Below are 70,705 nucleotides of genomic sequence, written 5' to 3' on the forward strand. Positions count from 1 at the left end.
GGGAGGGGAGTTGGTGCTGTGGGGACAGTAGAGGCACCTAAGGGCAGGGACCTGGGCCGCCATCTGCCTGCCACGAACCCGTGCTGGTTTCCCCTCAGCATAATTTGTCCTGCCGGGCTCTCGCATATGTGAGCCTTGATAATTTTTTTCAAAGACTTTGCCAAGGATGGAGGTGAGACTGACTGGCCTATAGTTGCCCGGGTCCTCCTTCCTCCCCTTCTTGAAAATGGGGACCGCATCAGCCCTTTTCCAGTCCTCCGGGACTTGGCCCGTGTGCCACGAGCGTTCAAATATTCCCGCCAGTGGCTCTGCAATGATGTCGGCCAGTGCCTTCAGCACCCTCGGATGGATCTCATCTGGGCCTGCCGACTTAAAGGCATCCAGTTGTTCCAAGTGACTCTGCACCATCTCAGGGTCTACGCGTGGCAGTCTGGCACCTTGCTGCTGCCTCTCTACAACCCCAGTGAGAGACTTGTCGTGTCCCTCGCTTAGGAACAGAGGCAAAGAACTCGTTGAGGAGTTCAGCCTTGTCCCCCCTGTCCGTCACCAATTGCTTCTGCCCATTTAGCAGGGGTCCTATTCCTCCCTGGGCCTTCCTTTTACTCCCTATATATCTAAAGAAGAATGTCTTGTCCTTTACTTGGGATGCCATCCTCAGCTCCATGGTAGCTTTGGCCCATCTAACTGCCTCCCTACAAGCACGAGCAGAGGAGGTATATTTGTCTTTGGTGATCTCTCCCTGTTTCCACTTTTTATGTGCTCCCCTTTTGGCCCTTAGGCTGCCCTGGATTTCTGCGGTCAGCCAAGGAAGCCTCCTGGCCCCTTTCCCTCTTTTACCCTGCATGGGGATCGTCTCGCTTTGTGCCCAAAGGATCGATTCCTTAAGGCACAGCCACCCTTCTTGGGCTTCCATCATTTCAAAACTACTCTGCAGTGCGTCCTTGACTAATCGCCTGAGTTCACTTAAATCAGCTTTCCTAAAGTCTAGTACTTTCACCCTACTAGTTACCTTACCCACTCGACGTCTTATGGTGAATTCTGTTATTAGGTGATCACTGTCCCCCAGATGGCTACCGATCTGTAGGTCCCCTACCATGTCATCCCCAGTTGCCAATACCAGATCCAGTATGGCATTCCCCCTAGTGGGACCATGTACCTCCTGTGTCAGGTGGAGGTCCTGTACACAGGTTAGAAACCTGCGTGAGTGGTGGGACTCCAGACACTTCACAGATGAGAAAGGGACATGATGTGGTGGGGACAGAAGAAAGGGAAGGTGACGATTTTACTCATTCCAAAACTAGGTCTTACTTTGTAAAGCTGTATTCCTGCTGGGAGTCCCTTCCCTACTCAACCTTGAGTATATCTATATCTGTATCTGTAGCTATATCTATATCCTCCATAATGGTCCAAAGAATTTTGGAGAAAACTCAAACGAATTGGAAATCGCTAGGTATTCGTTTCTCTGAAGAGTCTCACGAGTAGGCTGCTCGTTCTCCATGCCCACTTTCTGCTGGACTTGTTTCCCCAGTACCAAGTGTTATCTGTGACAAATCTGATTAGGAACAAATTGTAAAAACGGTTCTCTATTTTCTTCATTTCCTACTGCAGTTTTCTGAGCAGCGGGTTGGGGTCCTGATGCCGGAGTCATTCAAGAGCTAACTGTCTGCTTTCCTAGCAATTATTTTCACTTTCCCGAGGGATGTCTGAACACCTGACGGCTGCTTGAGCATCCCAGGGCCAGGCACGTAGAAAAACACCAGCTAATTCCTAATGTTATCATAATTTCAGTAAAATATTAATAAATGTTGCATCGAAGAAGCATTCTGCCTTTTGAAAAGACATCTTGTTCAGGAGAGTACAACTGTTTAAAAAGATAACCTTTACCAGGACTTTTTAACTAATAAATATTTAATTGTCTTAAATAATAGGAACATAAACGTTTTAACTATATACATTTTGTCATCTCAGGAATGGAGGTTGTACAGCCATTCTGCAGACACTGTCCGGGTGCATGTCTGTGCTGTTGCCATGTTTAGACGAAAACTGGAACTGACACAGGCTGGGGGCTAAAAACCTGATCCTGCCAAACCTTCCCAGACCCCAGAAATCCCCTGCAGATCCTGCATCCCCATAAACCCTCCCATGGATTGTGCTTAGCCCGCATCCTCCCACAAATTGTGCCAACCCATTCCCCACCCAACCCCCCATGGATTGCACCTGCCCCCCCACCGCCACCCCCCTGCAGACACCCTCTGCCCCCCGCCCCTCTGCCGATGCCCCCCTATCTAGGGTTACCGGGGGGAGCAGGGAGCTGTGGGTTGGGAATGAGGAGCACCAGCGGGGCTGGAGGGTGGGAAAGGGGCTGTGGGTTGGAAGTGGGGGGCACGGGCAGGGCTGGGGGAGTTCAGAAGTGAGGGATGCCGGGAGGGCTGGGAGGGAGCAGGGAGCTGGACACCTGAGATGGAGCAGGCATTTTTCAGTTAAAAATGCTCTATGCACCCAGCCAGGGGTGTACACCGGACTTCAACAAGCCATTTATATGGCAGACGGATACCTGCAACGTGGCGTTAGGTGCGGTGCTGTCCCAGACACAGGAGGTGGGGGAACATCCAGTGGCCTACATTAGTCAAATTTGTTCTTGGGTCTACTTCCTGTGGGAGACACGTGGGTTCATGCCCATAGTGTTCCTGGGAGCCAAAGACCCGGACCTCCCAGTGAAGAGTCAGGAGGTAGGAGCTGGGCTGAGAGAGAGGGTGAGTGAGCACAGGGGAGCTTGTAGGGGGCTGAGGAAGTGTGAGCATGTGTGCAAGATTGTGTGTGCATGTGTATGTGTGGGGCCGTGCCGGGCAGGACATGTCGGCTGAGTGGAGCCCGGGAGGGAAACCCCCCCGCCCAGGTCCCTCCTTAGCTGAGCCCCCCGGGAGCCCTGCGAACAGAGCGCACAAGCAGGCGCAGCCCAACTAGGGAGCAGCGGTTTGCACGGGAGTTCGTGCAGAGGGGCGCGCAGAAGGCGCCCAGAGGGCTGGTCCGAGCAAGCGGCCTGATCCCAGAGGCCTGAAGAGCAGCTGCTGAGACCAGGTAAGTATGAGACGTAGCTGACAGCCGTGGCAGTGACTCGCCGTGCCCGTCAGCTTCAGCTTCCCCGCACCGAGACCCCACACAGACAGAGCGTGCAGCCCTGGCCCTGGACTGCGGGGGCTGCCTGGGGTGGCAGCGGCTGCTGACCCCGAGCACAGGCGCTCCCCCGCGTGTGGGATGTGCTCCTTGGTGGAGCCCCTGGAGCGCCGAGTGCGGGTGCCTGAGCAGGAGCTACGCCAGCTACGCACATCAGGGCCCATGAAGGCTACACTGACAACTACCGCTGGGCCCTACTCCAGGGAAACGGCGCAGAGGAAGGATGTGCAGGAGAAGGGGGAGGAGGTGGCCACAGAGAAGACTGGCAACAAAGACCCCCTGCAGCCACCTGGAAAACAGTTGTCTCCAGGTCCAGAGCATGCAGAGCTGGGGCCACTCCTCCCCGGCATGGCACATCAGCTAGCTCCCCGCACTATGCAGGAGGAGACTCCCACAGAGACGCCAGAGGAGGAAATAAGTGTTCAGGAAGTAAGTATTCCCACCCCGAGGAGGACACACCAGGTGGGGATGGGGACTCTCTCCTGAGGGGCACGGAAGGACCTATCTGCCATCTGGACCACTTTTCCCGAGAGGTCAGCTGTCTCCCTGCTGCCTGCATCCAAGATGTTGTGGAGAGGATCCCGAGGCTTGTCCATCCCTCTGACTATTGTCAGACTATGTTCTCTTCTGTGCTCCCTGTTGCAGCCTCCTCTCATCCAGGGCACAGATCTGGGAGGGCTACTGGGCTGTGCTGGACTCCTAAGAGATCATGTTCACACTTGAGCCCAGCCTCTTCAGCTTCATGCTGGCGCTGGGCCTCCTTGTCCACCATCTGCATCTGCCTCAGCTCCAGGTCATGCTTGAGGTTGTGCTCCTCAGCTTCCAGCTGCAGCTGGTATTTGCACAAGTCCCACTCAGAGGATGGCCCCTCAGGGTCTGGATGGACTCAAGGAGGTGATCTTGCAGCCTGGTCATCATCGCACAGGATCTTAATCAGGTCTTCTTTCTTCTGCTCCTTCTTCTCTCTTTCATCACCTCTTTCAAGCTGACCACAGGCATGTGGTCATACTCGTCAGTCACCCCAGCTATCTACACTGTCCACTTGACCAAGTGCCAAATGAGAGATTGTTTGCTCAAGGGTTTCCAGTGACTCTGTTCCCTTCCCCAAATGATGCCTTCAAGACAGCAGGTTGTCAGAACCCACCACTACCATCACACGTGGTGGGCCAGTAGAGGGTGCTCCTGCATTGAGCCATGTGTCTCACTGCGCCCAACCACCTTCCAGGCTCCAAGTGCTTCTCTGGGGGTAATGAAGCCACCAACCATGATCTGGTCTGATCTTGGCACTATGCCCCATGGGCAACACAGGCCTAGTAGTCCTTGATGGTATTTGATCCACTGCAAGAACTTGGGGTGCTTCTCTGTCTGAAGCAGAAATAGTGGTTTCCCTTACTCAGCCGAACCAAGGGGATCCCAAGGTATAATCTACACCCTCTCCCAATGAGTCTCCCTTGCTAGGTACACAGGAGAAATGTATTGGTTACAAGAAGTAGGTTAGGAATATGGCACAGGATAGAGCAATATCAGAGAAGTCCCTTAGTGCAAACGGTGGCATGGTAGCCTTTGATCACACATGTGAGTAAATGCTGGCTATCTATTTAGTTAGTGAGGCTGTGCAAAATTTTGCCAGCTGTTTCATTTCAAAGCTGTTTAAAAATGTTTCAAGCTCAAAGCAGTGAAATTGAAACACAACTAAAGGAGTCAAAATGAACTAAGGGCACTTGTAATATTTCAAAAGCTTGAACCGATTTTGAATTTTGAAACAGGGCTTACTTGGCCTCAGCGCTGGTCTCTGACAGCAGCAGCAGCCTCATCTTATCCAGCTCACAGATCTAGGGGCTTGCATACCTGGGAGGAGTCTGGCACAACCCAGCAGCCCTGCCAGGGGTGTGAGCGCCCAGATCAGTGTATCAGATGAGGGGAGGCTGCAGCTGCTGCCTGGAACAGGAGGCAGCAGCAGTTCTCTCTGGTGCCGGGTACACTCCATGCCCAGCAGAAATCCAGGGGCTTGCACCCCGGGAGGACTGCTGGGCTGTGCCACACTACTCTTGGGGGACCAGGCTCCCGTATCTGTGCTGGATGAGGGGAGGCTGCAGCTGCTGCCTGGGACAGACAGCAGCAGCATTTATCTCCAGTGCTGGGTGCAGCCTGTACCCCGGGGAAGGCTGCCAGGCTGTGCCGGACTCCTTCCAGGGATGCGAGCCCCAGACCTGTGAGCTGGATGAAAGGAGGCTGCCCTGTCACCTGTGACTGGTGCTGAACCCGAATAAGCCCAGCTTCGAAACTTAAAATATTTTGACACTTTCGAAATGATCTGAGTGCCCTTGTTTCATTTCAAAGCTGTTTCAAATCCTTTTGTCTTGTTTCAATTTCACTGTTTTGAGTTCGAAATGCATTGAAACAGCTTTGAAATGAAAAACCCAGCAAAATTTTGCACAGCCCCACTAACTAAATAGATAGCCTGCATTAACTCAGATGCGTGATCAAAGGCTACCATGCCACCATTTGCTGGAAGGGATTTCTCTGATATTGCTCAATCCTGTGCCATATTGCAAACCTACTCCTTGTAACTAATACATTTCTCCTAGCATGGGAGACTTGTTGGGAGAGGGTGTAGTTTATGCCTTGGGATCCCCTTGGTTTGGCTGAGTAAGGGGGACCTCTATTTCTGCTTCAGACAGGGAAGCACCCCAAGTTCTTGCAGTGGATCAAATACCATCAAGGACTACTAGGCCTGTGTTGCCCATGGGGCATAGTGCCAAGATCAGACCAGATCATGGTTGGTGGCTTCATTACCCCCAGAGAAGCACTTGGAGCCTGGAAGGTGGTTGGGCGCAGTGAGACACATGGCTCAATGCAGGAGCACCCATTTTCCCCCTCTCCCTCCCACTCCTTGTGCCCAACATCCCTCCTGAACATAAATTATATTCCCTTCTGCTCCCCATTCCCACCTGACCCCATCCCTCCCATGCCTGCACCCTAACCCCCCACAGGTTCCCAGTCTCCCCCAGCCTGAGAATGGTATTCGTGTCAGCTCCTTGTCAGGATGCTTTCATTCAGGTCTGACCCTGCTGCCTCTAAAGAGGCGAGGTAGGCGCCTCCTCTTTTTCTTGTCTGCAGCAGACAATGGGGAGGCACGGAAAGCTGGCTTTCTTCTTTGGCTGATGTCTGCGTTCCCCTGGCTGTTCATATAAGAAAGCACATTTGCTTCCTGTGGGAAGACTAGCTCTGCAGAAAGAGAAAAGCAAAGAAGCGTCGAGTGATTGACTCTGGATAGTAGCACTGCAAGCAAGCATAGAAAACTGGTGAGCATTCAGAGGTGCATGCTGGCTGGACACGTGCCACTTAGAAGTCCAAATAAGGTTCTTTAATTTGGTTTTTACTAATTATAACATCTCCTTTCCCACCAGCAAAAGTATGAGAAGATGTTGTACCGTCCAAAATTATGCTTCTGGAAGTCTGATAACACCAAACTTACCTGTGCACTACATGAAACAGTTTTCTGGCTCTGAGATCATTGACTACAGACAGTAGCATGACGTATACACACAGGGCTGTACATTTAGGTTGAAAGGCAATCATTTGACTTGCTTCCTTAATGCATCATTTCCATGTGTGGTTTTCTACAGCTTGCATGTGTTGGGTCCTTTATTCAACAAAAAGGTCAAGGCAAATTCTTTTCCATTCAGCTGAAACAACCCCTTTACCTCATCATTAACCAAGAGCAGGGATTGAACTTTGCCTTTTGGCATCAGAGGAGATTGCTGCTCCCTGAGCTCACAGGTCCCTGTCTGCTAGCAATGGGAGACAGCTGTTTTCCAAAAAGGTGCCTGTGTGGGGAGGGGGGACACTGGGGTGTTGGGTTGCTGGGTCCCAGAGGCGAGCAGAAAGAAACCTGCTCAACCTGGCTTTCTCCCCTCCCTTTGCATCCTCCCTCTCTTCACTGGCTCTGAAAGAGGGCTGTAAATCCAGTGCAGGGCCTGATACTGCTGCTGATTTGATGGTGATGATAGTTTGACCTCACAATGGTCAGGGATTGATGGTAGACTCTCCTCCTGCCACTCAAGATACTCAGCAGGCTTAGGGCTTGCCAAACACTGCAAGTACAATGTCTACAATCAAGTAGCCCTCTGTGAAGGTGAAGCTATTCTGTGGGTGATGCTCTGGATTTATACAGTGCTTTCCCCAGTAGGGTCTTTGACCATAAGTATGGCTTTTCGCATGACAATAGTTCAAATAAATAGTAAAGATTAGCGTGGGCATGCAAAACCTCAAACAACTGGTGGCCAGGATCCCATGGACAGTAAGTTTAAAGGAAAAAGGAATCGGGGAATTTGGTTGTACCTTCGAGAGAATATTAAGGGCACTAGGATATGCCATCCCTGTGTAAGGAAGGTTAAGAATCACATCAACGGACTGGCTTGTCTAAACAGCAAATGCTTTTGTGACTTGAAACTTAACAAGGAATCTCTTCAAATGTAGAAACATAGCTACAATACTACAGATGACAAGAAAGGAAAACTCCAGGCAGACCAAGGCACTGCAATACAGCTAGTCCGAGACACGCAAGCATCCTGTGAAGTTACATGTCAAGGACCAAAGGAAGTGCAGGTCCATTACTGACTGGGGAAAGGGAATTAAAATTGCTCAATACGGAAAAGGCAATGTGTTTAATGACCTCTTATCTCAGTCCGCATAAAATGTGTCCTAGAGGTCTCAAGGAATTGAGCATACACTTAGGAAATCTGCAGATGATGCCAAGCGAGGTAGGACAGCAGATGATCTGGAAGATAGGTTGAGGATTCTCAATGACCTTGACCAATTGGAAAAAATGGTCTTAAATTAATGAAAGGATAGTATAATAGTTACAGGAGTAGAGCACAAGCTAAATATGAGTCATCACTGCAATATTCTTACAAAAACTGATAAAGAGCAAGAGCATATGGGGCTGTATTAACATGCATGTTGTGTGCAAAGTAGGGGAAACCATTTTTCAATGATATTCAGCATTGGGGAGGCCTTAGCTGGAAAACTGTGGCCAGTTCAAGGCATCGTGCTTTACGACAAACAGATGAACTGGAAAGAGTCTGGAGAAGAGCAACAACAATGAGGAAGGGTCTAATATTGTCCTAGACAGGAAAGTTGGAAGACCTGGATTATGTAATCCTGAGAAAATGGAGGGGGTGTTAGAAATCTTCAGAAAGGGTTGTTACTTGTAAAGAGGATCTCTAGTTGTCTGTGATGATAGCAGGTATAGTAACGGGCTTCCATTGCAACAGGGGGCATTTAAGCTGGAAATGAGGAAATACTTCCTAACTCTAGAAGGTGGGGCTAGGCCCTGGGTGTCCTGCTCCCTGGACGAGTAGCCTTCCCATTAGCTTGAACATTAAAGTATGGGAGGGCCCTCATTCTCCTCCCACCTCTCCAATGAGCTTTTGGCCAGCCAAAATGTCATGACTTATAGTACGGCCTAGTGAGCGCATCTGACCTGTTCATGGCTCCAAACATGCTGAGCTGCAGCACAACCCTATCCAAAATGGCAGCTATGTGGCTGTGGCCACGCTGCTTAGGCACACAAGGTGAAGTGGGATATAGCCCCGTGACTCAGTTTACATGCACGAGGAAGAAAGGAGCTGTGCCCATTTGAAACATCTAGTAAACTTCAGTCTTCTCCAGGAAGTTATTGAAGTCAAGGATGTAATCACTCACAAGGAGACGGGACATATCAGGACAAAAAACGGCTTCAGACAATACTTAACTAACTGGAGGAGAGGGAGGCTGTACTGTGCTGCACCAGAATTAATACCGTGATGCGGAGATTACACAAGTCATCACAAATTCCTGGTGCAGAGGTCGTAGATTCTTTTCAAGCAGGATGGATTTCAGGGAGTGGATCTGGACTGTGTCGTCCCTGTGGCTTTCTGGGCACCAGTCAGGGTACAGGTGACGCTCCCAGACCTTTCTTCTGTTTCATTTGGCCCTGACTTCAGACAGCGGGACACATGTCAGCGCTGGATCTCTAATTGTCAGTCTTCCCCAGCTGCACGCGTGACATCCCAAAGGGGAGTAGAGGTGTGCTGACTCCTACCAGGTAATCAAGAGGGAGGTCTACTCCACCTGGCTATGAGATGCAACAATGCACTATTTCTAAAATGGATTCATAGGCATGTTCTGCAAATATGAGGAGGATATTTGAACCAGCAAAAAGTTTTGCTCTCTTACCTTTGTGTTCTGAAATGACCTGCACAAGTTGGTAGTTTCCAGCTTCCTCCATGTCCAGATCATATTTTCTCATAATTTTTGAGATCACATCTCTAGTTGTGTCTTGGCTCATTAACTGGAAAAAGCATTTTGCAGTGAAATATTTTACTTCCTTGTTTCTTGACATTTGTTTTCACTTTATCTATCTGGCATGTTGGTTTGGTGTCTCATCGCTGAGGTACAGACAGTGCACAAATGGAAATTACAGAGAGATGGAAATAGTGTTGTGCACAGAACATCCTAGCAAAGGGTGACGGTTTCTGTGTGTATTTTACTCTACCAAGCTGCGTCTCTAGATTTGGTTTGTCCCTAGTGTAAAAAAGACCACTATGAATGTTGTTTTATTTTGCCTCTGTCTCTCGGAAATCTTTCATTGCAGCGTGGTCACCCACACGTAGCAGAGTCTCAGAAGCCACTAGGCTGGTCCTATGCCATCAAGGCTTTACTTGCCTAAATCTACCTTGGGCCAGTGAGATGGCACAAGCAGCATCTCCCTCACCATGCATCTGGCCCAGGGTTTCCCTCTAAACGGTTTCCCTTTCACTGGAAAGTCCCATACAACCTTCTCACAAACAACTGGGAGAAACATGGGGAAAAGCAAATGACTCCAAAGCAGATAGACAACTGGCTCAGCAGCCACAAGCAAAGGTCATTCTGCATGGATCCAGGTGGGAACGGCAGGAGGCTTTGAGTGGACTCCTACAGGGATCTGCCCTGGCTCCGCTGCTGTTCAGATGATTTGGATGCAGGAATAAAGAGCTTCCTGAGCAAATTTGCAGAGAACTCAAGACTGGGAAGGACAGCAAACGCACTGGGAACACTGTCTCTTGGCTGGGGATTTGGACTCGGGTGTGCTGATTGCTCTTGTTAGAACTAAAAAAACCTACAAGTTCCTGGGTTTTGCTTCTCTGCTCGGGGTCCTACCAAGCACCACATTTGGGATTGGACCTCCGCCTCCTTGCTTTAACTGTAGCGGGTTATGGTTCTTCTTGGTGTTTTGGGCATTGAGAATAGTAGTTGTGTGGGAGGTTGGTTTCTGCAGTATTAAGAATAGGTCAGACATAACTTGAGTGGAAAGGTTTAGTTAGGAATCATCCTGCCTTCAGCAGGGGGTTAGATTAGATGGCCTCCTGATGTCTCTTCCAGCTCTACTTTTCTAGAAGAGAAAATGAGGGGTAATACACTATGATATTTAGAAGTATATGCCCTTTGGGATCCTAATTTTCTAGTGCTCTACAGCATCTTTCGGTGACTTGCCACCAAGCTGCTCTTCAGTGTATCTGTCTGCCTACCTGCGCACACACGCCCATTCATACAAATGGCGTGCATGGTTTCTTGGTACCTTAGTCAATGACTGAGGACAAGTGGTGGATATTATCCAGCTGAAAGCCCAGAGAAAAGTTTGGGAGGTGGAATGTACTTTGACTACTAAAATAACCATGTCAATTCACCTAAGAATCAAGGGCATGAGGTGGCCCCTAATATTTCAAAGCTTTGTCTTGGTGTGAATCAGAGCAGCAGAGAATTTACATGTAACTTGTCATCCCGAGTGAAAACACATCCTGTAATAAATCTACACAGCTCTTCCACATCACTTACCAGAATGCCTTTGTACACAGCACCTTGACTGTTCGGCACTGAGCAGTGAATGATGTAGGCATCTTCGTTCTTCTGGGAGTAAGGTGCAGACAGAGCAGATCAGAGGTGGAGGAAGGAGGAGGTGATGAACACGCGGCCATGGAAGGTACGCATGAAGGAGATGATGAGCATTCAGAGAGGTAAATAATGAAAAATAAATGAAGGGAAAAAGTCAGAAACATGATGGAAGCAGTAGGGATGAAAGAGCAGAACCAGAAGCAGGTATTTTGGGTCTATGCCTGGTTCTTGAATGTTGTTAGTGGTGGTGTCCTACCTCCAGGAGTAACTTGGTTTGGTATTTGTAATGAAGTATTCATATTTAGTATTCCATCTACAACTAACACCCCTGAAACACAGAAGATATCGATTTTTGCCGTTTGAAATGGGTGTTTAGTTGGTCTAATAAAAGACAGCACTTTTAGCCAAAGAACCTTGTCTGCTGAAAGAAATGGTAGCATTCCTGACTGCGCAATGAGCTTTGCTCAGGAAGGAGCTCCTGCAGGGCCGATGCGCCTACTGACCTTTCTCTGCCATTACCTATTGGGCAAGGTTGTGATATGGAAAGTAATATTCCAAAACCCTGGAAGCTTTGCTTCCATCTTCTGCACTCCTTTGTGTTTACAGACTCCTCTGACTTCTGCCCAGCTGGGGAGGGATGCATGGGACAGGGGCAGGAGGGCAGGGGAGCCTGGGATGCGGGCACAACAGTGCGGGGAGTGGGGGATATGCCTCGCTGCCTCTTACCCAGCCAGGACGGATGGCAGGGAGGAGCACAATGCAAACTCAGCTTGCTCCAGGCGGAAGGGGGCAAGCAGTAGCAGGGCATAGACCCCACTCCCCGCACTGCTGTGCCCACATCCTGTGCCTCTCTGCCCCGGCTGGGTAAGTGGCAGTAGGGCATCGCCCGCCAGTTCCCCATCTGGGGTGAGGGGGCACAGAATGCAAGTGCGGCAGTGCCGGGAGTGGGGGCTATGCCCTGCTGCTGTTTGCCCCCTTCCACCCAGAGCAAGCCGCACCACCCCCAACCCCCTCCCCAAGTCCCACATCCCCCTGCCCCGGCTGGGCAGCTTGTCCCAGCCCCAGCCCCAATCCCTTCCTCACTGGGGGGGCAGGGCAACTCAGCCGAGGCCTGGCCTGGTTTAGTATAGCACCATGCGCTTTTGGGTAGCTCTGGGCCACTCATGCTGTCACTTGCGGGTGCCCCGTGCCCCTCACGGGGACTGTGTGTTGAGGCGGGATGGGTCCTGCGTGCATGAAACAGGCCCCACCCGATGGCACGTGGTGCCCATGCACACAGGACCTGGGCCAGCATAACAGGTGGTCTCCGGGAGTGGGCCCAGGTGATGTGGCAGAGCAGCGGCCAGTGCCAAGCCGCACTGCTGTGCCACATGAGGGGATGTGCCAGGAGGCCCCAAGTGCCCCAGTGCTCACTGCTGCTCCCAGTGAGCTGCGGGCTGTGCATGGGGGGTTGAGGTATTGTGGGGGTAGGTTATGTCGGGGAGCTGTGGGCCCTGCAGGGGGCATGTGGGCCTGGCAGGGGGGGAATGCTGTGGTCCTGGGGGCGGCAGTCCATGTGCTGTGTTGGGGAGCTATGCCCTGTTGGAGGGCAGAGGACCCACCCTACCTGAGCAGCATCCTCCCACAGTCCCCGCCCACCCACAGCCCCCCCACAATCCCCCCACACCTATCCCCACCCCCTGTCCCACCTCACTCCTGCAAGCAGCTGCTGGCCCCAGGCTCTATCTCCCCCTCGCTGCAGATCTGGGAGGAGCTGGGCGGGCTTATTTTGCCCCAGATGGCACAACTTGCCCCACACCAAAGGGTGTGGCCAGGCATTTGGTAAGGCAGAAATCCCCGGCTCAAATACATGCCGCTCCTATTTGAGATGCTGCAAGCACACATGCTGCATGTGTGGACGTGCCATAAGGGTGCAGAGAGAAGTGGAGCTCCCAGCTCTAACTCAGAATGATTTTTGCAAAGCGTTCTGACTTCCTACATTGCCCGAGACCAAACAGAAGTTCACTGTTGGTCTGGAGGGGTGGGGATCTAGCTGCCCACTGGGAGCCTGCAAGCAGGTTTCCACAACAAGGGCCAAGCTCTGTGCCAGTGTTGGCTGTTTCAGAATGGGAGGGGGGAAAGGCAGTGGAGGGAGCTTGTTCTTGGTGCTCTGCAGCTGGTGTTGAGGGGTGGAGTGGGTGAATTGGAGCCACCCCACTTTGGGGGGCCTGTAATACACTGGCCGCACTCTGTAGGGGGGGCTGAAAAACCCTAAGACTCAACTCCTTCTGCTCCCTTGCCCCCCTCCCATTCTGAAAACACCCACAGGTTGGGAGCCCCAGCAGACACACGTTACACAAGACACTACGTTTTGAAACATCTTTAGCTGACACCACATGCAATGAGGGGCCAGATTTTCACCCAGTGGGCCATTTAAGCTGTTTGCAGCCGTGCACTTGTGTTTGGTCACAGCTATAAACAGCTTTCTGGGGGACAGGAGTAAACAATGCATGTGGAAATTCAATTTTCACTTATAAGACAAATATTGGCAATTCCTCATCCCCTTTTCATATTGAATACTTTGAACAAAAGGTTCTAGACCATACCTTTTCCTGAGGCAGGTTCCTGGGCTGGTCCCCGGGCAGGTCCCTGGGCTGGCCCTTGGGCTGGACTCTGGGCAGGTCCCCAGGTTGGCTCTCGGGCAGATCCCAAGGTCGGTCCCCCAAATGGTCCTCAGGCTGGTCCCTGGGCTGGCCCTCAGGCTGGTCCCCAGGTTGGTCCTCCGGCTGGCCCTCGGGCTGCACCCCGGGCTGGACCTCGTGCAGGTCCCCTAGCTGGCCCTTGGGCTGGTCCCCAGGTTGTTCCTCCTGCTGCTCCCCGGGCTGGCCCTCGGGCTGCACCCTGGGCTGGACCTCGGGCAGGTCCCCAGGCTGGCCCTCGGGCTGCTCTCCAGGCTGGCCCTTGGGTTGGACTTCAGGCAGGTCCCAAGGTCGGTCCGCCAGATGGGCCTCGGGCTGGTCCCTGGGCTGGCCCTCGGGCTGGTCCCCAGGTTGGTCCTCCGCCTGGCCCTCAGGCTGCTCCCCAGGCTGGACCTCGGGCAGGTCCCTGGGCTGGTCCTCGGGCAGGGCCCCTGGCTGGCCCTTGGGATGGTCCCCAGGTTGGTCCTCCGGCTGCTCCCCGGGCTGGCCTTTGGGCTGCTTCCCGGGCTGGACCTCAGGCAGTTCCCCGGGCTGGCCCTTGGGCTGGTCTCCTGGCTGGTCCGCAGGATGGTCCCCAGGCTGGCCTAGATACACCAGTTTATTTTGAGCTAAATGAGGTGAGTGAAAATGGCTGTACCAGCCTTAGTTATGTATGGATAGTTTATGAAAAGAAGCCACATAAATAGAATTTTAACAATTGTTCACAAAAATCAGCTCTCTGTCCTCCATTTCTGATTCCTTCCCTCCCCAACTGGCATCTCCCCTCTCTCTCTCTTTATCTTAACTCAGTAAAATCAACTCTAAATCTTGTTCTACAAGATGTTAACCTCTTAATTTCCACTGGCATTTCCCCTATAGTCTAACTCATTGACACTTCTCAGTCAAGTGAGGTGTCTGTCACTCAAAGTTTAAGAACCTTTTTCAAATATTACTACAAGAAATAAATGCAAGAACAAAACCCCTGGAAACTTCTGCTTGCTTTGAACAAGAGTTGGATCGAAACATAGACCTGAACATTTTCTTGGCCCACTGGAACCAAATCCAGGACAGAACCTCATTAGACACCTATTAGCAACCTTGGACATATGAATGTTTTTGGGGCTGAAGAAAAAGTTGGCTGGGGAACTCCCTTTTTGAGGGATGCAATGCATCTTTTAACCACCTTTAAATGCCTGAGTTTATCTGGCGGTGAACCCAATTCTAAATTAACACCTTCTTTCTGGAACATCCACCAGGTCAAGTTTATGGGGTTAAAATACTGCTTTGCTTTTGTATCCTCTATTTCATATATCATTTCCTTTCACTTCTGTGCCAAAGCGAGACATTAGCACATTGCACCAGGTCCAAGAAGCATACCCAGCAAGTGATTTGCCACAGGAAAGTTTCTAACTGGGTTAAGGACCGTGTGTCAATTTGACGCTGGACATATAGCATTCTTGTATTGCCACAACTCACCATTGTTTCAGCAGGTCTTTGACCTGGAATGTAAGTTATTTCTCTGTCCTTGGAGGTCAGAAGCCCATCGCTCAAAGAGGAAACAACAGTCACACGCACTTCCTGTGCTATGGTGGTCACTAGCAAGACATGCTTCACGACAAAAAGGCTTTGCCTGAAGCTGCCTTTGGTCAGACCACGGTAACACCTGATGAGATTTTTCTCTTTGCAAGGGGAGAAGTAGGTAGAGAGCAGCTTTGGCCATACTTCCAAGGTGCTGAAAATGCAAAGGCAATTTGCCTCTTGGCTGCTGCTCTGACTCTTGTGCGCTGGCAAATTCTCTGAAATGCCAAGTTGCCAGTTTCCAATCCGCACGACCAGGCCTGTGATTCCCCACTGCAGATTTGTATTTCTACCCACTCTTTACCCACTCTCCCAGGAGAGATTCACCAGGGACAGAGACAGAAAAACCCAAAAGTCTACAGGGCCTGATCCTGTTGTGTAAGTGATATCAGGATTAGGCCCTGGCAATATAATTGTTGCTAACATTTACCTCCCAAAATGCAATTCTTTAGTGCAGTTTCGGAGATGATGAAGTGATAGCTTGAAAAAAAATATAACTTACTCTCATTTTCTGCTTCGTTTTGAAACTGGTGGAGGAGGTGTTTGGCCTCCATTTCCATGTCACAGCCAGGGACGTTCTTGTTCAGGTGTGCTATTACTTTCTGCAGTGTGTGGTACTTCGGCGGCTCTTTGAAATCTTCAGGGCTGAAGTGCAGCCAAGTTTTCAAGAAGAAGATGATTGGACTGAAAAGAAATACATGGACAAAATCCAGTCATAATCAGTCTTTGTAACAGTGATATTTGTCATTCAAACTTGTATAAAAAGATGAATCTATTCCTTCTGCTATGAGCAAGCAAGGAATTCTGATCTGGGCACCTTTTTCCGTAATCCTGGTCTAAACTCACTGACACACATTTTACCACTCTTAATTACTCATCAAACTAGTGAATGAACACTGAATTGTATCCTCAAGATGCAAAATATAGGACAATTATAACTATTTTTAGCGATATCACCATCCTCCAATTTGATCTAGTATTACAGCAAACAAAGTAAAAGAGACACAGGAAAACACGAACATCCTGCCCCAAACACAACCTTTACACAACACACAAATTGCCTGGCTTTCTCGCTTTCTACTTTTCTTGCTTTCTTTTCTTCTTGCTACATTTGGGCCACTTTCTGCAGTGCTTCTCTCCTAGTGTCACACAAAGAAGAAATGCCTACTTGAGTGGGTAAACTTCAGCTAAGTCACTACCACAGCTTTTGAGGTCTGCCAGTCTCTCCCCTTGCTCTCCCACAGACAGGCAGGAATAATGCCCATTCTCCTGTACAGACATGATACATAGGACCGTAAGAATCACAATCTGGCTCAGAGCAGAGGCCCCGCTATCTCACAACACTGTCTCCACAAGTGGTAAGGAGCAGATGTTTTGGAGGACAAGTAGGAGAAAGTGAATAGAGAGATGCATCCTCCATCTCGATGTTTGCTAAGTCACCACGCACGTGGACATCCCTAAGCCCTATGACTGACAGCCCCAGATTGACAACTTTCGAAAGGGTAGTTGCAATCTTTTTCTGAACCTGGTTATAGTACTGGCCTCCACAACATCCGGGGGTGATGTGTTTCACAAATTAGTGAGGTGTGAAAAAGTGCTCCCTTTTGTTTGTTTCAAACCTGGTGCCTCATCATTTAATGAGGTGGCCCTAAATTCTTGTATCAGGAGACAGTAAATACAGGTTTCCTTCGATTTCTTCTCTACACGCATTCCTGGAGCACAGCACATCAGTCACATTTGCATAATGCAACCCCACTTTACAATTCATAGATTCATAGATGTAGGGTGGGAAGGGACCTTGTAGATCTGCTAGTCCGACCCCTGCCCTGGCAGGAGAGAAAACTGGGCTCAAATGACCCCAGCCAGGTAAACGTCGAGCCTCCTCTTAAAGACCCCCAGGGTAGGAGCCAGCACCACTTCCCTTGGGAGTTGGTGCCAGATCCCAGCTGCTCTGACTGTGAAGCAGTGCCTTCGGATGTCTAGTCTAAACCTACTCTCTAGCAACTTACGGCCGTTATTCCTTGTTACTCAGGGAGACCCTCAGGGGAACAAGGTCTCTCCCAAACCCCGCTGGTCTCCTGTAGTAAGTTTACAGATGGCCACCAGGTCCCCCCTCAGCCTTCTCTTGCAAAGGTTGAACAGGTTCAGGTCCCATAGCCTCTCCTCATAGGGTCTGCCCTGCTGTCCCCGGATCATGCGGGTGGCCCTCCTCTGGACCCTCTCCATGCTGTCCACATCCCGCCTGAAATGCAGCGCCCAGAACTGGACACAGTACTCCAACTGCAGCCTGCCCAGTGTCACATAGAGGGGGAGGATCCAGCTGTTCCCCCATCCCCCACATCCGGGCCACTCTTCCCTTCCCCTCCCCCACACATCTGGATTGGGGTTGCCCTGACCCAAACTGCCCCTCCCCATGCATCCAGATCAGGACTGGGACCAGGACTGGCTGCGGCTCCCCACTGCAGTTTCCAGAGGCTCTGATAAAGCCTTAAGCAAAGTATATAGGGGATTAAAACACATCTGTTCCAGAGTGGGCAGTAGCCTCAGGAAGTCCTGGTTTCCAAGGCCATTACTTTAGCCACTAATTTATATTTCTTCCCAAGTAAACCCAAAGACAAGCAGGTTATTCAGCACTTTATTAACATCAGACTTAGAGATAAGATCGAGCTTCGACCATCTCAGGTCCAGACTCAACAGCTGCTGCTTCCCAGAACATGCCCTACTCGCACTTCACAACCCCACAGCCACCCAGTTAAGAGGATTTCCCGATGGTAGGACTGGTAGGTCAGATATTTTATAACGTGTAATGGTAAGTATTAATAATCATTTTGTAGTGGGGTTTGAAAACCTGTGGCTTTCTCTGTAACACCCCCCTGCCAGAATGTCTTAGGAATGAGCAATGTTAAACTTCGGAAAACTAAAAACCCTATTCATGAAACTTTGTAGAAAGGTTGTTTCTGGGAGGGAAGATCCTGTGTAAGGGCTTGGAAGTTAGACTCTCGTCTTGGATTTACTAGTCCTGGGGTACTGACGAGATGGCACATGACACAAAAGGATGTGGAACTTGTTTTTTCCCAAAAGAAATGAAAGAATTGAAGCTACTTGAACCCTTGCTTAAATCCAATCATTGACAAGCAAGATCATGGGAGTTAAGACAATTTACTTAATGTGGGAAACTGTGTTAATTTACTTGCCGGAAGCTGTGCTAGCACTCTTACAGAGAAACTCAGAGCCATACGCTCACTGCCGAGAGCTGAAGGGAGTCAGCGGGATCAACAAGGGGGGGATCAAATATAATCCTTCAAGTCCTTTATACTGCCAGTGCATACCAAACCTCAGAGCATGCAGATGACAATGTATAGATGTGCTGAGGGAAGGTTCATTAGACTCCTGCCTCTTAAAAACTAAGTAATGGTCCGTATGGAACTAGAGGCAGAAGAAGACATCTTCTTTTTTCATTTAAGAAAGGTTCAGTTTCACCATTTTGAGCATCCAAATGTAAACACAATTTAAAAATCCACAAGGATGAATGATTAATCAAATGACCAATTAACCAATGCTTAAGCAATTCCAGCATGTAGGATTTGGGGGACAGGCACTTGCATGCACACAAACACATGCACGCAGACATACACACATACATGCATCACATGCAAGCACACAGAGATACAGTCATGCAGAAACATGCATGCAGATACATGCACACTTGTGCATGCACAGACACATGCAAGCACACACTTGTGCATGCCAAAGATGTGTGCACACACATGCATGTACACATGCACGTGTGCACACAGGCACATGCATGCACAAACACATGCTCACAGACATACACACATGCATCACATGCAAGCACAATCAGGGCTACATCCCCCCTAGAATATGTCGGCATTTCCAGAATAGAAAATGAAATCCACAACAGACAATAACATGCATATTTGCATAACATGTGGTGAAAAGAAGCAAGGGCAACAAGCATGCTTTGTTTGTCCCCCAGAAATTATTGACCCCAAAATAAAGGACAGTTTCTGTTTAGTTTTGGGGCAGCATCCCAGTCTGTGTCAATTAATGTAGGCATGATACAGTGAATTCTTTGCTGATACCAATAAGGATGGCTCTGTGTGCATGTGTGTGTGTGTGTGTGTGTGTGTATATATATATATATATATATATATGAAAGATGATTAGTTTTACCACATCCCTTGAATCCTGACTGAGGTTTTGCTGTACAGCACACTTACTTCCTGAGGACTGCCCTGGAGTCCGCTGAGAAATCTGGACTTTCATCTCCTCTGCAGCTCAAGGTCTCCAGCTTTCCATGCCTAAACATCAAAATGGATATTTTAGAGAGTTATTTAAAAAACAAGCTCAACATACTTGGAAGGGCAGCACCACTAGACTCTTCAGCACCACTAGACCGCACAGCCTATCAGGGTAATAGGACCAGCAGGTGTGATCAGAGATCATGACGGACAAGAACGTAACTACGCCTTAGTAAAATGTCCTTGTCATATCCATTTACGTTCTTATCACTATTCTGATTAGTCTGCAAAAGCACAAAAGAGCAGCAGGAAAACCACTCCCCAAGTCAGAGAGGAAACCAAATCTGGCCAGTTTGGGGGGACAAGGATCACGTTGTGACCCTGAGCAGAGTAAAAGATGTGAGAGGTTTCTTCAGAAATCCCTGCCTTTCCCATAATTACTGGACTATCATGGCTACATCACGCTTTCACTGAGACTCAAATAAAATGTTTTTTTTCTAATAGTGAGGCTGGACAGCAAAGGGGGGATCTGGTTAAATGGAAGAGCTAGATTAGCAGACCTTGTCGTTGGAAAGGTGGGAGGGCTTGGAAGAAAGGAGAAGACTGCATATAGATCGGTGATAACTAGACCTGCTCCCACCCCAGGGCTGCTGGCTTAGTCCAGCACCAAAGAGAGGCTGTTACACATCGGGTGCATCTACACGTGACATTAAGGCGAGCCATAAACTCTGGTGCACTTGGCGCCAGAGTCAACTGCTCCCAGGCACAGCATCTGCACGTGCACCCAGGACCACAGCACTTTGTGCCAGGGCAGAAGAGTCCCAGGCTGAAAGGGAGCATCAGTCCCAGTTCGGGGGCAGCACTGGGCAATGGAGGGACTGGCCGGGCACGAAGGTGCTACAGAGTGGAGCGAGGAGGCAGGCAGCCCCTGTAGTTAGCACCCTTGTGCCCCAAGGAGTCTCTTTCTACAGGACTTTGGTTTAACATAATTTCTTCTCCGGCTGTCAGCCCACCCTCATCCTGCTGAGGACCAGATTGAGACCGCCCTTTGGGGAAGGGCTGCTGTGATAAGATTTCCCCTCCGCCCCTCATGTTCTCCATACGCGGAGAGGGGCTGTCGCATTTTCTGAAGTCGTGAGAGTATTGAGACTCCTCTCGCTGTTCACTCTCAGATGGATATCACCTTTCAGCGGCATATCACTACAAAGAGGACAGGAAGGAGGTCAAGTCTTAGCCCTGTCCCCCTCCCTCTTCTGCTTCCTTCTACACCAGGGCATTTCCAGCAACTAAATGGTACAATTTGGCCCACCCTTTCGTGTGACATTACATTAGAAGAATTAGTTGCAAAATAAAGATGTTAATTATTTGCTGCTAGGAAAAATAGAAGTCTTCTTTACCAACTGTTGTAGGGAAAAACTTGGCCGTTGCAAATCTATACATATTAAAGGCTGCCCACATTTTCCATTGAAATATGCTTGTGGGAGAATTTAATGCTGAGACATGGTGCCTAATGGTATGCTTTATACCTGTTCTGGAGACCACTGCTAGGGGCAGGCAGGAGGCAGGGCAGGGTGGCACTGAGACAATAACTTCTTCAGAGAGCTACAGACTTTTGTTGGCCTTCCTCAGACACTATGAACGGACTTGCAGAGAGCAGGGGGACGAGATAGAAAGGTCCTGATCCAGCACAGGCCGATTCATGCAGCAAAGAGTTACGCACAGGGACAGCGACAGCCTGGATTTGTTAACTCTGGATTTTCCCAGCAGTGTGTTGAGCTGTTTGGAGGACTGCTTGCCTCCAGCTGTCCTCTCTTTCCACTAAGGAACCAAGCAGTCCAATTTACTTATTGGTCTCCTTGTTTGAGGAAGTACTCAGCTCTGAGGAGGCATTTTCAACCCTGTTTCAACTGAAACACTGACTTTTTCAAGCTCGTTAGAAATACATGCATAGCATTAACTTCTTAAGTATGCCATCTTCAAAACTATTTGAGCTCATTTCTTGCAACGTCCCACCTCTAAAGGCCATCACAGCTTCCTCCACAGCTCTTGGCTCTTACCTGCTGAGGAGCATTTCTAGGACCTCACCAGGAGAGGCAAAGGTCCTGTATGTTGCGAAAAATGTATGTATGTTCCCAAAATCCTCCAGAAGAGCATCTACATTTTTCTGCATGACCTGTGAAACAAAAGAAGAAAATCATGACATCAGTCATGAAACAAGCGGTCTCCCCGCTCTGAAACTCGGGGAGGGTGGCAGTGGTGCTGGGTGGGGGGTCGGGGGGCTATGGTGAATTTTGGAGTGGCTGCTGTCCCCCATCCCCAGAGCCCTACTGGGGCCTCCATCTGCCCCCCACCCACGGCCCTGTCCCCTTCCTCCACAGACTTACCTGCAGCTGCAGCTGCTGCCTCCATTGAGCCTGCAAGGTCCTCTAGTCTCCGCTGTCAAATAGCTGCTCCTGCCCTTCCTGGCTGCCTGCTCGGGGCCTCGGCTCTCGGGTGCGGAGGCGCTGGAGGAAAGAAGGCAGAGGGATGCAGCTGCACCCATAGCCCTCCTCCTGCTCTGCCCTGTTGAGGAGTTCAAAACCTGGTTAATTGGAAGTTATTACTTTCAGTAGTGTGAGGAGCCAAGATGATTAGGTGTTAAGATTCATAGACTGTCGAGTCGGAAGGGGCCACGAAGGATCATCGTGTCCGACCTCCTGCCTCGGCAGGAAAGAGGGCCGAGGTCAGAGGACCCCAGCCAGGTGCCTATCTAGCCTCCTCTTGAAGACCTCCAAGTTGGGTGAAAGCACCACCTCTCTTGGAAGCCAGTTCCAGATTCTGGCCACCCTTACTGTAAAAAATGCCTTCCTAATGTCAAACCTGAATCTACTCTCCGCTAGTTTGCACCCATTATTCTGAGTTACTCTCTGGGGTGCTCTGGTAAACAGCGCATCACCAATTCCCTGCCATCCTCTCTGATGAAGTTATAGGCGGCTTCGAGGTTGCCCCTCAGCCGTCTCTTGTAAAGACCGAAGAAATCCAGATCTTTCAACATCCCCTCACAGGGTCTTTCACAGAGACCACTAATTATGCGAGTGGCCCTCCTCTGGACCCTCTCCAAGTTCTCCGTGTCCCTGCTGAAGTGGGCACCCAAAACTGGACACGGTACTCCAGCTGCAGCCTGACCAGTGCTGCATCGAGTGGGAGCATCACCTCCCTCCATCTGTTGCTCATGCATCTGCTAATACATGACAAGGTGCAATTGGCTTTGTTGATGGCTTCATTACACTGCCAGCTCATGTTCATCTTGGAGTCAACTGTGACTCCAAGATCCCTCTCAGCCTCTGAGCCACTGAGGAGGTCATGCCCCAACCTGGCGGTGTGCTGGGGATTCCCCCTGCCTCGGTGCAGTACCCTGCATTTATCTTTGTTGAACTCAATCCTATTTTGTTCCGTCCATTGATCCAACCTGTCCAGGTCAGCCTGTATCTGCTACCTGCCCTCCAGTGTATTAATTTTTCCCCATAACTTAGTCTCATCTGCGAACTTGCAGAGGGTGCTTTCCATACCCTCCTCCAAATCGCTGATGAAAATATTAAATGACACCTGTTCAAGGACCAAACCCCATGAGACCCCACTGCCCACCTCCATCCGGGCCAAGAACGACCCAGCTACCACCACTCTCTGGGTGCTAAGCACATCTATACCTTTCAAAAGAAAACAAAAATAAATCAGAGAGACAAAAACAGAAAAATAAATCAACATGCATTGTGCCACTTCTTTGCACACATCAATCGTGTCCCGATGAGTGTGCACATGCAGTTTGTGGTACTTCAAACACGTTTCAGGCCCCATAGACCACACGTGGCACATATGCACTCCTTTGCCATGCTGCAGATTTATAGTGTGGTGCCCAAATTTGACACTGGGAGCTCCTGGTGTCAAAAAACAAAAGAAATCAAAGGTGGCACAGTGCACATGGCACCTACGTGTGCTGCCAGAAACAGAGCCTGGCTGGACAGAGCTATGCTCTGGCACCTGGGCAGGCTCCAAGCAGCAGGATTGCTGCCACTGCTGCCCTGGGAGGCCCCAAGTCAAGTTGCTGGGGCCAGCACAGCTGCTGGCTCCAGCCTCCCACCCCCACCCAAGACAGCTTGCCCTGCACCAATCCCATGTGCAAGGGCTTGCACCACAGCATAAAGGAAATTTATGTCACCTCTATTTTTGCTGTGGCAACCGCATGCCCCTGCATGTGGAGACACACGCCTAATGACTGTGCCCTGCTTTTATATCCATGCATCGTCATTCATCCTGAAAGATTGCAAAGTGCTTCCCAAAATACAGACTGGACATACCACTGACCTTCGGCCACCCCCGGCAGATACACAGACACGTAGCACACCTGATAGCTAGGGCCTGAGGGAGAAGAATGAGGGGGAACGATGGAAAGACGTTATCCAGGGGACAGGTCTGAAATGACAGGACAGTCTCTCCAGGAGTGAAGGACTAGTGCTGAATTATGTGCACAACAAGTGACAGGGGAACCACAAGCATTGCAGCCAAGGTGGCAGAAGATCCATGTCAATGGGAGAGGGAGAAGTTAAAAAGAAAATGCGAGGATTATTAACTTAACTTCATTTCATGTACTTTACTCTGTGTCCTCTGAGCTGAGATATGTTGAATTAAGTTTCAGGAAGACTAAACAGTGGTGAAGATTTCCGTGTTTTGCATTTACATTGTAGGCAAGACAAAACACTTCTTGCATTGCAGGGAAATGAAGTTCTAGTAACCGCTGTCCTGATCATCTTTTCTCATGTGAGCAATGGTCTGAATTACCATAAGGGGGTAACATGGACGGGAGGGAAACAGCCTGTGCCACAGCAACCTGGAGGGGAGGAGTCCATGAAAAAACCTCTCATCCAAACTGCTGGAAGAAGTGAGATTCCCCCAGGATTTATAAAGTAGAGCTTTGCGCCTAGGCAACACTGAGAGGATGACGAATTAGAAATGCCTGCCTAGGACACAGTATGTTTCTGTCTTCGATTGAAAATCTCCTGCAGCATCTCATGAATGAATACTGTTTTCCTCTTAATGGCATATAGTCTAATTTTGATAACTGATAGATGAAATGTATCATTCTTAAGACAAAAACCCTTAAAATGAAAGCTGAAGAAATGGATACAGAAGGTGAGCACAATATTGCTGAAAGCATGCATTACTAAAAGCAAAATGCAAAAACTTTTCTATTATTTCAGTGAGTCACTATGAGCTCCTATACGCGGGCAGGGAGCCTGCTCTGACACGCTGGAAATGCAGCACGTTGGAGCAAACTATATGAACCGAGTCTGCCAGAGCCTGGACATCACCGCGCTCCAGCAGGCAGTAGAAAGACAGACACCCAGAGTTAGTCCAATGGTATTAATACCACAGGATTCATAAAGAAGAATATTTCAACTTAGTGCCGTGGTCTTGTGTTTTAGAAAGAGGAATTGTGTAAAGAAAAATGGGGAAGATCCTAAAGTTAAAATTAAATAAATGTATATCCTTACTTTAATTTCAAAAGCATGCCATAATGGAGACACGGACCATGAGCACACTGCCACAGAGCCAGACCTCTTAACAAAAAAAGGAAGCAGGAAGGCATGAAAGAAAAGTGTTATGATATTAAATAGCAAGTTTTAGGAGACTGTTTGCATCAACTCGTTTAGAAAATGGAAATTGAAATCCAAAAGAAGCCCACAGAGCCTGAAGTCCAGCGTGAGAAGGGGAGAGCAGGATGTTACGTGGGGAGCAAACTGTTCGTCGATTCATGCACTGTCAGGCCTGGAAGGACCTTGTCGATCCTCGGGTCCACCCCTGCACCAGGCAGGACAAGACACAGGGGGTCAAGTGACCGCGGCGCGGTGACATTCCCGTCTCCTCCTGAAGATTTCCAAGGCAGGTGACTGCACCCCTCAGGGTCACAGTCAGGGCGACCAGGATCTGGAACCAGCTGCCAAGGGAAGTGGTGCTGGCTCCTACCTTGGGGGTCTTTCCAAGGAGCCTGGATAACTACCCAGCTGGGTCACATGAGCTTCAACGTACCAGGACTCATATGAGCCCAGTATTCATTCCTGCCCAGGGCAGGGGGTCGGACTCGATGATCTGCTCGGGTCGCTTCCCACCCTACATCTATGAAGCTATGAACCACCACTGCGGGGAGTTTCTTCCAGGCTGGACACCCAATTAAACACATAGAAATACATTTTTAAAATAGATTAAAGCAGGAAACTTGGAAAAGAAACAGTGCATCGATGGGACTACTAAGGCATTAAAGGAGAAGAAGACCCCAAAGAAGACCCTTCAAGGCTATCATCCAACACAAAACACTTTAATAATCAGGTTTTGCTTATGTAAATCCCCCAGAGTCAATGGACGGCAACCAATGAAACTGGAAGCAGAATTTAGGGGTCAGTTCAATTACCAAAAAAGCCAACAGAAAAACTGTTCTTGTTGGGTTGAGCCCTCAGCCCTTTTCCTCAGTGTTCAACCAGGGCCAAGTTAGCCTCAATAGCATCTTCTCCTTCCCTAGAATAAAGAGGGGAAATGAAAATGAAGTAAGGCTTCATTGTCGTCTGCGGGCCTCGGGGGATCTTTTCTGGTCCTGCTCCAGAGCTCACTCCACCGCTATGCACAGACACCTGGCTGGGCCATCTTCTTTCCAGTGCAGCTCTCTGCCCTTCCCCTCGCCATGAAAACAGAGTCGTTACACGGAGATGGCATTATCACATTTAACATCACGTGCTGCTGTCGACAGCGACAGGAGTGTTTGATCACACGCACTACTCATTTCCTTACCACACATTGTGAAGATCTGCTGAGCACTGCATTCTTCAAGTAACACCTGAATCTCTCAAATTCGGCGAGGCAAAAAAAGCGTATAACAGTGAGAATTGACATCTCTATTTGATTTACCTTCCTGTGTCTCCAAAGGATCCCATGGTTGTATCCTGGGATAACAAGCTCTCCAGTTTTCTGTAGCTGTATGAAAGAAAGAAGGAAGAGCAAGTTGAAACCACAACCAGTAATTCCCAGTTACTTGATGTCTGGAGTGAGGGGCAGCATCATGGCCCGGGGGGCAGGGTACTGCAGTTTGGGGGTGAGGGGCACTGGCAGGGCTGGGGTCAGTGGGTTGGGAGTGAGGGGCAGCAGCAGGGCTGGCGGGGGCTGTGGCTTGGCACTGAGGGGCAACAGCATGGGCAGTGACAGGGCACTGGCATGTCCCAGCCCTCACACTGTCATATCCCCCCGTCCCCCCTCCGCCATGTGACAGGTGTCCTGCATTTTGGACCTGGAAATATGGAAACCCTAAAGCAACCATCCACATCCTCACTGCCCCCTCCGCTGCACCCCTCACCATGCCTGCCCCGGCAAACTTCATCGCTCCAAGCACTCCCCCCGCCTCCCCCCATGGCAGGCAAGCACACCTAGTCTTCAGTCCTTGGCTTGCTACTGGAGCGGACTGAAGTCATGTTTAGGAAAGAAACGAAAGCATAAAAGTGACAATACCCCCAGCCACAAGTCACCCACCCTAGGACTCCCCAAGTGTGGGTGCAAACACCCCCCTCATTTGCCCACACTTACCCTTGCGGTCAGGGTGATCGCAAGGACACGGGTGTGACCTGACAACAAACAGTGTCGGGTCGGGAGCAGTTGACCTGCTGTGTGCGTCTCCAAGAGCCGCACGGCGACGAGCCGGTTCTAGAAGGGGCCATTGTGATGCGTGTCATGTTCTCCGGGTCTGCCCACCTGCACGTCTCGGCCGTGTCCGGCCGCACCGCTGCATCAGCCACCGGGTGTGAGACAGGGCTTGGCTTGCACACGACCTGATGGTACTCACAAGGAGGGACTCCAACCAGGACTGGACCCTGCAAGGGTTTCCCTCCAGGGCACTGTGACAGCGGATGAGGAAAGGGACTCCAACAACAGCTCCTAACGAACACCATTTATTGTGTGTGCACAAGAACATACGGCCCAGGTCTATCTCACACGTGTTCCCTGCGGTGACGTAACCTCTATTTCTGTAGGCCGGGGGGCTCCCGCTGGCTCCCAGCTCTGAGCTGGGGGAAATACACTGTATTACTTGCTGCCTACTGTCGGCCCTTTGACGCTGTGGATCCTCCCAGTCTCTCAGCATTGCACCGCTTTCATGGGCAACTTCCCTCAGTTTCCCTTCAAGCCCTTTCCCTTTCTGGAGGGCGAAATGTTTAACCAGATCCGTGCCCTGGATCTCCCTCTTCTGCCTTTGGACAAACAGCCCTTTCACCAGAGCTGCGGCTGAAGAGGCTCTTTCATGGATATCATGTGCTTACTGCGCCTTGAGGTAATGCTCCTTCTCTGCCATCCTCATGTTACCTTCCCTGCCTGCTTCCTTAACGATAATGGCGCTATCTCTTTCGTTTGGGATGAACGGACTGGAAGATGGACGTATCTTGGTTGAACGACTGTGTTGTGAGATTAGTCCTCGAGAGCTCGATGTCTTCAAATCCCTGAGAGGTGGCCATGGAGAGGATGGAGACGTGTCCTGTTTTCTTCAGCCACAGCAACAGACTCAGAGTAAATCAAGTATTGCAGCAGGGGATATTTTGGTTCGATGTAAGAACTTTCGCTCTATATGAGGGTGATTTTTTTTAGGTTTTTTGGAACACGGAAATGGGCTACCCGGAGAGTTGTGCAATCTCCATGCTTGCCAATGCGTACGAGCAGGGTTGATGCTTGGCTGGACGGGTTTGTAGGGCGTGCTCCTGCCTTGAGCAGGGGGTGACTAGACGGCCCCGACGTCTCTTCCAGTCCCATAGTTGGTGATTCGATGCTCTCTTGGTGTGCTACTCCAGGGACAGAAGCAGCGGCATAAAAAGATTAGATAAATCCCTTTTGTCACTAAGAGTGAAACACAAGATACATTTGTTATAGTGGCTCCGTGGCCTTGTTTGGGAAAGGGAGGTGAAGTAGAAGACTAAAAAGTCATTTTGTGAGCTTGGGGAGATCAGTTCATGCAAACATTAAAAAAAATAACTATAAAGCAGTGCCCACGTGCTAACCACCTTGGAAGTTGGTAGCGTGCTCTCATGACAAAATGTGAAGTCTCCTAGGTCTGAAGGCTGACAAAATGGTATACTTTAAGCACGGATTCACAGATTCACAGATGCTAGGGTGGGAAGGGACCTCAACAGATCATCGAGTCCGACCCCCTGCTTGGGCAGGAAGGAGCGCTGGGCCAGATGCCCCCAGCCAGGTGCCTATCCAGCCCTCTCTTAAAGACCCCCGAGGTGGGAGACAGCACCGCCTCCCTTGGGAGCCCACTCCAAATTTTGGCCACCCTTACTCTGAAGGAGTTTTTCCTGATACCTAGCCTAAATCTGCTCTCTGTCAGTTTGTGACCATTGTTCCTTGTGTGACTCTACTTACCACAGGGGCAATGTGTAGGGATGCACGCATGTACACATGCCCCCCCGAGTGTGGCACTGCACCCCCTACAAAAACTCACCGCCGACATTGCTGGCAAGGTCTCTGGGTGGTTGCTGCCCCCTGGTAAGTGCTCGCCACCACCCCCCACCCTCCGACTGCTGACAACACCAGTGCCGCCTGCGGGAGCTCCCGCTTCGCACCGCCACTCTCCCGCTGCCACCGTCGTGCTCCCGTCACCGCCATGGGCACGTGTCCTTCATGACGCACCATCTCTCTGCACATGGGCACACAGACACACACATATTCTCCCTGCCATGAACACAGACGCATACACATGCACGCACACACACAGAGACAGGTGTGCTCTCTACTCACTCTGCATGAGGACACATTAACACGCTCTCCATGCCATGAACACAGATGCATACACTCACGCACACATGCAGACAGGAGCGCACTGTAGGCACTCACTCTCTGCACATGGACACAGACACAAATATACTCTTCTGCCATGAACACAGACACATGTGCAGACAGGCACACACACATGCAGAGGAGCGCATGCACACACACATGCATGTATGCATGGACATGCACGCATGCACAAACAGCATACATGCACATGCAGGCAGGCACATGCACACATGCACATGCACACAGGCACATGCATGTATGAATGCACACAGACATGCACACACAAATGCACATGCATGCACACGCACACACATCAACACACATGCACATATGCACAGACATGCACGCACATGCACGCAGACACACGCACATGCATGCACGCACAGACACATGTACACTGACATGCACATACAGAATGGAGAGACGCACACCCTCGTGCCCGCGTGCGGGAATATGCATGCACACACGCGCACACACGCAGGCCGGGGTCCTTGTCCGGCGCGGGCGGCCCCCGCCACCCCCCGGGGCAGCCTGGGCAGCGCGGCCGGCGGAGGCCCGGAGCCCCCGGGGTGCCGGGAAGAGCCCGGCAGGTCGCGGGCGGCGCAGGGCCGGGGGCGGCGGGGCGGCTGCGGCCGGGCTCCCCCTCTGCTCCGGCCGCCTCCTGCCCGGCCCCGGCCCCGGCCCCGGCGCTGCCCCGCTCCGAGCCCCGCAGCCGGCGGGCAGCAGAGGGGAGGGAGCCCGGCCCCGCGGGGGGAGCGCACGGGCCGGGCCGGGCCGGGCCAAGCGGGGCTGCGACCGCCGCCTCCCGCAGTGCCCGGCCCGGCCCGGCCCGGCCCGGCCCTGCCGGCTGCAAACGCCCCGGTCCCCAGACAGGCACGGACCCCGTGTTGTTATATTGGAGTAGACATAGGTGCCTCTGTATACAAGGTACCGAGATCTGTATCTATCTCTCTCCCCCTCCACCCATGCGCCGCCCGGGTCCCAGTCCCAGTGCCCCCGAGCCGGGCCGGGCCGGGCCGGGCAGGACGAGGTGGGCGCGGGCAGGCGGCCGTGGCGGAGCTGCGCTGCCCGCACCAGGCAGGTCCCCGCGTGTCCTGCGCATCCCCGGGGCTGGGCCGGGGCAGTGCGGGCAGCACCTCTGGTCCCGCTGCACCCTCGGGCTGTGGCATCCCACCCACACGTGCTTGGCTTCCCCGCTGGTCTGGTGCGTTCAGGGCTTTGCTTCTCTTTCTACCTCCTGTTTTACTGTGTTGGTGTCAACTGAAATAGCAGGTCAGGTCCTGCCCGTGGGCACGATCCGTTCTGCCCCGCGGGAGATTTTGGTGGCGGGTGGGGAGGGGGCGCGGGGCAGGAGCAGCTCTGGTTTAAATCTCAGGGCGTTTGGGGGGGGTTGGGGAGCTGCTGGGAGGAGCAGGACTGACTAGTACCACTGAGATGAGTTTTCTTTGGCACAGGTGCATGCAGAGCTCAGGAACACAGTTACTGTCTTGGCTGCCCGTACGTTGCCTTTTTATTTGTATTTCATTTTATTCTTTTAGAGTCGCTGAGATTTTCATGAGGGGTGGGAGCTGCGGGTGACTCTTCTCGGGCTTGGATGTGAGATTGCAGCAGTTCCTGCATCCCCTGGTGTGACAGAGCTGGGAGATGGAGGCATGGATGGAGACGGAGCGTCCTGTGCTCTGGGGGCTCCTCCAGCCCCTCCTCAGCCACATGAAGCTAAGAGACTGTGGGGGCTCAGGTGCTAAGGCCCCTTCTCGTAGGCCTGCCTGCCTGGACTTTACAGCCACCACACGATCGCACCATAAAATCCAGCTGCACTGCAGAGTCGTTGCATCCAGTGCCCCTGGGCTGGGCTGGAGAGCAGGTCCCTGCCTGCTTTCCTAGATGTGCATCGGAGGAACGACGCCTGTAATTCGCCCTTATTCACTGTTCATCTGACATCTCATAGTTCCTGAGTTGTTTGCAGGACAGCACCTCCTTTTTCCTCAGCCCCTTTCCATGCATGTCCAAATGTCCCTGCCCGTCTCTTCCTCAAGTGGATTTTTCTAAACCCGGGGTTTTCTCCCCCGCCTACTTCTGGACACTGAAGCCTGTCAGGTTCCTCCCAGAATAAATGTGTCGAGATAGATGGAGTCAAGGAGACCTGCAATCGTGTACGGGGAGCCCGGGGGTGAGCTGCGAGGATGCGTGCCATTCATGTGCCAGGCTGACGGGTGCAGGTAAAGACTCTGGATCTGCAGATAATACATGGATCAGTTTTGTAGGATGAACCTGCGCTGTACTCCGGTTTGTCCTTTGTGGATAGGTTAGGCTGATGTAAATGGCAATCGCCTCTTCCTGGATCGATACTGAAATGCAGAGTGTCCCTCCAGATCCTTTGTGTGAGAGATCCTTCAGCTGAGGAGTTGCTCGGGTTATCCCTGGCAGCCAAGTGTTTCTCTTTTCTTTTCTTTTCCCAAGATGGGAGGTGTTTGCATGCCTGGCTTGGTAAAACTCAACCAGAAGCCGTTCAGGATTTGAGCAGTGATGACTTGAAACCACGGCGAGCAGCGTGAGAACAGTGTACCGTGGCACGCACTGCAGACGCCTGCGCTGCTCCCCTTAGTCAGGGCAAGCCTCCGTTCACCAAAGAGGTTTCCTGACGGGAGGGATTCAGTAGCCGAGACTTGCTGAGGACATGGCCAGATAATGAGGGACCCTCATCTAAATACACCCAGTAGCAAAGGGTGTAGGCTACACCACTAATAAATCACTGTTACATACCCCTCTCTAGGCATCAACTACAGAAATGATCCCTGAAAGTACCTACTCATAACCATTGTCACCACATACTCAATGTATGTTTAATTGGTGCGGGCTCTTTTCCACCCCGCAGAAGGGCTGAGAAATGATGGTTCAAGTGCAGCTGGTTTTATGAACCGAGGGATTTACTGGTGCAGGTGGGTGTGTACTGGTCTGGGTGGGAGCCTGGTGTTAATGATTGGCAGTAGATTTAGGGGAATGCTTTTTATTAGGGCAGCACTGAAAGATATTTTTGGGCTGAAACCAAAGACTGATTATTGAGCTGCCAAAGCGGGTCATAGGGATCTGATTGCTGCTCTGCAGCCCGGCAGCTTGGACAGCAGCGTCTGGCTGGTAGGTGTGGGGGGAAGGAGTGTGGGGGGGGGCAGATCGAGGGAGGGAGTCAGTAGGGCAGGGGCAGGGTTAGCTGGCCTAATAAAAAATATCACATTGACCCAAAGAGCCTTGTCTGCCCATGTCTTTAGACCAACACAGATAGCAGATTCAGGCTGACCTGGACAGGTTGGATCAATGGGCAGAGAGAAATAGGATGCAATTTAATAAAGATAAATTTAAGGTACTCCACCTGGGAAGGAGGAACCCCCAGCACACCTATAGGTTGGGGAGTATCCTTCTCAGCAGCTCGGAGGCAGAGAGGGATCTTGGAGTCATAATTGACTCCAAGATGAACATGAGCCGGCAGTGTAACGAGGCCATCAACAAGGCCAATCGCACCTTGTCGTGCATTAGCAGGTGCATGATTAATAGATCAGAGGAGGTGATGCTCCCCGTCTATGCAGAACTGGTCAGGCCACAGTTGGAGCACTGTGTCCAGTTTTGGGCGCCGCACTTCAGGAGGGACGCAGGGAATCTGGAGAGTGTCCAGAGGATGGCCACTCGCCTATACAACCTATACCCCTCAATGCCTACCGCCCAGTCGTGTGTAGAATCCCACCATGTCTCGGTTAGTCCGACTAGGTCGTACTGTGTGCTAGCAAGCAAGAGTGCGAGCTCCTCCTGCTTGTTCCCCATACTCCTGGCATTTGTATAAAGACATTTTAATCCCCCAAAGGGGGCTCTTGGTGTCCCTGTGCCTTGATGGCATATATTCCCTTTATTACTTACCTGGTGTGGTCTGGTGCCTTGTTTATGGCTTACCAACCCCTTAATACTTACCTGGTGTGATCTGGCATCTTGTTTGTCATTTACCAGCCCTGGGTTCTCTTCAACCACCGGTTCCCCAACCCCCGTCGAGCCTAGTTTAAAGCTCTTGGGAGGAGATCAGCCAAGCTGCGGGCCAACAGATACTTACCTCTGGGGGAGAGATGAAGATCATCATCTCCCAGGAAGCCTCCTCCCTGCAAGTGCTGGTCATGGCTGTAGAATCCGAAGCTCTCCTGAAGACACCGACTCTGGAGCCGCCGGTTGACTTCTTTGATGCAGGCACCCTGGCGTCTCTGGCTGCTGCCAACCAGAAGGATGGAAGAAAATACAACCTGTGCCCCAGTCTTCTTGAGGCTGTCTCCCAGTTCATGGAAGTCCTTCATGATGCAGTCAGGGCTGGTCCTAGCCGCATCGCTGGTTCCCACTTATCCCAGATCACCTGTTCCCTCTTATCTGGGGTGACCTGTTTCTGCGCCTGGGCCACCCGTCAGAGTTCCTCCAAACTGGGGTTTGAACTCCTGCCCAGCTAGGCAATCAGCAGGGAGTTCAAGTGCTTCCCTAAGGGGTGACCCTTCCTCCACTGGGATGTTCTCTAATTCCTCCCTGAGAGCCTCGGCTTCCTCTGCCACTGACTGACTGGGCTCCTCCCTGGGGCTGTCACTTAGCTTGACCCCGGGGTCATTGGTTCCCTCAGCAGCCAGCTGGTTGCTGCAGTCAGGGGGTCTCTTCCTTATCCCCCTCTTGCCTCCACAGCCACCTAGGTTACTTGGCTCTGGGCGGTTTCTCTATCTCCCCTCCTCACCTTCTTGCTCTGCCAGCGAGTCACTACATCAATGCGGATGGGATCTAGGATGTTTCCCCACGCTGCTCGCTTATGCTCCAGCTCTGTAATATCCCTCCCCACCAGCATGGGGGCAGGAGCATTTTCCATTGCTTCTATCTCCACTTCCAGTCCCTCCACCAGATGGGGAGACGTGCTACCTGTACTTTGGATGGCATGACATTAAAAAAAACAGTTAAAATAAAACAAAATCAAAATGTGGCACGTTTTCTTTCCTAGGTGGAACAGTATGAGAGTTCATGCTGTTTGGGGGTGTGGGAGGGGATGCACGTGGCTAGGCATGGGGATCCCTGCCAACCATGGGTTGCCTAGAGATCCCGTGGCGATGAGAGTTGGGAGTGCCAGGTGGGGCTGGGGGGATGCAAGGTGCAGGGCGCCTGTATGGGCAGGTGGGGGGAAGCTGTGCGGTGCAGGCATAGGGCAAGGCACGTGGTGGGATGGAGGGGGGCTGCACGGTCTGAGGATGCAGTAGGGGTGTGAGGAGTAACTGGGGCTTGAGCTGGGGCAACAGCTGCAGGCATGGGTGGGTGTAAAGCATGCCTGGAGGATCCCTTGTAGCGGGCAGACGGTGCTTGCCCTCGCTGGCTTAGGGATTACTGGTATAACAGTGCCTCTGCTGGCTCTAATCGAATACCAAAAACATCAGCTCTTCACTGAAACATTGTGTGTTGGAATCTTTGGTTTTAAAACAAAAACCCATTTGTTTTATTTGGTTTTTTTTTTTTGATTTGAAACCGTTTTTACTACCAGGAGTTTTCCCTTTTCACATTTCAATCAGAAGATATTTAGAGGAAAATCACAAACATAAAAGGCATTTGCAAAATTCTGCATGCTGGATATGGGTCATTGGCATTTCCTGCCCATAAGCAATCTGAAGTCTCTGGCAGGGTGGCTCAATGGTAGCACACCCTCAGCTGTTCCTTGCCCTAAGGAGTCCTGTCCCCTGAGCTCCAGGACTGAGACATGCTGGGATTCCCCTCTGAGCACAGACACATTTGAGCTTGTGACTGAGACTGCACACAACTAGACCCTGCTCACACTGGCCGAGGCAGGGGCAAGGAAGCCCATAAAGACTATTTCCCAGAGGACCGGGCGGGGGGGGTGTCATGAAGGACACTGGGAAGGAGAGCACAGAGCAAAAAGCAGAAGGGACATACCTCCAAGAAGAGCCAAGTCCCATCCATGAAGTGAAGGAGGGGAGGGCTTCTCCTAGCCACTGCACCGCTCCTGATGCCCACAAGCCTCCCTGACCCCAGCAGCCCCCAGCACCACCTGTCTCTCTCCATCCAGGGGAGCTGGCCAGAGACAGAAAGGCCCCAGCCCCCGGGCCCCAAACAGTGATGCCAGAGCCACCGGTGATGGCAACATATGGGGCATTCACTTCCCCATGGGCAGTGGCAGCAACACCAGGCCCTTGAGCAGCCTCCCCCTGCCCTGTTCCAGCCCCTCTGGCAAAGACTTTGCTCCCCACAGCTGCCTCTGCTCATGGCCAGGGCCCGCTCAGATGTCTCATGTCCCGCTCCTGGCCCAGGGGAACAGTCCTGCAGCTGCCTCTGGTGCAAAGGCTGTGCTTTGTGGGCTGCTGTCTCTGATCTCTGCCCCACCAGCACCCAGTAACACAGCAAGGCAAGCTGTAACCTGGCACCTTTATGGATGGGGAGCAGGGGATGGGGGCAGAACAAAGAAGTCAGAGTACACTTTGAGTAAACACCACCTACCTGAGATGTACGAAGCAGGTATAGGGTCTCTTTTAAGACACAACTGGCCTAGACGTAACTCCTAACTGCTGGCTAGTTTCCAGGTTTTTATAGAAATTCACCAGGCAGCAGCCTGGGACACTCGCTTGTAGCTTTCAAAATGCCTGGGGAAGGAAGCAAGGGCTGTCTCCTCACCCTTGGAATTTTATCTGGCCGGGCCACCTGCTTCACCAGCCTGAACCAAGAAGAAATCTGGGAGAGACAGGGGTCACCTGGGATAACTCAAGTGAGGGGCAGAGAGGGAAGGGATTTCTTCACGGCACCTCTCAGTGGGAGACCTGCAGGATGCATGTTCAGAGGCGTCAGGGTGCAGCCCCCATACCTCTGTCTCAACATGCTCCCCTTGTTTCTACACGCTGGAACAGCTCAGGGGTCCCAATGAAGAGGAAGGTCTCCCTCCCTGCACTCCTCCCTCCTAGGGGATGCAGTGGTCTGGCTGGACTCCCCCTGCCTGGGACCAGGATCCTGGGGGGTTGCAAGGGTCCCTCAGGCAGCTCCACAGCAGTACATGTTCCCAGGACCTTCATTGAGCCAAACGGCTAGAGCACGAGCAGGAAGGCCTTAGTATTTCCAATGGGAGAATACATTATGCTGCATTTCACCCACAGAACATCTTCATACTTTCCTCACCCTTCCACAGGAGAGGCAGGACCTGCCACCGGCTGCATCTCCTTCACCCCTGGTACTCTACTGCCTCCTGCCCAGTGGTCCCTCCAGAAGGGCAGGGACCTTGCTGCACAGCAGGACAGGGGAGTGAGGCCTCGAATCAGAACAATTCCTGTTCCTGAGGGTTGGAACAAGCTCCAATGGTCTGGAAAGAGAAGGGCTGGGAAGTCACAGAGACATCTGGCCTGGAAAGTGTTGTGGGCCCTTGTCTGTTCCCATTGCATAGCTCAGGAAAAGACAGAGACCAACCACAGGGGTGCCATGTTGGGTTCTGGTGCTGGAGTATCAGTGAATGCATTAGAGAGAGTAACATGAGGGGAAGGGAGCAGCAGGCACCCAGTGGTGCACAGCTCTGGAGAGGCTGAAAAGCAACACAAGCCATAAAGGCTCAGGGGGTGGTAGTAGCAGCTACTTGCAGACCCCACTGGGCATGGGGAGGCCTGGGAGAGGGGTGATGTTGCGGTGAGGAAAGGTGAGGTCAGGGTGCAGGGCAGAGAATACTTCCCAGCCACAAATGTCCTCCTTCCTGCTATTCAAGAGCCTCACACCAGAACATCAGGAGGGGAGAGAAAGCTGGCAGGCAGCAAAGGACAGTCCCTGGGAGTCATTTGAAGCCAGTTGTCTTGGGGAGGACACCCTATCATGTAGTCACTTCTTCCCCAGGGAGCACTGACTGGTTTTAGAGATTGCTGGGAAATGCACAGGCTCCAAGGGTGCTGCAAAAAATCATCTCCTCCTTATCTCCTCCCCCCAACACCTGGGCTGGCCTTGCCTGAGGTGTTCCTCATAATCCCTCCCCACAATCAAACCTTGGGGGGCTGGGCCTCTGGGCTTCTATTGTGCCCTACAACGGATAAAGCCTGGAGGAACTCTTTCTGCAGTCTACCAACATGAAGATGCTTGACAAAATGCAGCCACTGGTGGGTGCTGAGCAGGGAGACAGCACCAAGCCCTTCCTGCACTGCTGGCAGAATTAGGGATGCTTCTGGGTGTGGATGCACTGATGCTGGGGTTGCTGCAACAGGAGAAGCTCCTTCCACACTCAGAACAATGATGTGGCTTCTCCCCTGTGCGGATGCGCTGGTGCTGGGCCAGGTTGCAGGACCAGATGAAGCTCTTCCCACACACAGAGCACCCATGTGGCTTCTCCCGTATGGACAAACTGGTGTTTGGCCAGGCTGGAAGAGTGGAGGTAGCTCTTCTCACACACAGAGCACTGATGTAGCTTCTCCCCTCTGTGGATAAGCTGGTGCCGGGCCAGACTGGAAAATTGTCTGAAGCTCTTACGACACTCCAAGCACTGATTTGGCTTCTCCCCGTGTGGATGAGCTGACCTTTGGCCACAGTGGAAGAGCAGGTGAAGTTCTTGCCAAAGTCAGAGCATTTATGGGACTTCTCCCTTGTGTGCATGCACCTGTGCCTGGCCAGGTTGGCAGACTGCCTGAAGCTCTTTTCACACTTTGTGCAGGAGTGTAACTGCTGCCTGCTTTGCACACACTGGTGCTGGGACAGGCCTTCCCTGTTGATGAAGTTCTTCCTGCACTTGGTGCAGTGGTGTGTCTTCCTTCCCAAGTGTGCGTGCTGATGCTGAACCAGCAAGAAGAAACATGTGAAGGTCTTACAACAAGTGACACAGCAGTAATGATTCTGCTCCCTGTGCACATGTTGGTTCTTCATGAGCTCTGAGCTGCAGACCACAATCTTTCCCCTTTTGGTGAAGCAATGGGGAGCTGTCCAGAATGGATCTGGCAGTGAGCAGCCGGGGTCGGGAGGCAGGTGAAGCTCTTCCCACAAATAGTGCATACGTGGGGCTTCTCTCCAGCATGCCTTATCTTGTGCAGAGCCAGGAGTGAGAGCCAGCTAAAGCTTTTCCTGCGCTGAGGGCAGGGGTGGGCTCTCCCCCTGGGCTTGGTAGTGAGCTCCGGTTTCCCTCCAAGGCCACCCCACTGCCTTGCTTTACATGCAGTCTCTCTCTTTGGTGGACCTTTTCTTTACGCCTCTTCAGGTCTCTCAGCACCAGAAAATCTTCCCTGAACCCAGGTCCTTTTCTGGCTTCTTTCCCTTCTTAATTCTCACAAGCAACTGGAGATGGGACCTGATTCATTGCTACATTCTCCTTTCACTTTGGGGGTCTCTCCTGGCCCTTGTGCCGTTGGTGCTTCGTAGGGCTCAGGGAGTCTATCTCACCCAAACACCCTTGGGAAGCCCACGGTGGCTCCAGATTTGCAGGCCCTTCCTTAGGAGGCATCTCCTCAGCTCTGCTCAGCAGCCAGCTACCTCCTACATGGGGAAGAGAAAATCCAGATTAGTCCCCACCCTGCTGCCAAGGGACACATACAGCTATTCCTTCTGCTGGGATGGGCCTATGGGGAGGACTGGACTTGGCACTTGTCTATCCTCAACTCAACAAGTTCTTCCTACCATGACCCCAAGTGCTGGGGATGTGGCAGTGCCAGGTGCCTGTGCCAGCCTAACCTTTCCTACTCACTGCAGTTCTGAGCCAGACTCTAAGGTTTCTGGCCCAGCTCTCAGTCCTAGCACCTAACGCCCTGCAGGGAGAAACACGTGGGCCATGTATGCTTGGACAGTATCTGGATGGCTTCATGTTGTAATAAGCTGAAGTTGAGACCAGAATGATCTGCTAAAAGGAAAAATGAGGCTCTTGAACGGCTTCTCTTTCCCACCACACTAGTGAGTCCAGGGGGAGATTATGCTGGGTAGGGGTGTACTGCTAAAGATTTTTTGGGCCAATTCTGATGGCCCGTTATTAATGAGCCATATAGGCCGAGAGTGACCTGATTGCCAACACGCAAGCCTGGTGTCTCTAGTGGCTTATAGAATAGAGAAGATCCCACACAACTTACTGATTTGTTTGATGCGCCTGGATGGGGGAGTTTTTAGCTACTTGCACGATTTCACAATGATTGCACACTTAATTCATACACCACAATTTTATTTTAAAATTCTTTGCTACGCATATAACACTGCCTAGCTTTAAGAAATACCACAAACATTAAGAACACAATAACTACATATATCAGAAACAATGCTCCAAATGGACTTCTTTAAAACAATTACAATTACAACTAACTATATAGTTTTAACTAGAAAAGTTATTACTATATTATACTTACAGTCCTAGAATTCCAAGAAGCCAAACACCTAAATATAGTTTCATTCCTCAGTAGTACAATTTAATGGGTTGGCCTCAGTAGTACAGTTCAATGGGCTAGCCTCAGTAGTACAGTTCAATGGGCTGGCCTCAGCAGTGATAGGAACAAGTCCCCTTCCTTCAGTCCCACTCGGGCGCTCTGTGGCTTCAGCATGAACTAAGAGATTTGTGTTCACTGAGAGGGTGGTTCAGGTGATCAGTCTGATCTGGCCTACACTTGCGATTCTTCCTTCGTTGTTCTGTGTCATATTGAATGAAATAGTTTGAATGTTTGTAAAGGTTGCTCATTAGCCAGTTTCGGGAAGAAGATAAGATTTATCTCCTTATTTAGTTTATTGTTTTGGGGACTACGTGCAAAAGGTCCTGACTTCGCTTAAAGTCTTAATTTAAATTTCATCTTTTAGAAATCTTTTACAAAGAGAGCAAATATCCTGAATTCCAAAAGATCAAACCCTGAGGCCTTTTGACCAGGTTGGTAAGAAAAGGGCATTTGCAGTGATATGGAAGTTTCCCAAAGGTAATTTAAAATGCTCAACAAAGGTAAAAGAATCTGTTGAGTAAGATCCGGGCCCAAATTTGGGAGCAACCATATGTTGAGTAGGAGGAGCCCTCTGATGGCAACTCGCTCAATAAAAACGGTAACTTGCTGTCCCAATTTGAAGGTGACTATACTTGTAGAACAACGAAGGAAAAATCACAAGTATAGCCCGGTTCAGACTGATCGCCTGAAACCACCCTCTCCGTGAACACGAATCTCTTAGTTCACGCTGAAGCCGCGGAGCACCTGAAAAGGACTGAAGGAAGGGGTCTTAGTCCTATCACTGCTGAGGCCAGCCTATTGAATTGTATTGCTGAGCCCATTTCATTGAACCGTACTACTGAGGCCAACCCATTGAATCGTACTACTGAGGAATGAAACCATATTTTGGTATTTGGCTTCTTGGAATTCTAGGATTGTAAGTATATTATGAAAAATAATAGTATTGATTCAAATTTAACTTTTAGTTGTAATTGTAGTTGTTTTTGTAACACTAATTCTTATAGTATTGTTTGAGAAGGAAGTGCATTCGGAGCATTGTTTCTGATATATGTAATTATTGTGTTTTTAATGTTTGTGGTGTTTCTTAAGGCTAAGCAGTGTTATATACGTAGCAAAGAGTTTTAAAATAAAATTGTGTTGTATAAATTAAGTGTGTAATCATTGTGAAATCGTGCAATCAGTTAACTACTCCCCCAGCCAGTGCATCAAAACGAATCAGTAAATTGTGTGGGATTTTCTCTATTCCATAACCCACTAGAGACATTCTGCAAGTGAGGTTACCTTCAAATTGGGACAGTAGGTTACAGTTTGTATTGAGTGAGTTGCCGTCTTGGGCCCCTCCTACCCAAACCTGTCACTACTCCCAAATTTGGGCTCGGATCGTTCTTAACAGATTCTTTTGCTTGGTAATTAGTTTCTTTTGTTGACCATTTTAATTACTTTGAGGAATTTCCATATCACTGAATTGACTTTTATTTCCAATCTTTTAAAAGTCTCCTAGGGTTTGATCTCTCGGAATGTGGGATGTTTGCTTAAGGGTCATTTTTATGTTCACTTTTTTAAAGGCCTCTAAAGATAAAATTCAAGAGTTAAGACTTTGAGCAAAGCTAGGACCTTCCACACGTAGGCCAAAACAATGGCCTAGATCAGAAGATGAATCTTGTCTTTTTCCTAAACTGGCTAATGGGAAACTATTACAGGCATTCAGACTATTACATTCAATATGACACCTGGAAGCTTGGAGAGCAACGTCTAGCTGGTAAGTGTCTGGGGGGAATGGGGTGGGAGGGGCATATTGAGGTCCCTGTGTTGAGGGAGGGAGTGGGGCTGGGGCAGATGTTGCCCAGATGGGGCCAGAGCCCCAAGCAGCTGGTTCAGGAGTCATGGGATGGCTGTCTCCTGCCACAGTGCACAACCCCGGGAGAGGCATGGGGGGCACATGCCACCTGGATCTGTGCGCAGGGCAAGGGTGGACTGCTGCTGCAGGCTGGGGCCAGAGCTGTGCTCTTGCTGGTGGGTGTTTTGGCCAAGGCTGCAATCAGGGCAGGCAGCAGAAGTGTTGGGAGGGGGGTTACGGCAAATTTTGGGGTGGCTGCAGCCCCTGCTTCAGCGCCGCCACCTGCACCAAGTGCAGCCCCTGCCCAGCCCCACTGCAGCCCTGCACCAAACACGCACCAGGAACAGCCCAGCCCAGCCCAACCCAGGGTTGATTTCTGGGGCTTGTCAGCCGTCAGGAGTGTGCAGGGAGCACTGCCTTACACTGCACCAGCTACTTCTGTTGTACAGAAAATACTACTTCTGCTTGATAAGAAAAGCCCAGGTTTCAAACCTCATCCCTCCAAGAAATGTTCTGGAAGCGGAGGATTCAGAGCTGTGGTCTCCCTTCTGGAAGGAGCAGCAGGGTGCTTCCTACCTGTTCTGTAACAGCCAGAACCAGAGGGATTATTAAGCAATACTATGTGCTTCTTGGAGGCATTTGGTATTTTGCTTAAACAGGTAATATTAGTTAATATAAGCTTTTAAGTTTGTAAACTGCAAATGTAACTTGTCTGTCATAAGTTTAATCAAAATGATAAATTCACTGTTCATGGGACTGACTGGTCCCCAGAGGCAAAGCTGTAGCTGGGAGATTAGCTGGCCTAACGGTTTTTTGCTCAGGGTTCAGCCTTAGCGATAAAAACTAGATCTAACTGCTTGGCACACCCAACATATTCTAGGAAAGCATATCCCAAAAAAGCATATTCAAATGAAGCCTAAAAGGGGTTGGGATTTAGGCAGAGCGATGACAATTTCAAACCTTAAGGTGCTGCATCATAATTTGCTTATTGGATAAACCTGAGTCTGAGTAGTCATCTTTTATGATAGTTTCATCACCTTTCAATCCCATAGGGTAACAGCTATAGGGCAACATTATGAGTGGCCCTGAGGCCAACAGATTAACATAAGACTAGGTATAAAAAGCACGTGCATCAGGTAACCAGCAGGAAGGAGGGAATAGAATGGTTGTTTCTGGCCCACGCCCGGACCCCAGACTCCCAGTGTGAGTGAGGATCGGGTCCCTGTTCCTGATCAAGGGATCTTCCCCGGTAATCCCTCTGACAGCGTCGATCATCAGGGACCCCTGACTTCACTGGAATCACTTGGCGCACACCTGGCATCGAGGGACTATCGATAAGTTGCCAACCCATGTCTGTCTATTTGTTGTTTTGAACAGCCCAGTGTGGCTAATACCCTCGCAGTGCCCAGTTGGCCTACGACAGATTGAAAGATTCCTATGACCGTACATCCACTCCCTGCATGACAAGGACCATCATCTCCTGAAGGCTTCTCCCTGCTTTGCCTTCTCTTTCATCCTTCAGTCCCCACCCTTCACTGGCCATCAAGTCCTGAGTAGAAACCTTGAATTCATTGGATCCCTTCCCCAAATCCCAGTTGGTTATTCTGCGTCCAGTACCCAGTCAGAAACACGCTTTAACTACGGCCCCAAACAGGATATTGAGGTCCCACACCTGACTTAATCAGTGAGGACAGGTGCATCTCTGGGTCTCTGATGATGAGGACCAAGGGGAAATCTCGAGGTCAGAGGACCTGCTGCCAGGTGATTTGTGGCTGTCCCATCCACCTGACTCCCCTCTCACAAATGCTCCATGCCCAGGGTGAAAGGGGGCCTGAAAACTGCAGACCTGCCCCGTGCTGCCATCCCTGAGTGCTAACCTCAAATAGCTTATGCTGTCATGTGTCCAGGCAAGTGTTTCACTCTTTGAAATTCAGAGCTGTGGAGACAAGCACCTGTCCCATTGTTCTCCCCCTGACTACAGCTGTTAGGGGACAATAGAGCTTGCTGTCTTCCTTTTTAGGCTCAGATCTGGTTTCCTTGGGACACCATGATTTTAAATTTCTCTCTTTACTCCCCATTGTAGGAGTTGATTCCCCAGCCCAAGTAGCCATACCTCTCTAACACCCTCTCTCAGGGCAAGATGGGATTTGTAGTCCCCCATGGAAATCCACATGGTGTGCAGAAGAAGCTCTGCGTAGCCATGGCTCTTGGGTGAGAGAGGCTGGGGTTGTCCCTGACATCTCCTGGTTGGGTCGACCTGGAGCACAGGACGTGTCTAATCCTGGTCTTAGGCTGCATGAAGTGGCTCCATGGAGTTAGTTGGATTCAGAAGTTTTCTGTTGTGATGGGAAGGGAATACCCCATCGTTTGCAGCAGAATTTCCCCAAACCTGTTCCCACTCTTAGGCCCAGAGTGTCACAAAGCCTGAGACTCCCCCCAAAGTCCATGTGAAGGTTCATACCAAGGCCTTTGTCCCGGTGCAGATTCCTGTGATGTGGAGGCTCCCTGGGACTCATCAGCAGAGGAAATCCCCATGGGCTCATTCCCTGTACCAGACTTTGCCCTAAAAACAGTGTCACAGGCCTGCTAGGCACTGTGAGTGTATCAATTTTTTCACAGGCCAACTGGGCTGTTTGATTCAGTTTTGGATAGCGGAGGTAAAGTTGGGAGTGAAATAAAGGCAAATTTATTATAGCTTACACACACAAAACAGTTAACAGAAAGTTATCTTTCTTTGGGGAGCTGACCTATACCCAGTAGCCAACAGTTATAAGAGGGGGTTGGGGGTTACTGATGCTCTTTGGGTGTCGAGCCCTTGTTAACCATATATATCGAAAAGGCTGGTAAGGACCTGACTCTTGGTGTGTTGGCAGCTCATCATGGAGAACATGAGGCAGCTCGTCCTCGGGCCCTGGGGTTTCCTGCTCTCCTGCCTCCACCAGAGGCCTGTCCCCACGATGGACCTTTGGGTGCTGCACGCACTGTGACCTAGGGACAAGACAAATGTGTCACTGGGGAGCCTTGATCCTGGAGGGAACATCCCCCAGACACGTGGAGGTGCAGATGGCAGCAATCAAACACTCTCACCTGGAGCTTCTCATCTTCTGCCTGCCCCAGCTGAAACCCCTCGGCCAGGTTAACAGCCCTGGCAGAGGCCTCCACTTGGCACCCGCACCCCCAGCTCTGCATGTCTTGGGGCAGGATGGCCAGGACTTGCTCCAGCACCACCAGCTCCAGGATCTGCTCCTTGCTGCAGTGCTGGGGCTCCAGCCAGCGCTGGCAGAGCTCCCACAGGCGGCGACAAATCTTCCTTGGGCCCTCGGCTTCCCAGTAGCAGAGGCCACGGGAGAGCTGGTGCCAGGCCTCTGGGGTGGGGAGCTCATCCCACAGTGCCAGCTGTGGGGTCGCAGAGGGCAGCTCGGTCTCACAAGGGGGTTGCATGGCCTGCATTGTGTCCTGCCCCCAAAGCTCCCGGTGCTGGACTGGCTCCGTCTGCAGCTGCTGTTTTACTGGCTGTGATGCCGACCGCTGTAGGGACTCCTGCCCCCCGTCCCGCTCTGCACGACACGAGGGACTTCTGCACCCTCAGCTCCTCCCTGCAGATCTACTGCCACGGGCTCCAGTGCAGCAGCCACGTCTCCCCAGGAGAGATCTCAGCTAGAAGGCGGCTCGGGCTCTCGCTGTCCCTGCACTCACGCACGGCGCCTGTTGGCAGCGTCTGGTGTGTGGGGCACCTGTGGGAAAGGCCACAGGACAAATCAGACCATGGATCGGAGACCCGGGATTGGGACTCTGCCCCAGCCTGAGGTCTGCCCAGCCCCGACACCCCCGACTGCCCCCACTCCCAGCAGTGTCGGAGCCGTCCTCCCTTCTCTGCAGCCCTAGCACTGGCTCCCAGGACTGGACTAGCTGCACAAAGGGTGCAAGCCCAGCTCCCTGCCACATCCCTGCAGGGCGGGTGACCACCTGTCCCTAACCAGGCAGGACAGTCGCCGTATGGGGACCTCAAGCCCCGTCCCAGGACACACAAGCCCGGGGCAGCATGTCTCCCAGGAGGGGTTGGGGACCCAGGGGGGCAGCGGCTAGGCTGGTGAGGGGGTGCTGTGGGCAGGATGCCTGGATCTTGTCTGCCAAAGTCTTGATGGTCCCATGCCCTCCTAGGAATCCCAGGTACTTTGATTCCCGTCTTCCTACTACACCTTTTTTTGGATTGGCCGCCATCCCAAGCTCCCTCAGTTGGTGCATATGACAATATCATTTATGTATGCCAACATGTACCTACCATGTAAGGCCAAAGCTCGGTTCATCAGTCTTTGGAAGGGGGCTGCCGCCCCGTGCAGGCTGAAGGGCATTCTACAAAATTCATATAGGCCCCATGGGGTCCCAAAAGCAGCTTTGGCATCGTCTTTTGTGGCCATGGGTATTTGCCAGTACTCTTGAGACAGGTCAAGCATCGTTATGTAGCGGGCCTGTCCTATTCTTTCTAAAAGCTGGGGCATGGGGAAGGCATCGAAAGCAGCTCCAGCATTTGAAATCTACACTGAGACGTAAGGTCCCATCAGGCTTTGCCACAGACCCCGTGAGGGGACTGTTACCCCTCGTCCAAGCATCTTTCAGAGCTCCTGCTTCATGGGGCCATATAAATGGTTGGGGTCAGGGCGCCATCACTCTCACACCACTCTTCTAGGCAGGGTGTGCGACCCACCCACGTTCCTCTCGAAAGACATCGCGGAAGGCGCAAATAACCCGAACCAAGTCTCCTCCCTGACTAGCTGCCAGGCGCTCTTCAATTTGTACTCTTTCCTCCCCTGGTGTCTCTCTAACATCCCCGCTTATTTCAGGGCCAAGTTCTGCACTTTCTAGTTCAGCCTCAGCCAACCACCGCTCGGCCTTCTTCCAGCTTTTAACAAGTTTACATGGAAAATCTGTTGCTCCCATTGATGCCCGGTTGGAATAGCTCGTCATCCACCAGCCCGGCGTGCCTTCTTATTTCCAAGGGCCTTGCCACTTTGTCAGCAGGTTACCGGCCATGGTGGGTAATAGGACTGACACCCTGTTGTTGACTGGCAGCTCTCTCCTCAGCCGCTCTGTCATGATGCCTCTTTGGTTTCTGTTGGATCTCCCTCAAATTTTCCAGGGCCACCTGCCTCGTGGGCAGCAAACAGGCCCTCAGAGCTTCACAATGAGCCTCAGCTCCTGTTGGGCTCAATGTGGGTTCCTTAAGAACTGCTAATAGCCCCCTGCGCCTGCGTCCATGCTCTGCACATGGACACACAAACACACTTTCCCTGCCACGAACCAGGGTCAACGTGTAGGGGGTTCACACGGGTGCATGTGCACCCCCTAAGTGTGGTGGTGCACCCCCTACAAAAAGGCACTGCCGACACTGCCAGCAGCAGCTGTGCTTGGTTGCCGATGCTTGGTTGGCGCTTGCCACCACTCCACCCCCTCCCACCACTGACAGCCACTGCACTCCTGCCTCTCCTGCTACTGCTGTGGCCCCCAGCCATGGCACGAGTCGTTCATGCCATGAACACAGATGCATGCACGCACACACACAGGCTTGCAGCCATTATGGGTCGCGCCCAAGCCACAGGCTTTTCACTTCCCCCATAACTATTGTCCATGGCCTCCACCGCTTCAGGTTCCTTGGGCCTTTCCCTGGGGGCTTGGGGGGAGCTATTCTCTTTCCACCTTCATTACGAGTAAGCCCGCAGTCTCGGGCACCACGTCCCCCTCGCTCACATCTGTAACAGGTAATTTCTTTAGGGCGCCACCTAACGGGGTCTCATCTTCTCTCCCCGCCTTCGTTTTGGGGCCCAGGTGGTCCCAGCGAGCGGCTCTCTGGGACAATGACTTCAGCCCGTTTCGAGCTTCTTCGTAGCTCTGTGGTAAGTGTCTTCTCGCCCGCTTCTGGGTGTGCGCCTCCAAATCGCTAGGGAATAGCTCTCAGAGAATCTCATCTGTGCGTCCTTCCTGACCACGCACCGGTGCTTTAAGCCTGAGCACCCTTTTCCCCGGCACCCCTCCCCTTGGCCTCTGCAAAGCGCCCACAGTCGCTGCAGGGCCCCTGGGGGCCGGTCCTGGCTGTGGGAAGGGCACGTTTCCCAGTGAGACCACGCCCCAAGACCCAGGTGCAGGGGGACCCCAAAATCCCTCCACGCCTGGTGCCATCAGGGATGCCTGGGGCCCCCCAAAGCTGCCCACATCTGCCAGCATTGGGGACCCTGACACCTCCCCAGTCCCAGGGGGACCCCAAGACCCCCCCCCAGCTGGCAGCACCGAGCCCCCCGAGCTGCGTGCTGGGGACCCCGAGACCCCCCAGGACTGGCAGTATTAGGGACCCCGAGACCCCCACGGTGCCGTGTGCGGGGGGGCCGATACCGCCCAGAGCTGGCAGCACCGGGGACCCCAGTACACCGCCAGAGCTGGGGTGGGGGGACCCCGAAACCCTCCCCGGAGCCCGGCGCTGCGGGACACTGAGCCCCCGAGAGCCGGCAGCACCGGGGCCCCCTCGCCCCGACCCCGGCGCGTCCCCCAGCCCCGGGCGGCACGGCCCTCCGCACCGGGGCGCGGGCAGGCGCCCGGGGCGTCTCCAGGCACAAGGGAAACTGCGGCCGGGCTGGAGGCTGGCGGGGGAAACTGAGGCAGGGCCGGGCCGGGGCGGGGCGGGGCTGGCGGGAGCGCGCGGGGAAACTGAGGCAGGGGCCGGAGGGGCCGGCAGGACAGGAGCCGCGGAGGGGGGCGGTCCGGTCGGGGCGGGGGAGACCGAGCAGGACGCTGCAGGTCCGGGGGAGCCGGGGCCCTGCCTCAGTTTCCCCACGGAGCAGCTCCTACCCCCACCTCCCCCGTCTTGCCAGAGGCTGCTGCCACCAAGGGGTTAACGCGGGGGCGGGGCGGCAGCAGCGGTACCGACCGGTGACGTCACGCGTGTGACGTCGATGGGAGGGGGCGGGGCGGGGCAGCTGCCGGGAGCAGAGAGCGGGTCCGTGCGGGGCGGGGCGGGGCGGGGCGGGGCTGGGAGTGAGGGGCGCTGCCCGGTTGGGCAGGGGCAGGGGCAGGGGCAGGGGCTGCGGGGTGGGTTGGGGAAACTGAGGCTGGAGCCGGGGCAGAAGCGCTGGTGGGGGCACAGGGGGCTCCTGCGCGGGGCTCTTCCCGGGAGCAGGTGCAGGGGCGGGGGGCTCGGGGCAAACAGGCAGGGCCCGGAGGCATCTGGCAGCACTGGAGGTGCGCGGGGGGGGGGGGAATGGAGAAACTGAGGCAGGGCCGGGGGCGGCCGGGGGTCTCCAGCTCTTGGAGCAGCCCTGCCCCAGGGGTCCTGCGGCGGTTACTGCTGTGGTCAGAGATTGGGGTAATGATCGGGGATGGGGAAATCGAACCGGAAGCCGGGGAAATGTTCAAGTCCCCGGCGCTCTGCTCATTCCCCCAGCTCTTCCTGTGGGTGCAGGACCCTGGAAATGATTAGGGAGCTGAGGGAAGCGATCAGAGAGCTTGGGACTCTCATCACGCGCGTGGTTCTTCTCTGGACTTTCTGAAGCTTCTCCACGTCGTTTTTGAACTGTGGATCCCAAAAGTGGGCGCAGTACTCCAGCTGCGGCCTCACCAAGGCCGAGTACAAGGGGAGAATGATGTCCCAGGATTTACTTGAGGATCGCTTCTCGGCCTCTTGAAGGCTCAGATCAAGTGTAGTACGTCACCTCGAAGTGGGACGCCAGCAACCACTTCGTGCCTAGCGGGAGCCTCACGCGCTTCGCGGACTGGCGCTTCCTCCACCGCGCCCGCCTCAACTGCCTGCCTCTCGACGGGGCCATCCGCTTCGGCCACCGGGACAAGAGGTGCCGACAGTGCGGCTACGCGGCCGAGACCCTCCCCCACGTGCTGTGCAGCTGCAAGCCGCACGCCAGGGCCTGGCAGCTCCGCCACAACGCTGTCCAGGACCGGCTGGTGAGGGCCATCCCGGCCGCTGCGGGGCAGGTCTCCGTCAACCGCACCGTCCCGGGCTGCGAGAGCCAGATGCGCCCCGACATCGTGATTACCAACGAGGAGGCCAAGAAGATCACCATCGTGGACGTCACCATCCCGTTCAAGAACCGGCGCCAAGCCTTCACCGACGCCTAGGCTCGCAAGCGGGAGAAGTACGCCCCGCTGGCCGACACCTTGAGGGGCCATGGCTACGACATGACGGTCGACGCGCTCATCGTGGGAACGCTCGGAGCCTGGGACCCCAGTAACAAGAGCGTCCTGCGTGCCTGCCGCGTGTCCCGCCGCTACGCCAAGCTCATGCGCTGCCTCTTGGTGTCCGACACCATCCGGTGGTCCCGCGACATTTACGTGGAGCACATCACGGGCCACCGCCAGTACACGGACCCCACCAGGAGAACAGCTGCCGGACCGGACCTAGAGGGGACCGTCTGAACCGCCCCCCTCTGCAACAGACGGACCTTCGCTTCAAGACGACTCACCAACAACGGACAACGACCCAGCGCCACCCGAAGAGGACCCCCGCGATAGACTGTATCTAGACTGAGATACTTCATCTTTGGACCACTTCTTCCACCATTGCGGACCATTGTCACGGGTATGTGTATTTCTATCCTCTTTTTCTCTCAGCGTCGCAAAACCCCCCCCTCCCTCCCCTTCCCCACTCCCCTCTCCCCTTACCCCCGGGCTTAGTTGGCTAACTTTGTATCGCATGTAACCTAGTTGCGTTCCCAACCTCACCCCCATCCTTTTATTGTTAGTCCCTCGCCCAGGCGTTCTGTATTTCCCTATCGGCTTTGTCATCTTTTTTTTTTGGATTTACCATCCTTACCATCTACTAATAAAAGTCAATCTGTTCTTATCCATTTGAGAGCTGATACGGTCCTGATGTGGGGCCTCTAGAAGGCCATGAGCGGAGCATCGGAGCAGACGGAGGGGACAGTGGTACGGAGAGAGATGGCAGTTACGAAGGTGCGGCCCGATATGCAGATTGGTATGCAGATGATGGTGGAGAAGAGAGCTGAGGTGGAGAGAGTCCGGGAGCAGAGGCGGCGATTGGCGAATCACATCGGCGGAAGGGCTGACGACGACGGAGTTGGTGAGCGAATGGTGGAGGAGGAGGAGGAGGAAGGGTGGACCCGTGTGCAGCGGAAAGGGAAGGCCCAAGTGGGAGCTGGGGGCGGGGGCAGAAAACCCCCGAAGAAAGAGGAGGAGCATCGTTGGTGGCAGGAAGTTGTCAGGAGACACTGGGCCGGCCAGAGAAGGAGGCGGAGCCTGAAGAGGAAGAAAATGGAGGCCAGGGGACAAAATGCAGGGTGAAGATAACCCTCAACCCGGAGGGCTATAAGGGAAACAAGACGCTGAGGCGTGGAGACTTTACGGCTGAGGTTCTTTTGAAGACTCTCAAAGTTAATCCGAGAGACTTGCACTGCGTGGTGGCCTTTGATAACAGGAAGGTCCGGAATGTGACTTTTGAAACTGGGAAAAGTTACGCTGCATTTTGGAAGGCGCACGAGGAGGCTTTGAACAGAAGGGAGCTGGAGGGTTTGGTGTTTGACATGGGGCGGACAGCACAAGAGAGAGTGCTGTACATCAAGATGTTTACAGACATGGCGTAGAAGGATGACGTGAAAAGATGGTTGGAGCAGAGGGTGGAACGAGTGACGTTTGCAGAAAAAGAATGTGATCACTGGGGGCTTTGGACGGAGGCATGGAGGGTGAAAGTGGTGCTCCATGAGGTGGTGGGGAGCCCCGGGGCGGTTAAGCACTTAGCTTCTGCAGTGCAAATTGGGCCGTGTAGGGGATACGTGGTCTATCACGACCAGCCCAAGCTGTGCAATCAGTGTGGGCAAGAGGGGCACCTGGCGGCGTTCTGCCGGCTCACCGTGTGTTATCGCTGCAAGGGGCTGGGGCACACAGCTCAATTCTGTAAGGAGAGCTTTGTGTGTCAGGGTTGCGGGCAGGAGGGGCACATACAGCAGACGTGCCCCTCGTCCTACGCAAATCGAGTGCGGATGGCGGGGAGTCGTGAGGAGCCGGGGGGGGAGGCGAGAAAAATGGAGGAGGCGGAACAGATGGCTATGCCACAAGAGGGAGGAGAGATGTTTGTGGAAGAAACGCAGGTGGAGGAAAGACCTGAGGAGGAGGAGGGTAATGAGGGGATTGAAGAGGCAGCCAAGGGGCTGGTGGAGGAGGAGGGTTTGGAAATGCAGACACAGAAGGGAGAGGAGGAAGAGGGGGGGGATGCGGTATTGCACCATTTGATGGGTATGGTGGCGGAGTTGGAAATGGTGCAAAGAAAGGGACAGACGACGGGTCCCATACAAGAGAAGGGGTGGGCAGAGCAACTGGAGGAGATGGAGGCAATCGAACAAGGGCGAGAAGGGAGTCTCAAGAAAAGGAAGAAACCCGGCGGGGAGGAAAAGGGGATGAAGAAGCTGGGGATGCAAACTGAAGGTGGAAAGGAAGAAGGGAAAGGGAAGAAGAAAGAGAAGAGGGAGGGGGAAGGGGAAAGGAAGGAAAGTTTGGGAATTTTGAACCCAAGATTGGTGGAGGGGCTGTTGAAAACACCTGGGAAATGGAGGAAAGGGGTAGAGTCCTCACCGGAGGCATCGGAGACTGGGAGTGGGGAAGAGGTGTGAGGGGGAATTTTATCGCTGTTGCTTACCATGGAAGGGGCATTTGTATTTGTTCTGATGTATGTTATGCTATGTTATGTTAAGTGTTGATATTTAAGAGAGAACGGAAACGCTTTTGTGGTTTGAATCTGTAACAAAAGGGAGAAGCTTTTCTGTTTGGTTTTGTTTTGTACGGGAAAGTTTTGTTATGTTATGGCGTGAATGTTGTTATTTAGAGCTCTGAACCGGAAAAGAGAGAAATTTTGGTGGTGGTGGTGAACGAGGTATGATTTTAATAAAAAGAAAAAAAAAAATCTATGGATGCAAGCCAGCATTTTGCTCGCTTTACCAGCCGCAGCATCGCTCTGAAGGCTCGTGTTCATCTTGTGGTCAATCGTGACCCCCAATTCCCTTTCATCCGTGGTGCTAGCCAGGGTAGCACTGCCATAGCCAGGGTAGCACTGCATTTTTTGGTGTTAAACACCATCAGGTTCTCATCCTCCCATTTCATGAGCCTCTCAAGATCTGCCTGGATCACCCTCCTGTCCTCAGGTGTGGACGTTTTACCCCAGAGTTTGGTGTCATCGGCGAACTTGGCTAGCCCGCTACTGAAACCAATGTCAACATTATTGATGAAGATATTAAAAAGTAAAGGCCCTAGGACAGAGCCTTGAGGGACCCCACTGGCCACAGCGCACCGAGACGATCGACTTCCATCAACCACCACCCTCTGGATCATGCCACGGAGCCAATCCCCAGCCAGCGGATTGTGGTGGACCCGAGGCCGCAGTTAGCCAGTTTTGCAAGAGATGATCATAGGATACCAATGAGAAGGCTTTCTTGAAGTCAAGACGTATGACATCAATCTCTTCTCCCTTGTCCAGGTGATAGGTCACCTGGTTGTAAAAGGAAATGAGATTGGTCAAACAAGACCTACCTGCAACAAACCCGTGCTGGGTATCCCTCAGGATATTGCCTTCAGCTAGTTTGTTAAGGATGGCTTCCTTGATAATCTTTTCCAAGACATTCCCCAGGATAGAGGTCAAGCTGATGGGTCTGTAGTTTGCCGGATTCACTTCCTCCCTTTCTTGAAGATAGGCACCACGTTGGCCTTCTGCCAATCTTTGGGCACTTCACCTGAGCGCCAGGAGCTTTCGAAGATCCATGCCAGGGCCTGCTATGATGCCTGCCAGTTCTTTAAGTACCCTGAGGTGTAAACCATCAGGGCCAGCTGATTTGAAGGTATCCAGCCTGTCAAGGTGTTCCTTCACAAGGTCATCTTTGATGGAGGGTAAGGAATCTCCCTCACCTGGGCCTCCCTGTCCCGCAGTGGGCAGGGGCGTCCCCTGGGACTGGTGAAAAATTGATGCAAAGTACCCATTTAGCAAGTTTGCTTTTTCCTGGGCATCGCTTGTCAGTTGTCCCATCTGGTTTAGCAGGGGTCTGATGTTGCCCTTGCTTTTCCTCCAGCTCCCCCCATATCTAAAAAAGGACTTTTTATTGTCCTTGATATTTGTAGCTGGCCGGAGTTCTGTCGCAGCCTTGGCTTTCCTGGTTTGCTCTCTGCAGGTCCAGACCAGAGCAGAGTATTCCTCCTTGGTGACGGTTTCAGTCCTCCATCCTTTGTAGGTCTTCCTTTTAAGACGCAGGAGGTCTGCTACTTCCCTAGACAGCCAAGGGGCTGCTGTGCCCTTTTGCTGCTTTTCCTCCAAGATGGGATGGACTTTGCTTGTGCATCCAGGATTGCTCCCTTGAGGAGCAACCACTTGTCCTGAACTCCTCTCCCCTTTGGGTTGTGGCCCATTAGGGCCTCCCTGACAAGCCTCCTGAGCTTGTCAAAGAGCTTTCCTGAAGTCGAAGACTTCTGTATTACGGACTGACTTGCCAGCTTTTTGGCGGATGGTGAAGGCGATCAGCTCGTGGTCACTGTCACCCAGCTTCCCTTCGATCACTAGGTCGCTGATTAGGTCGCCCCTGGTTGCTAGAACTGGGTCGAGCAGTGCTTTACCTCTTGTCGGCCCATAGATTTCCTGTGTCAGAGGTTCGGACCTGTTGCAAAGCTCCAGCGGAGCAAGGGCCTTGGTGCGGCCGGCCTTGGGGCCCTTGACCACCTTGGTCCAACCCCTGGGCTGGACAGTAAGGGAGGTCCCCAAGTCCTCCCTTCTTCTGGAGGGAGGCCATGGTCTGCCCTGTGTCTCCTGGGGGAGACGGGCCTGGCAGTAGCAGCCGATCTCCTGTTCGCAGTTCCTGATGGCGCGCAGTCTCTGGACTGTGGTCTGGAGCTCCTCCAGCTGGCGCACCAGAGACCCCAGTAGGGAGCAGACCCCACAAGGGGAGGTGGCCATGCTCCTGGGCCCCAGAGCCTGAAAAAGCACAGGCAGCCCCCGCAGCTGAGAGCCAGGGGCTCCATCCGTGTGGATCCCGGGACCACGGGTCCGTCTGGGTGCAGGCCTCTGAGGTGCCAGAGGCAAGGCGCAGACCCCGAGGGGACCCTCAGGGTGTGGTGCGTGCCCATCCGCATCGTGCCACTGGTAGGCTGGCTGCAGCAGGGACTGTCTACTCTGGGGGGCTCATGGGCAGGGCCTTGGACCCTCCCACGCACCCTCCTGTGCAAACTCCCGCACTAACTCATGTGCCGCGGCCAGGAGCATGCCTGCTTGCGTGGCCTGCTCGCGAGGCTCTGGTCACGCAGCTCCCTGGGGGGCTGGGGCCAAGTAAGAGCCGGGGGCGAGACCCTCCTTGACCCACTCAGCCCGCTCCCAGCTGACTAGATCCCTCCCTCCACGGGCCCCTGCGTACCTGGGACAGGCCGGGGCTCATTGGGGGTCCGGGGGTTGCTGCTGGGGCCCCTAGGCTTATGGGGGCACAGTGGGCTTGCACCCGCATGTGTCACACTGGAGCTGGGACTCTTGTACAAACAGGCTGAAGCTGAGAAGAAGGGTTGTAACCATCAGAGCAGGAGGCTCTGGAGTAGGTTCCCCGTGGGAGGGAACAACTCGTTTGCAGAAGCAGATTGACAGATTTGAGCATGCGATGATATGGTGGGATTGCCTGTGCTGGCAAGGGTATGGGCAGGAGCCAGGAGGTCCCGTCCAGTCCCTCGGTCCCTTGTCCTCCCCATTCATTCCTCTGGAAAGCCACGGGGACAACACATCAGTTACACCCAGAAGAGGCCACTGGCTGTCACCGTGTCATACAAACCCCTGCGATGCCCAGAGTGCAGCTGCCTCTATTGAACAGGAGAAAACCAGTTCAGGTGGGCATCGCTGTAGGAACTAGGGTGATGTACTGGTCAGCAGGGCAGTCATCGTGGGGAGGGGAGAGCATGGAGAAGGCAGGATGCTGCTAGGTCTGTTTTGGGGTGTCAGTTCCAGGGATTTGACTGAGGCGACTCAATCTGCCCCAAGAAGATTTCTGGAGGCAGGGGAGTGAATATTAGGTGCAGGCAGAAATTATATTTTTTGCCCTATCTAAAAGTGCCCCTGCAAGCGCTCTATAGCTGTGAGCAAGCACAAGTGCACAGCTGCAGAGCACATTGAAAAGGACCTAATCCTGTGCCAAGCTGAACCCTCATTGTAGGAGTGTTTGGCTGAAGACACCGCAAAGTGGAGCACCTTCATTAATGTCTGTATTCGCCAGGGGTGGGCTAAAGCAGCTCAGCTGTGGTCGCAGCTCTGTCTTCATAATGGGGGGAGGAGGGAGAGATTGGAGGGAGCTTGTCTGGGGTTTTTTCAGCCAGCATTGGAGGGTGGGGTTGGTAGACCGGAGCCCCCTGAGGTCTCTGTTCCAGGGTTTTGACTGAGGCCATTCGATCTGCCCCTGGGGAAGGTTTCTGGAGGCAGGATAGTGACTATTATTATGGGCATGCACATCAGGAGAAAATCTTATTGGCGGGAGCTGGGGAGGTGCAGGACACTGCAGAATGCGTTGCCTGGCCCCCATGCCTCCCTCCTGCACAACCATAGTGGGGCCGGTCGGTGTGCACCGGGTTTGTACGCAGCAGAGGAGTGCTCAGAGGGGCTGCTGGGCTCAGCACTGTGGTGGCGGGGCATGGCGGTGGTGTGACAGGAGCCACATTTGTGGGGGCTAAGCTCTGTTCGCCCTGGCCTTCTGCCACCCGTGATGATGGAAAAGGGCTCTACTGGGTGCCTCAGAGACAGCAATGGAGTTAAGCCTCCCTCTCCATTTGCCTTAAATGTGTTAAATGTGCAGCTCCCTCCAGGTGCCCCGAGGGAAGAGGACTAGGTCTGGAAGTCCCCTCCTGCTGAGGGTAGGACAGGTGCCATGTCTGTTGCAGTAATTCTCTCTGCACCCTTGGGGCCTGGGGGTCCATCTGGGTCCTGGAGATCAAGCCACCTGGGACATGGATAGTGCCTGGGATCCCACAGGGACCCTTCTGTCTACCTGCAGGCTAAGAAATGGCTTCTAAAAAACATCCCAGAGCCTTATAGAGGATTTTACTGCTAAGGGAAGACCTGTTGGGTATGGACTGAGCTGGAAACGCATTGGAGCAGGTGAAGTCATGTCACAGGAGATGAGTGATCCCCAGGACCTTGCAGAGCTTTTTGCTGTGGAGAGGGATGGAGGGGGGGATTTGTGTTACAGGCTGGGTCTGGAAGAAATGTGTCCCTGGAAGCTGCTGAAGTCACGTCACAGGAGAGGGGAGATTCTCTCTGACTTTCCTCGGTTCCCCCAAGTTGCTTGTTGTGCTAACATCTGACTTCCTCTGCTGCCCCTTTACCAGTCTTTGGTTATTGCTGGAGAGGAGGCCCCTGAAGCTGCAGCCAGTGAACTGGAGGCAGATTTGCATGAAAGGGCTTTTCTTCTGCCCCGGGGGGCTTGAGGGATGCTTTTCTGATCCCAGCCACAGACAGGGAAGTGCAGCTGGTCTGGATTCCCATCACGGCCTGGGTTTCCCTCCTCCTTGTGCTGCTCACATACTGCGCAGGTACTTGGAAGGGGATGAAAAACCACACCGTGGCTTTCTGAATCTATTGATTCTCTGTAAGTCATTCATTTGAGATCAATTTCTCTCTTTCTTAAAGTTTCCCTGTCGCAGCCTATGCTGACCCAGCCACCCTCTGAGTCTGTGTCCCTGGGAAACACTGTCAGTCTGTCCTGCACACTGAGCAGGCAGTACAGTAACTACTAGGTTGCTTGGTCCCAACAAAGGTCGAGCCAGGCCCCACGATTTCTCTGGCACAGCAAAGGGATCAAAGGGGATGGAGTCCCAGATGGATTCACCGTTTCAAACTCCAGTGCCATTTGCTCTCTGACCATCACCAACGTCTAAGCTGTGATGAAGCCACTTCCTGGTGTGGTGCAAGGTATAAGAGTGGTGATGTTTACACGTAGAGCAGCATGACACAGTCAGATGGGAACCGAGACAAAAACCTCCCCTGTGCTCTTTGGGGCTCTGCACAGCTGGCACTATTGCTCCATGCAGAGCTTCGAGTGTCAAGAAACTTGCTGCTAGTTGGAGCCTGTAATTTCAGCTTCTCATCTAACGGGGCCCTCTTAAATTCATACAGTATGAGGGTGGGAAGGGACTTCAGGAGGTCACTTAGTCCAGCCCCCTGCTCCAAGCAGGACTATCTCCAACTACATCGTACCAGCCAAGGCTTTGTCTACCCAGGTCTTCAAAACCTCCAAGGATGGAGATTCTTGCCCTGCTCTGCCACCAGATCCTTTGGCAAGGGGCAAAGCAGCTTTAGAGCGCTCCTTCTTGGAAGCTCCTTGAACTGAGTTGTGGATCCCTGTTCATCACCTTCTGTCTTCCTTTGCCAAAGTCTAAAGGGTCAAAAATATGTTTCCCCAGCTGGAATAGCCTTAGGCTGCATAAAACTTAGCTCAGGTAAAAGTGTCTGCAAATAGTGTCGTTAGAGCCATGGAGTTGGCAAGATCTTCTCCGCTCCAATTCCTGGTGATGTGTGCTCTGCTGTGCAAAAGGAGTCCCTTTCTGTAGGCCAGGAGCTGAGTCCACAGGCCTGTTAATGATAAAGGGAAATCCCAGCTCTAGATTAACAGCTATCAAAGAGTCATCCCTAATCACCTTCCAGCCCATTTGGACCCTGCCTCTGTCCCACAGTTCTGCTCAGAGGTCAGAAAAGGGAAGAGACAGCTTGTTTGGAAATGACTATCTGTGTCCTCCCCTTCCTAATGAGGTTCAGTTTTATATTGATGTAGTCACCAATAATCTCTTCCCTGTTGTTCTGTATTTGTCCATAAGTGGCAATATTAGCCCATCCTATTGCATGCATCTTCTGCTGCTGTGTTTTTCCCAGTATCTGTCTGATGAATAGAGACTGACTGGATACTCTGCCCTTACAGAGTAGTCGCAAAATTGTCAGGCAGGGCAATTTTGTCCTGTTCACAGGGCGCAATGGATCACGAATGGGTTTACTTTTTCCAGGTTTCTCCATTCCCACACAGAAAACAAATGACATGCCCCCCTCCTCCTCCCTTTGCTGTTCTGGGGTGTATAGTTGTGAAGGCTAAGATGAAAAACAAAGGCCAATTCCCCAGTGATCAGAGCAAACAACACCTTGGTTTATCCAATTTGATGGGCCATTTCAAGTCCTGTTCCTTCCAAGATAGCATTTCCCCAGTTCCTTCTTGTACCATCCTGTCTTTCATACTGTGACCCCTGTAAAGGACTGGGGCATGTCTGACCTCTGGGATCACGCTGGGGTCTGAGATGGAGCTTTGACTGGGATTTAGTCCAACCAGGGATTGGTCTGAGCTCGGCCCCTTCGTTATTGTATTCGTTTATTAGATGTAGATGGCTCCCTTCCCAACAACGGCTCAGGGAGGCAAAATACAAGCGAGAAGCCTCCCCTGTGCCCCGCAGAGCTGTGCGTGGCTGCGACCTGTGCTCCCTGTAGAGCGTCGAGTGCCGGCAAACCAGGTGCTGGCCGGTCCCTGGAACTGCAGCTGCTCCCCCCAGCAACGGTCGGGTCTTGTCCCGCTGTGTCGTTACATCCTTTGGTGAGGGACAAAGCAACTTTTCAGAGTTTCCCTAGCAACAGCTCTCTGCCCTGGGCTGCGGACACCTGTTCATCCCTTTCCTGTGTGGCTTGCCAAGGTTGGGTGCACCTGAGTTCACCCAGAGTTCAGAAGCCCAGGGTGACTTGGAGTCACAGACACGGGCATCTCAGGTAAAGCAGTAATCTTCACTAGGTGTCATGTCAATCTGGACTTTGGCTCCCCTTGGATCCCCTGGGATGTGCGCACCCTTCTCTGGAGAGCTGTCTGTGGAGAAGGAGCTGTATCTCCCAGACCCATTGATGAGGACAGAAAATGAGAGCAATAGATTCATGGGTACATGGAGCGTTACCGCAGATCAGACATGCTGCCATCCGGACTCATCTCTGAGCCAATTCTCTGTTCACAATTTACTTAGAGGGAGGGAACAATGGGTGGGGTAGGGCACCGCAGGATGCAGGACTGACAAATAGTTTCTTAGCCAAGAGAAACACCGGCTGAAATGCCCTCGGCGAGAGGATTTTGTCGTGGTAGAGAGCAGGCTTTGTTGGGCCATGGTTGGGGGTCTTGCGTGAGGGTTATGGACAAAGGCACAGGAGAGCAGCAGGTGGCTTTAGACTGCGAGTAGTCTTTATGCCAGTGGTTTTGGACTAACGGCACACCTCCATAACTTGGGAACTGAGCATGACTTCATTTCAGAGCCACATTGATCTATTCGAGGGCTCGCCTGCTTGGAGACGGGCTGGGAAGGAGGAGGAGCTGCCAGCAGGAAACAGCCTGTGCCACAGTGAGTGGATGGAGGAGCGGCTGGAAGGGAAGAGCCTGCACTTATCTCCTCACCAGCGCCTGCCTTTATCTCCTTTATCTTCCTTTTCCTGGAGGCACGCTTTAGAGCCTGTCCAGGCACCTGGTTGCGAAGAGGTGAACATCACCTTGGACGGTAGATAGACTCTAGCTAAAGTATGTATCTAGCTACCTGGCTGCTGTTTACGTGGCCTATATCACTGCTACATGAGCTTTTCCTGTGTTTGCGGTTATCTGGAATCATTTGTGGCACATTTCGAAGGAAGTAGGGCAGGACCTGGCTGCAGGAGCCAGTGAGCAGGCGACAGATTTGCACGAAGGGGCTGATCTCCGCTACCAGAGCTTAAAGAGAGACTTGGAGGGTCCCAGCCACAGACCCCATTTGCCTGAGGAAGCCGAGCTGGTCTGGGTCCCCATCATGGCCTGGGCCCTGCTCCTCCTGACACCGCTCCCGTCCTGCTCAGGTAACATGAAACACTGCATTATGCACATTGCTTCACTGTGTTTACGTGACTAATTTTCACCTTTTCATATGTTGATTCTCTTGGAAGATGCTGCATAGATACAGGCTTAAGAACAATAACCGCTTTATCTCTGGAGCCATTTCAGGCTCCCACTCCCAGCCGACGCTCACCCAGGTGCCCTCAGAGTCTGCGTCCCTGGGAAACACCGTTCAACTCTCCCGCACGCTGAGCAGCCAGCACAGTAACTGTGTTATCTCCTGGTATCAACAACAACCAGGCCAAACCCTGTGATTTCTATGGCACGGCTCAGGTACCAAAGGAGATGAAGTCTCAGATGGATTCACTCCGGTGCCATTCACTATCTTACCATCACCAACGCCCAAGCAGACGATGAGGCTGCTTACTGGTGTGCTGCAGATTATGGCAGTGGTAGCAGTTTTGGGTTTCACAGTGCCACAGTCAGATGGGGAACTGAGACAAAAACCTCCCCTGCCCTCCCTGAGTGCTCACATCAGAGCTGGGCTCCAGGCACAGCTTCGAGTGTCCACAAAGGAGCTGTATCTGGATCCTGGCATGCAGCTTCTCACCCCTACCAGGGATCATGACCTAGTCTGCTGTTACATTCCCTACATGTGGGCAGAGCTGCTTATTATTTTTGTGTCTCCCAAGATGTCTGTCAGGGCCTTACGGAGAGGTGTCCTCTGCCAACTTGCCTGCAGAAATCTGAAGACTCCGAAATACTTGTATCAACAAGCCACAGATGGGTTTGTGTTACAGAGAGAGACAGCTCAGATTCAGGAGTAATCTCTGCTTGGACCAAACCTTACCAAAACCTTCTCCACTCTTCTTCCCTGAGACAGGAGTTCCCTTGATGCAAAATGTAAGATCTGCTTGTGTGCCAAGAGCTGGAACACAGAGACTCATCAATGAGCGTGAAGAATCCCAGCAGCAGACTACCAGGTAGAAAGAAGGTCATTGCTCATCCATCTTGCTTCCACCCCAGGTGAGGTACAGCTGAAGGGACTGGTGGTTTGGGCAGAGATGTCCCGTGCTGCTGAAGTCAGTGGTGACTGTCACTAATGAAGACTTTCCTGCTGTCCTGGCACTGGCAGTGGCCAGGTGATGTAAAATGGAAGGGACTGGTAGTTTAGACAGAGATGTCCTGTGCTGCCAAAGTCAGGGCTGACTGGCATTCATGAAGAGTTTCTTGCCATCCTGGCTTTGTCTCATAGACAGTGCTCTCTAGCCATCACGTTGTGGGTGCAGGCAGATGTCGCATTTGAAGCATTTCCCCGTACACGTGTACACTGAAGGCCTTCAAAACCAGGGTGTTTCTGATGTGAAGAGAGGTATGACCCTTGTTGTGCCTCCCAGCTGGAGAGTTTAAAGTCACTCGGTCTCCCTGCAGTGACTTGCTCTCTGGACCAGGATGCAATTGTGGGATGCAGTGACCTCCAGCTCTGCGCGATGCAGGGAGTGGAGGGAGAGGCAGAGCGGACTCTCAGTGTGGCTCTGCCACCCCGGTCTTCTGGGGGCTGTGGCTCCACGCAACCTCCTCCGTAGCTGAGGGAGAGATCAGAGTTGGTGTCTGTGAGAAGTCTCCTCTCCGCTTTGCCTCCATTCTCTTGGAAAACCCCCATTGCCAGATCCAGGATACCCTGGAACCAGGGGAGAAGAGGTATTGCTATATGTGCCTGCAAGTGATGTGAAAACTAGATGTACCTGCTGTATGTACATGCTATATATACATGCAAATGTGACAGCTCCCCTTCACACACAGCATAGGCCTGAGTCCCCAACATTGGGAATGTACAGCTGAAAACCAGGCACACAAAAGCAGAGGCAACAGTGCAGGCAGATGTGAGACATCCATTTATGGAAGGAAGTCGGCCGTGTGCGATTGGAGCCCCCACGTGCCAGAAGTGGAACAAGAACAGCTGAGACTTCCTGGGATGAACCGGCTTGTTCATCCTAGTGAGAGGCAGGCTGAGAAGGGAGCTGACTGCTCTCTGGAAATACTGCTGAGAGGGAGAAGAGCCACACAAGAGAAAAGACAAATGCCAGCCCCAGGAGAAGTGGGGAAATAGGGGTCACACATACATATAGGCTGAAGCTCAGAAGAAGGATTGTAACCATCAGAACAGGAGGCTCTGGAGCAGGTTCCCCGTGGGAGGGAACAACTAGTTTTAAAATACTGATTGTCGGACTTCAGCATGGGATCATACAGTGGGATTGCCTGCACTGGCAAGGATATAGCCATGAACAAAGAGGTCCCTTCCAGTCCCATGTTTCTTTGTCCTCTCCAGTCCATGGTCTGAGAGAGCCATGGGGTCAGCACACCATTTACACCCAACAGAGGCCAGTAGATATCTATCATTGGCATCATACAAATTTCTTCTCTGCCCAGAGTGCAGCTGCTGTCTGTTAAATAAAACCCCCCTGGGCATTGCTGTAGGCATGGGGGTGATGCGCTGCTCAGCTGGGTGGTCATCACGGGGGGAGAGCACAGAGAAGGGAGGATGCTATTCGGTCTGTTTTGGGGGCATCTGTTTCAGGATTTTGGCTGAAGTCACTCGATCTGCCACAAGAAGATTTCTGGAGGCAGTAAAGTGACTCTTATGATGAGAAAGGGCCCTGCTGGCTGCTCCAGAGACAGCAATGGAGTTAAACATGCCCTTCCATGTGCCTTAAATGTGGAGCTCTTTCCAGGTGCCCTGAGGGAAAGGGGCTCGGGCTGGAAGTCCTCTATGTGCTGAGGACAGGGCAGCCGTCAGGTTTGTTATAATAATTCTTGCTGCAGCCTTGGGGCCTGAAGTTCCCTCTGATTCCTGGACATCAAGTCATCTGGGACATGGATGGTACCTGGGATCCTGCCGGGACCATCCTCTCTTATGTGCAACATGATAAATGGCTGCTAAAAACCACCCCCAGACCCTTACTGAGGATTTTATTGCCATGGGAAGACCTTTCAGGTATGGGCTGAGCCTGGAATACACTGGAGCAGATGAAATCATGTCACAGGAGAGGAGGGATTCCCAGGGCTTTGCCGAAGATTTCACTGCACATATCCAGTCTGGTCCCATCTCCTCTTGAAGACCCCCAGGGTAGAGGAGAGCATCACCTCCCTTGGGAACCCTTTCCAGATTCTGGCAACCCTCACCATGAAGAAGCTCTTTCTAATGTCCAACCTAAATCTTCTCTCCATTGATTTGTGGCCGTTGTTCCTAGTAACTCCAGGGGGTGCCCTAGTAAATAGAGCATCTCCTAGTCTCTGCTGTGCTTCCCTGATGAAATTCAGGCAGCCACAAGATCACCTCTCAGCCTTCTCTGGTGACGGCTGAAGAGATTCTGGTCTCTCCGTCTCTCCTCATAGGGCCTTGCCTCCAAGTGGGACACTTGCTTTACAGGTTGGCTTAGGGCTGTGCAAGGCTTCAGACCGTACTTCAGATCTGGAGAAGCTTTGGACGCTTCGGCATCCGAAGCAGCATGTCTGGATCCAAGTGCTGGCTTCGTTAGACTTTCCAAAGCGCTTTGGAAAAGCTTCAGAGATCTAGCCATAGGGTATCATGGGGAATCAATGAAATATCTATAATGCTGTTGTTTTTTGTCTGATTTGGATGAAATATGCAGGGATGGTAGCCTCTTCTAGGAGCATGAAGCCTGCCACGTTTCAAGGAGGTCGGTGCAGGGGTTTGGGAGGAACTGCACCTCAAGCTGCAGACAAGCCAAACTCATGCCATGGGTGACACTGTGCATGTGAAGGCGCAGCAGGGCGAAAGCTGCAGGCCTGCTAGCTCCTGCTGTGGCCCCAACGTCTGCCAGCTGTGGAGGAGGTAGGGGCAGGGGGCTTCTGGCTTCTGGAGCCCTGCACTCCTAGCTGCTGACATGCAAAACTCACGCCATGGGTGCTTGTGGGACTGACTGTCTCTGTCTTGGGGCAGTTGATTGTATTGATTATTCCCTCTCCTGAATCTGTGGTTTTGTAGGTGTTAATGGTTGCTAACTGACTAATTATCTAGTAGCTACTAGTAGCTAGGTCCTGTGTATTGAGCTGGTCCCTCAGTGAATCATGATTGATTGGGAACTGGTAAGGCAGTAGCTTAGCAGCCAGGACTGCAGTAGTCCCCCCCAGTCTGTGCCACAAGACAGACACGATTGCACAAGCACCCATGTCACGAGTTGTGCCTGAGACACGGGAGGACACTCTCTTATCAAGACTTGCTCTAAATAGTGGAACTGAACAGTTCATATATTGATGTGTATTTATCTTATTAAAACAAGGCATGATCACACAAAATAAGGAGAACATCACAATCCTGAGAAAATGATCTTTATTTAATGAAACTAAAAGGCTCTGGGGACATCAGGCAGAAAGGACCAGGAGCTACTGGCAGGATCAGACAGGGAACACATTTGCAAGAAGGAGCTGATCTTCTCTTTGGAGGGCTAGGAGACTCTGAGTTTTCACCAAAGACCAGTTTGCCTCTGGAAATGCAGCTTGGGTGTGCTACCTTGGTCTTGAGCCATCCTCCTTCTGGCTGCTTGGTAGCAGGAAGAGGGTTTCTGTTAGATTTAGTGCCAGTGACTTTTCCAAGCTCTTGGGTCTGTTCCTGATTGCCCTGTCTCAGCAGGATGTGTTGCCGTTTGGCTCCCTGCCCTGAGAATGCAGAGGCTTCTTTCTTTCTAGAGTCTTCCTGTTTTACACGGACCCTGAGTGTAAAGGCAATGTCTCCTCCTCTTCTCCTCCCTCAGTACACAAAATCCATCTGATAGACTCTCGTAGCTGCAGTATTCCTCCAGGTCATTATTCGGGGTTGTGCCTCGTTAGGATATTCATCTTCTGCCCAAGAAGAAGCTTCGTTGTCTCCACAGGCCCCCTCATCTATTTCCCAAACACGGTGGTCCAGCCTCTCTTCCACCACCTCCTCCTTTAGGAGTACCAGCCTTGGCCTCTTCTCCAGTCGGATCCTTGATCAATACTGTTATTTTCATAACATACTTACAATCCTAGAATTCCGAGAAGCCAAACACCTAAATATGGTTTCATTCCACAGTAGTACAATTTAATGGGTTGGCCTCAGTAGTATGGTTCAATGGGCTTGCCTCAGCAATATGATTCAATGGGCTGGCCTCAATACTGATAGAACTAAGTCCCCTTCTTTCTGTCCCTTTGCAATTAGGGCCTACACTTTGATCCGGCCTACACTTGCGATTCTTCCTTCGTTGTTCTGCAAGTGTAGTCACCTCCAGTTTGGGAGAATAAGTTACAGTTTTTATTGAGTGAGCTGCTGTCTTGGGCCACTCCTACTCAAACCTGTCATTACCCCCAAATTTGGGCTCGGATCTTACTCAACAGATTCTTTTGCTTAGTAATTAGTTTCTTTTGTTGATCATTTTAATTACTTTGGGGAACTTCCATACCACTACAAATGACCTTTTCTTAGCAATCTGGTCAAAAGGTCCTAGGGTTTGATCTTTCGGAACTCAGGATATTTGCTTAAAAGATCATTGTTAGGTTCTCTTTGTAAAAGACTTCTAAAAATAAAATTCAAGAGTTAAAACTTTAAGCAAAGTCTGGATTTTCCTCACTTAGTCCAAAACAATGACCTAGATAAGGAGATAAATCTTATCTTCTTCCTGAAACTGGCTAATGGGCAACCATCACAAACATTCAAACTATTTCATTCAATATGACATCCCCCCGTGCCCATTAGGCAGTTTGATTACAATTATATTTCATTATTAACCCTTGCAAACTTATTATGATAATTCCATGACAACATACACAAAATTAATTTTCCTAAAATGATTAACCCAAACAATCCTATGATGCTTATTATAACATATATCACCCATTTTCCCAAAAATTCAGTCTTTATAGTGTTCCATAGTTGTTGTCCTATTGATCCTATTTCATGTATAGTAGATTTAACACCATTCCCCACTGCATTTTTAATCGTGGTTAGTCCTTCTAACACCGAAGCTGATGGTACATTGAGGATTTTGCTGGCGTTGAGTAATTGCAGGTAAGTAATGTGTTCTCCATAGTCCTTTGACAACATCACTAATTGTCCAGTTTCCAAGTTAAACGATATATGAGTCAAATTAATTCCTGCAAGTCAATGTCCCACGCAGATAGTTGGGAATGCACCTTATTCTCCTCAGTCGTGCTCCAGTGATCTACGGCGATCCATGGGATACCTGTTTTGGACCAAAGTACTACCTCCATACTGGAGTGTAGATCATTAATTTTTGGCTCTATTATGCACACACATTTCCTTGCAAATGTGTCTCTCCATAACTGAGCTCCAGGCTCACAGGGTGAGACTTAAGGGATATTATATTTTATTTCTATTATTTCCCCTGTATCTCTCCAGAACTGACCCTCTTGCTTACAGGGCTGGAGTTGAGGAATATCATATCCCATTTCTACTATTTCATAATACTGGGTTGCTTCATCTTGGGGGGTTAAGTCAAAAGCATAATCATAGTTTAATATGTTTACTTGAACAGTTTTAGTGTAGATTTTGCATTTGCAATCATCACATTGCACAATATGGGTTTGATTCCGTGCTTCCAATTCAGAACTTTTATCATTTAATTTTACTTGGTTGGTGTTTACTTGTGTGCAATTATGCTTGGTACACCGCATGGTGGGTAAAGTACCTGTATGTTTTCCTCCAATGCGGGTATGTACTGTCCAACCCATTAGTGGGTTCACTGAACAGAGTCATTGTACACTTCCCTGATTTTCGTGACTAAATAGCGTAATTATTTGACTATGACATTCTACATGAGGTATATGTCCAGCATCTGTGAATTTCTTCTTTAAATTTGTTACAATAAGTTGTTCAAAGGTGCTGGATTCATGAAATTGTATACAGGTGATGAACTGTAATCTAGCTTGGATTTTCCTCATGTTAGAATTAGTGATATTTTCATTTTGTTCAGTTAATGTTATGAAAGTTTGCATTCTTTGTGTAATGTTTTTTGTAATGGTCACATGTGTAGTGGCAAATTCCAAAAGTGACATGAATTCAGGTTTTACTGTTTCTTCCCATTCTTTATCTTGATTTTGCTGTGCCCAGTCTGTCCAGACTAACCTGCGCTTTCTTTGTGGTTGCGTGCAGTTAATGTTATCTGTAATGCGCATGGCAGTGCGGGAATATTCAGGAGATTTTAAATGCCAGGCTACTGTGCTTTGTTCTTGGTGTGGTGGATCCCTTATAATTAAGAGATAAGGTAATATCCCTTTTCTAGTATGTACTATAGTCCGACACCAAGTGCTAGTGGTAAGCTGGCCACTGTTCTGAACAATGTTAGGTTTCCAGAAAAGTTTATTCCCCCTGCATTGGATGATACCATAGGGGTCTATTGTAGCATTTTCAAATAACCCTACTGGGATAATAGTTAATTTTACCCCAAATACACCCTTTTCTGGGTGTGTTCTCACAAAACCCCATGGTGTTGGATAGTACTCAGTTTCATTTATCCCTTCTTCTGTTAATTTAATGCCATATGAATATGGTCCATTAATTATATCACGAGGATTTAATAATTTGGAGGGGTTCCATGGTCCTTCCCAAGGAATATTACATTTAAGGGAATAACCTGGTATTGTGAGAGTCCATATGTCAGCATTATATCCCAGAATCACGTTGGGTGGTCTATGTACTGGTCTGCATAATGTTGCATTGGTTCGCCACATCCAGTTTTCATCTCTGGGATCATTTTCATCCTGGATCTCCCACTGTTGCCACTTCAATCCTTGACACCTGTAACAAAATTAAATGATTGCTTAGGTCCTTGTGAGACCTAGCTTCATGAGGTTAGTGTTTGATTGTTTTCAGTTAAACAAAAATAAGTGTTGGGATGTTTCCCCAGTTGATCGATTGCACCTTTTGTTACTTTTTCTTCTTTGGGTAAGTGTATCCACATAATCTTTTTTATACTTATATGTCCACACTGGAAACTCTTTCTTTTCGTGTTTCAACCACATGGTTTTATCATTATTGCACTGAATTAAGGTTACATGCAATACTGCATCCCAGTTTTTAAAGGAAATTGATTTTAAATTTGTTTTCAATTGTGTCTTCAAAATGTGTCTCTCCACAACCCCATTAGATTGTGGATGATAAGGAGTGTGCACATGGTGTTGTATATTATTAATTTGGGCTTTTTCTTGATTTCTTCCTCCTGCACTATGGTTCCTATTTGATCAGCTACCTCCCAGGGTGTCTGCCCCACCAGCGGCAGTAGCCAGGCTTTTACTCCTGGAGTTTTCAGTACATTTGCTGCTACCTCTAACGACATCCTGTTGCAAGTTACTTGTTCAGGAGTGCTGATAAACAAACAATCATTCCTTAATCTCTGTTGTACTGCCGCTAGGGTGTTTGGGGGTGCTGTCCAATGGGCAAAACTAATTCCCCATATTATGTACCTGATGTTATTCATACCCCCTTCTAAATTTTGGGGAAAGTTTAGAGCTCCCAAATGATTTTTTACCCCGGTGGCAATTAATCCAGCTAAAGTTATGGGATACATGCCTCCCAGAATTATATTCATGGTATTTATGAGAATTGCCCCCTTACTGCTTCCCGAATTTCTCATTAGTGGAAGGGCCTCCTCTGAACTTAATAGGGTCTCTATTCCGTTTTCTTCCTCTATAATCCTTCCTAGCCACACATAGCAATTTTCATTAGTACGTCGTGCTGTTCTCCTAGCCAAATCCTCTATTTCCTCCCTGTTCCTTTCTCTATAGATATTCTGCCTAATTGCAGGATTTGTTCCTTGTTGTTTCCAGCTGATAGTTACTATAGGACATGCCTCCAGTATTGGCTCTGCTCTACCTTTAGCTACTTCTCCTACCTCATAGTCAGCTTTTAATTCTTTCAATTCTACTGTAACTTCTGCATATGGGGGTGGAGTGGATGGAGCAATTGGAGAGGGTGCAGTAGGTTGCACAGATATTTTACTTGGTTTCTCTCCATGCTCCTCTGTTTCATTTACTTTACTCTGGTTCATAACCAATTTTAAAACATTATTCTCGGCCACTAAATTTTCTACCTCATGCAATAAGTGAATGATTTCCCGAGCTGCCTCTCCTAAGAGGGACGGGTAATTAGGTTTTTTCAAAGGACCTCCTGATGCTTGTTTCCAACTTACTTCTAACTCTCTTAGTATCTCTCCTGCCCTTGAATGCGTTATCTCCCTTGCTAGTGGCAATTTTAACTGATCGTAAACTCCTTTCCCTACCACCTTTCGCATTCTCTCTCGAAAACCTCCCTCTTCGTTTCTACTTTCTTTCTTCCTACACACCTTTACTTCTGGCTTTACTTCCTTATTTTCTGAACTCCAACTTGTGGACCATATGATTTCTGAATTCCTCCCAAACAGCATCTTAAACTTTCTTGTGTAAACATAAGACTATACGTGATTGTTTCATCTCATTATTAAGATCCCTTATATTTACCTTCCAAGTTCCCTCATTATCATTGTGGAACGTGCAATGCTGCAACACATTCATCCCATTTTGAAATGGGCAACCAGCGCATCCTGTTCGTGACGCCATGTCTCTAGTGGGTTATGGAATAGAGAAAATCCCACACAATTTACTGATTCGTTTTGATGCGCTGGCTGGGGGAGTAGTTAGCTGATTGCACGATTTCACAATGATTACACACTTAATTTATACAACACAATTTTATTTTAAAACTCTTTGCTACGTATATAACACTGCTTAGCTTTAAGAAATACCACAAATGTTAAAAACACAATAACTACATGTATCAGAAACAACGCTCCGAATGCACTTCCTTCCCAAACAATGCTATAAGAATTAGTATTACAAAAACAACTACAATTACAACTAAAAGTTAAATTTGAATCAATACTATTATTTTCATACTATACTTACAATCCTAGAATTCCGAGAAGCCAAACACCTAAATATGGTTTCATTCCTCAGTAGTACAATGTAATGGGTTGGCCTCAGTAGTACGGTTCAATGGGCTTGCCTCAGCAATACGATTCAATGGGCTGGCCTCAATACTGATAGGACTAAGTCCCCTTCTTTCAGTCCCTTTTGGGCAATCTGCAGCTTCAGTGTGAACTAAGAGATTCGTGTTCACGGAGAGGGTGGTTCAGGTGATCAGTCTGATCCGGCCTAC

The 70,705-nt window shown here is 51.3% G+C and overlaps 1 protein-coding gene and 2 long non-coding RNA genes across 4 annotated transcripts; 1 reads left to right on the plus strand and 2 right to left on the minus strand.

Annotated features, from left to right (window-relative positions):
• Positions 1 to 13,637: 13,637 nt before the first annotated feature.
• Positions 13,638 to 27,253, minus strand: LOC132248346 (cell surface glycoprotein 1-like). The gene is made up of 7 exons (XM_059721363.1): positions 27,191 to 27,253; positions 26,522 to 26,587; positions 21,973 to 22,150; positions 21,646 to 21,761; positions 19,568 to 19,648; positions 15,829 to 16,010; positions 13,638 to 14,353 (listed from the first exon to the last, which is right to left on the minus strand). The coding sequence occupies exons 4-7, from the start codon at positions 21,756 to 21,758 to the stop codon at positions 13,638 to 13,640; spliced, it is 1,092 nt and encodes a 363-aa protein (XP_059577346.1). The 5' UTR covers positions 21,759 to 21,761; positions 21,973 to 22,150; positions 26,522 to 26,587; positions 27,191 to 27,253.
• Positions 27,254 to 30,253: 3,000 nt separating this feature from the next.
• LOC132248387 (uncharacterized) lies at positions 30,254 to 34,423 on the plus strand. 2 transcript variants are annotated; one of them, XR_009459566.1, is made up of 3 exons: positions 30,254 to 30,355; positions 30,967 to 32,367; positions 33,422 to 34,423. It is a non-coding gene; the product is annotated as an uncharacterized LOC132248387 (long non-coding RNA). The 2 variants fall into 2 exon arrangements; XR_009459567.1 differs by having other exon boundaries at positions 30,256 to 30,355; positions 30,967 to 31,647; positions 33,422 to 34,422.
• Positions 34,424 to 44,078: 9,655 nt separating this feature from the next.
• On the minus strand, positions 44,079 to 48,360 carry LOC132248391 (uncharacterized). The gene is made up of 3 exons (XR_009459571.1): positions 45,969 to 48,360; positions 44,774 to 45,420; positions 44,079 to 44,674 (listed from the first exon to the last, which is right to left on the minus strand). It is a non-coding gene; the product is annotated as an uncharacterized LOC132248391 (long non-coding RNA).
• Between the last annotated feature and the right edge of the window lie 22,345 nt (positions 48,361 to 70,705).

The sequence above is a fragment of the Alligator mississippiensis genome, chromosome 1 (genome assembly GCF_030867095.1).
Source record: "Alligator mississippiensis isolate rAllMis1 chromosome 1, rAllMis1, whole genome shotgun sequence".
Taxonomy (NCBI): domain Eukaryota; kingdom Metazoa; phylum Chordata; order Crocodylia; family Alligatoridae; genus Alligator; species Alligator mississippiensis.

Excerpts from the sequence above, each read along its gene's own strand:
- LOC132248346 (XM_059721363.1), bottom strand. The coding sequence starts at position 21,758 with ATGCAGAAAAATGTAGATGCTCTTCTGGAGGATTTTGGGAACATACAT. Across the intron at positions 19,649-21,645 it reads CTAGAAATGCTCCTCAGCAG|GCATGGAAAGCTGGAGACCT; the intron begins GTAAGAGCCAAG and ends TTTGATGTTTAG. Across the intron at positions 16,011-19,567 it reads TCCAGGGCAGTCCTCAGGAA|TCCAATCATCTTCTTCTTGA; the intron begins GTAAGTGTGCTG and ends ATTTCTTTTCAG.